Below are 68,875 nucleotides of genomic sequence, written 5' to 3'. Positions count from 1 at the left end.
GCAGAATCCTCTCCCAGCTGCACAGTAATACGTCAGAGGTGTCAAATTGACAGCACGCCATCTGGATCTGGCCCACAGACCATCCTGCAGAATCTCAGCCTCCCTTAAAAAGAAAACATACGTTGCCAGCCCTGGCTGCCACAGAGAGAACTTGCCAAACATGAACCAAGTGTAAGCAAATGCAGCAACTGTGCCTGAGTCTGCAGCCAGCCTGAACCAATGGCTCAGAGGGATGAACTCCTCCGTCCCCTATGAATCTGCTTGTAGCACATCAGTGTCATGTTAACTAGCCCATGGCTGATTGTTCTTCGCAGACGGGATGGGAAAAGGAGGTGGAAACTCTGCAGGGCAGAAAATGCAGAAGAAAGAACAGAGGAGAGTCACAGAAAAAGGAGAGAGATGGAGAAAGGAGGCTGGGGAAGGAAGAGGAACAAAGGGCAAGAGACTTTCTCACTGAATGACGTGGCAACCTGGTCCTGAACAAAGAGTAACTGAATAACACGGCCGTATCCTCCCTTTGAGCTCGCCTTAAGCCTCCCACCGAGCCTCCTCTGTCTTCTGAAGGGAGAATGAAAATCTCAATTTATATCCCAGCCGATGGGCCATGATTAAACATGGAATGCAGAGTTTGACAGTCCTGCTTTCCATGGAGGGGGAATGGCTGTGGCTGGAGGCAGCTGAGCTGCCTGGCTGCTATAATCATTTGGGGTTTCTGCACCATGTTGTCAAGACAGGCTCTTTGCCCTACACAGACCCCACAGCTGTAGGCTGACAGATGGGATACTCTGGCTGAACTGCAAGTGCCTCCAGCAGCCAGTATCGACCCATCGATAACTCTCTAGGTGCCATTCATCCCTTAGGGACTAAGAGCCAACTGAAACGAAGACACTAAAGAGTCCAGCACATCAAATTTTCTCCCTCTCCCCATCTCCCTGGAGCTGTGTGCATGCACCCATCCCACCAACAGTGTTCGGCCAGGTGCTGGTGAGACACGCCCTCTAGCGTCCACACCCAGTACTGCTGCACGGTCAGCTGCATACAGCGAAGTGGAGAAGACTGCAGTCATTTCCTAGCACCTTTCATTACGGATCTCAAAGCGTCTTGCCAAACTTCATCCTAGTTCTGTGGGGGAAGTATAATTAGCCCCCATTTTACAGAGGGGTGGTGGGACCACAGGGATGTTGGAGGTGACGCTGCAAAGTGGGAAGTCGTTATCATTTCTATTGCTGTGGTGGTGCCAGGAATATCAATCAAGAGTCTGGCGCACAGATAAGACAGGCCCAGCCTCAGTGAGCTCACAGTTCAGACTACAAGAGACTCATCAGGTGGAGGAGAGAGAATAGTAAAGCAAACAGGTTATACAAGCAGCAGTATTGCTACCTGCCTAGCTCAGCGAGTTTGTGCCCTTTATGAGGGTTAAAGGGCAGAGTGTGTCTATGTTTTTACCACAGGGCTATCAAGTCTTGGCTTCTGTTTTTTGCTGAAGATCTCCTTGGAGGACCCAGAGATGTGGCTGGGAGCTTTCTTAACCTTTAATTGAAGGGGTTCCCGTGTTGACACTTTACCAGAGAGAGCTCTTCTGCCAACTTTATGTTAGGCTTTACGTTAACAAGAATTTTAAATGGTGAGAATAAAATTTCTTCCCCTCTCAGTTAATCAGGTTTCACCTTCTTGGTCCTTATGATGCCAGTATCACACCGGTTCTCTAGTTCTCCATAGAATCTTCCAGGAGAAATGGGGAAGCAAGACCTGAAACTGTGGTTGCTCCAGGTCATACAGTGACTCAGAGGCAGAGCCAGAAATAGAACTCCTGACTCCCAGACCTTTAGAGAGAGAAAGCAGGTGAGGTAATATTTTTTACTGGCAGGGGCAGCTCCAGGCACCAGCACACCAAGCGCGTGCTTGGGGCGGCATGCCGCAGGGGGCGCTCTTCCAGTCGCCGGGAGGGCAGCAGGCAGGGTGCCTTCGGTGGCATGCCTGCGGAGGGTCCTCTGGTCCCATGGCTCTGGTGGACCTCATGCATATGTGCCTGCGGAGGGTTCGCTGGTCCCACGGCTCCACCGAAGCCACAGGACCAGCAAACCTTCCGCAGGCATGCGTGCACGAGGTCCACCAGAGCCGCGGGACCAGCGACTGGCAGAGCCCCCCCCCCCCACGTGGCATGGCACCATGCTTGCGGCGGCGAAATGTCTAGAGCGGCCCCTGTTTACTGGATCAGCCTCCCAGGCTTTTGGCTTGTCCACTAGATGGCATGGCCTCCCAGCAGGGTAAAAGCGCTGTAGAGGTGCAAAGGATTATTGCCAGATCAGAAGGAACCAGATAAGGGAAACTGAACAGGAAGGACAGAGTTAATGAGACACTTAGATTGTTGAAATATAGACTAGATCCTCTTAGAATCATAGAATATCAGGTTTGGAAAGGCCCTCAGGAGGTATCTAGTCCAACCCCCTGCTCAAAGCAGGACCAACTCCAACTAAATCATCCCAGCCAGGGCTTTGTCAAGCTGGGCCTTAAAAACGTCTAGGCAAGCAAACCTCCCAAAATTGGCCCACTTCAGGTCTGTGAATATGTATAGAAAGGACAGAACTATTAATGAAGGAATACTAGCCACGGCTGCAGGGGGCTGAGACATAAACCATGTGATCCACTCTGCTCTGTGTGGTCTACAGATCCCATGGAACAATTCTTAAATGTCAGGATTTGGCAGAAAATTCACTTCCATTTGCTACTGTGCAGCATGCCATGCGCTGGCTGCTGCTTTCCTCCCCAGAAGTGGCAGCATTTCAGTGGGGCTGTATGTATGTAGCACGTCACGTCTTTGGGAGCCAATATGCTCATGAAATGTCAAATATTTTATTCTGTGTCATTGCTCAGGAAACAAGGGATGTCAGACATTCCGCCTGAGGACAGCCAGGTAGGGAGAAATGGGAGAAGATGAGAGCCGGTAAGGCAGAGGCCTTTTTGGAACACAAGTGGCTCTGCTAATCAGCAAAAATGGAAAGAACCATCCCGACAAATGAGACAAAGTGTAAGTAGATTGAATGAAACCTTCCCTAAAATATGATGTCCTTGACTGGGATTAAGCCATTCTAAATTGTACAAGATGAGTCAAAACCAGTGTAATTGGACGGTCATGAGACCCAAAACTGCACCTAGGACTAGAGGTCAAATTCATTCAGTCGGTGTCTGTCCTTCTCCTGTATACTTCTGTGCTGGGGCAGATGACTCTCTACCATGCCTTGTGCCCCCGGGGCTTCAACCACCAGTCAGGCAGCCACTTGCAGAGATTGCCGAGGGGGGCAGCCACATAAGCCTCAGATGCCTGTTCTCTGGCTGTCAACCTGCCTGGGTTGCAGGAGTTCCTGAAGGGGAATGTGAAGGAGCCCAAATGGTGCCATCCTTGTGACTCCCACAGGGGAGAGATGAACCTGCAGTCAGACAGACCCCAGAAGAAAGGGATGTGAAGGCTTGAGAGCCATTGTCTGAGAGCCCCCTTGCTTGTAAGCTGATGGAATTCTGGACATTTCCGAATTGGACAGACGACACTCCATTCTGCTTCAGCATTTGATCTAAACTAGGTAGCCCCAGTTCCCTTCCTGCTGTGAGCAGCCACCAACTCATCACCGTGCACCAACTTCTTGAACCTTCAGTGAAGCATCCAGTGCTGGCCATTGTCGGAGAGAGGATACTGGAATAGCTGGACCACAGGTCTGATCCAGTCTGGCAATGTCTACACAGTGTGTGCTATGCCATGGAGAAAAGGCCCAAGTGACTTTAGGCTGCATAGGAAGAGGCATCACATTGCAAAGCAAGGCAGCAATCGATGAGACTGCAGCTGAAATAGAGCGTTCCATTCTGGGTAACTTAGTACCGGGATGACACTGACAACTGGAGAAGGCTTGGAGAAGAGCAAAAAAAATAGGTCATTGGAATGAGCTATAAGGAAATTCTTAAGCACTAAATGTGTCCAGCATGGCTAAACGATGAGCTGGACAGGGCGTCACTACAGCTACCAATATAGGCAGAGTTCTGCTTATAAACTTTACAAAACTTTAATTGTTCAGGCTGAAATTTCCCATGCCGGGTGATCATAGAATCATAAAATATCAGGGTTGTAGGGACCTAAGGAGGTATCTAGTCCAACTTCCTGCTCAAAGCAGGACCAACCCCAACTAAAGCATCGCAGCCAGGGCTTTGTCAAGCCTGACCTTAAAAACCTCTAAGGAAGGAGATTCCTCCACCTCCCTAGGTAAACCATTTCAGTGCTTCACCACCCTCCTAGTGAAATAGTGTTTCCTAATAGCCAGTCAAGACCTCCCCCACTTCAACTTGAGACCATTGCTCCTTGTTCTGTCATCTGGTACCACTGAGAACAGCCAAGCTCCATCCTCTTTGGAACCCCCCTTCAGGTAGTTGAAAGCAGCTATCAAATTCCCCCTCACTTTTCTCTTCTGCAGACTAAACAGTCCCAGTTCCCTCAGCCTCTCCTCATAAATCATGTGCTCCGGCCCCCTGATCATTTTTGTTGCCCTCCGCTGGACTCTCTCCAATTTGTCCACATCCTTCTTGTAGTGTGGGGCCCAAAACTGGATGCAATATTCCAGGTGTGGCCTCACCAGAGCCAAATAGAGGGGAATGATCATGTCCCTTGATCTGATGGCAATGCTCCTACTAATGCAGCCCAATATGCCGTTAGCCTTCTTGGCAACAAGGGCACACTGCTGACTCATATCCAGCTTCTCGTCCACTTTTCTGCAGACCTGCCACTTAGCCAGTCAGTCCCCAGCCTGTAGCAGTGCATGGGATTCCTCTGTCCTAAGTGCAGGACTCTGCACTTGTCCTTGTTGAACCTCATAAGATTTCTTTTGGCCCAATTCTCCAATTTGTCTAGGTCACTCTAGATGCTATTCCTTCCCTCCTACATATCTACCTCTCCCCCTAGCTTAGTGTCATCCGTGAACTTGCTGAGAGTGTAATCCATCCCATCATCCAGATCATCAGTGAAGATGTTGAACAAAACTGGCCCCAGGAGCAACCCCTGGGGCACTCCACTTGATACTAGCTGCCAACAGCCTCAATCTGAAATTTTTGAAACGTTTCAATAAACTGTTCAGCCATTTCAGAGAACAAGATTAAAGAATACATTGTTTTGTCCACATTAAAAAAAAATCTTACAGCTGGTTTTGTTGAGAAGCTCCAGCACCTTCATGTTTTGTAGCAAGGACTTTGAAATTTGGCAAAGAGGGCACCCTGGTGTCAAGGTGTGTCTTTTGCTGTTCCTATAAAACAAACCAACAAAAAATGTCCAAATTTGGCCAAGTCATAAGCCTCTAAAAAAATCTCAGTTCACACAGGCTCAGTAAAGATGTTGTTAGAATCTAGCAACCCCACGAACTTGCGAGACTTCCTCCTGGCCCTGGCCAAAATCACCATCTATAATACCAGGAGGAGGATGCTGGGGTGCTCTGCAACTGTGGGGCCTATTTCCGGTCCTCCCTGGTCTCACGCCTCTGCGCAATGGCCGCTGGCTCCCTAAACAGTTTTGAGGAGCAGTGGGTGCTTCTGGGGTTCTCTGCTTGGTGTCCCCCTCTGGATCCATAGTTTTGAACCTGTGACCTTCACTCCTGACCTTGTTTTTCATTAGTTGTCCTCTGTCTTCATTTGGTTCCTGGGTCCAGTGGTCCCTCATGCTAGGCTGGGGGAAGAAAAAACAAACAAACCTAAATTCTCTGAATATTTTGTCTGTACTGGGCCAGTCAAGAGTCTGTTGCTAGTCCAATAATCCCACTGCAGTTTCCTGGTCTAGCCTTGCTGTATAGTGGCATAGTGGTTAAGGTTCTTATGCAGCACTCTCCAGGCCTGAGTTTGAGACCTGCAGCAACTGATATAGGACAGGTGCAAAAGAGGTCAGGCATAGAGGAAGGAGCAGAATGTCAGGGTTGGAAGGGACTCAGGAAATATCTAGTCCAACCCCCTGCTCAAAGGGGGGACCAAGCCCCAGACAGAGTTTTACCCCAGATCCCTAAATGCTCCCCTCAAGGATTGAACTCACAACCCTGGGTTTAACAGGCTAAGGCTCAAACTACTGAGCTATCCCTCCCCCCGAAAGGTCTGTGGCCCCTGGAGAAACTACCTTGTAGAACCCATGAGTCTGAACATCCCTCTGCTGTTAGCAAATACCTGGGAAACTCACAGGCAAGGTGTGTGTCTCGCTCCCTCTAATCAGTGGCTCCTCCACAGAGGGGAAGACAACTCACATTACAGCTGTCAGTTATTCCCTTGCTTCAAGTGGCAGAGGTCTGTGCTGTTGATCTAAAGGCTCCAACCCTGCTCATGATCCATGGGGGTCTCAGTTTGGTTTTTGTGCTGGTATTTGCAGCAACATAGGGACTTAGCCACTAAAAACTGGGTTAAAAGGCCGTTAAGGTTACAAACTCAAGCATTCAAAAACTAGGAGATGCCAGAATTAAGGTTGCCAGTGCAAATTCACTCAGCTCCCTTATGTTTATGCATTAGGGGTGTCTTTAATCACCTGATCACCCACTACTTTTTCCAGAGGACCCCTGCCTCGTACTCTACACAGGATGGATTGTGTTCCAGCAATGAATCGATGCTGTGTAGTGAAGAGACTGTTATCTCACATTCCTATGTGATGCTGGGCAAGTCATATAAACCAGACTTTTCACATATGGTCCCTAACTGTTTACCTAATTTCTAGGCACCCAACTTGAGACCCAGGGGTCTGATTAGCAGAAGTGTTGAGCTTTCACACTACAACTGGAGTCTCTGGGAGCTGTCCTCTGAGCATATCAAGTGCTATAAAAAGCTACATAGTCTGAAAACTCCAGCATCTAAGATTGGGCACCCTAAATCAGTGGATACTTGTGACCTCTATCACTCTCTGCCTCCGTCCGTGTGTAAAATGGGGATAATACCACTCCTCACCTCACAGGGCATTGTACAAACGAATGAATTAATGTTTGTAAAGCCCTCAGATAGTATAGTGACAAGCACCACATAAATGCTTAGGAGGAAATTAATAATTCTGTGTTCAGAGCAGGGTGTGAATTGTCTGCAGCAAATAAGGCCAATGGAAACATTGCACAAAACAAAACATGATCTAGCTGCTCATTCAGTGAGCACCGTCTGTCTTGTGCACTGAATAAAGCGAGGGTCTGTGAAAGAACAAGTGTTTGATCATATAATTAAAGACTATCAGAATGCAGGGTACATGGGGGGGGGCGCAAATGAAGGTTGCATGGGCAACCTTAGCTCTGGCACTTCCTAATTTTTGAATGTTTGACTTTACATACATAAACTAATGATAGATTATAATTAGACAGTACATTATTGGGGATGGGACTTAACAAACAGCAGAATGGGGAAGACATAACTTAATGAGTAATGACAACAAAGAGTGAGGGAGGCAACCCTGTCATATAATCCCATTCATACATTTATCAAGCTCCCTCTTCAAATTTGTTAGGTTGCTGGCCTCCCTTACTTTTATTGGGAGGCTGTATCTGAACTTCTCTTCTCTGCTGGTTAGAAATCTTCTTCTCATTTCCAACCTGAATGTATTCATGGGCAGAGGAGGTTGCAATAATTTGCCAGATGCAAATATCGGGGAAGGAATAGAGTTCTTTAGTGTGATGCAGTCAAGAAACATAAACCTAGGCTGAACTATCAGGAAACTTTCCTATCACTAGCTGTGGAATAATTGCTCCGTAGGGATGTGGTGGAAATCCAATTGCCTGCCAGTTCTAAAACAAGCGTGGATAAAACACTAAAAGTATTGGGACCGATGCTGCATTTGCAGGGTGACGGATTTAATAGACCTTTCCCAATCCTAACTTCCACGATTATTTGCGATTTGTCTGGATCGAATCTACCTCTCCATTCCTGACCCACTTTATCTGTCACTTTTAAGACTGCAGCGCTGCCAAAAAAACCTGACACTTTTGTGACAGGTCTGAGAGCCTGAGAATACCACGCTTCCACACAAAAAGGCCCTGTAAGAGAGGCAAAATGGGAAGTTAGGCCCTGGGGTCAGTTGTGTGGGATTTTTGTTTGCAACTGACTAGAGCTTTTTTTTTTTTTTTTTTAAATACTATCTTTCCACACATTCTAGTGTATTTCAGTGGCTGGACTGATCTGATACCACATGGGAATCCTGGCCAACATCCACAAAGGTGGGGAAAGTACACACTTGAACCCTTACTTACTGAGGTGCCAGCTAGAAACATGTTCTCATATAAAAGCTTCTCATCAACAGAAGTTAAAAACAAATTCTTCCCTCCACCAGTTACAAAGGGGGTGGCTGTAATTCGCTCCAGTTGATATAAATTAGGCGTGGCCTGTTAGCACAAGTGCAATTCTAAACTTTGCCCAGCCAAGGTGCTGTGTTGGCAACTTTCCTAGAGCCTGCAGGACAGAAGTGGGGGAACCAGAACCACACCTACATGCTGCTAGCCACCCTCATTGCTAGTATCGAAGGCATGGCCCTAGTATGCAGCACTCCTTTTTGAGCAGTGTGGTTTGGCTCATGGAGTTTTAGCATTTGCCATATACCACGTCTACCTCCATTATACCCAAGAGCCACATAGAATTACATGCAGTTATCATCTTAACACTAATAATAGTTAGTGCCTAAAGATCCCAGTCAGTGACCAATGTTCCATTGAGTTAGTCATTGTACAGATACTTATTCCCTGCCCCAGCAAGCTTACAAGCTAGGTTGCAATAGAACATAGCAGGTGGACAAAGAAAACAAAGTGGCGAGGAGAGCTTGATGAGCAAAGGAATGGTACCACAACCTTACCTCAGCACAGCAAAACAGTCATGGTGGCTCAACACCTCTAGCTGTTGTCAGTTGGGTACATTGTGGGCATCATGGCAGAAGTGAATTTACTACATGACCTTTGGTTCTACCTTCCCCAGATTGGAGGAGAGGGTGCACAGCACAGATAGGAATTTATTATTGTGGGGAAATCCCTGCCTTACATTTTGTTCTGAAAGGGTTGAGATTTGCAGTCATGCTGATTTCTTGTAATAGAGAAGTTGGCCCATTTGCTGAGAAAGTCCCATCACCTGTTCTCACAAGGGTCACCCTTGGCATTAACAGCTCCGGGTGTTACGCACCGCTCAGACAAGCTTGCCAAGGACCAGACTGTGCAGACTACATGTTCCAGGGCAGATCACTTTGCAGTAGGACTTTAGCCTTTGTGGGTTGCACTTGCGTATCCAAGTTAGGTGGGACTTCGTAACAGACCCCTGTGGGTCAGGCAAATTGGAACATTGCACACTTGGACCTATAATCTGTTTGCAGAGGTTGTCTACACTAGCACTTCTGTTGTAAGACTTTTGTTGGTCAGAGGTAAAAAACACTGCATGAGGCTGAAGCCTCTTTATTGATGGTTCGTGAGTGGCTGGGAGACCATTCATGTATCTCCGTTGGGTGTGGCCCTATCTGTGGATAGTAAGTGCAGTGCCTATCAGAGGTTGTAGCTTGACATCAGCATCACAGTGTAAGGAACAGCCCAGGCTGGTGGATTTGGAGGGCACAGCAGTCCCACAGTCCAGGTTTCACCCCGGGGACCCCCGTCACAGTGGGGTTCAGGGAAGAGGCACATAGTAGTAAGCCTTCCAATTTAAGGTGACCAGGTGTCCAATTTTCAACCGGAACACCCAGTCGAAAAGGAACTCTGGCAGCTCCGGGCAGCACCACCGACCAGACAGTTAAACGTCTGGTCGGCAGTGGTGAGGAGCTAAGGCAGACTAGTCCAGCTCCTAGGTGGGGTCATGGGGCTCCACGTGCTGCCCCTGCCTCAAACACTGGCTCCACACTCCCATTGGCTGTGGCCGCCCCACCTAGGAGCCGGACCTGCTGGCCGCTTCCACAGTGCAGTGCGGAGCCAGGACAGGCAGGGAACCTGCCTTAGCCCTGCTGCGCCATTGACTGGGAGCTGCCAGAGGTAAGCCCGTGCCCAAACCCCGAGCCCCCTCCTGCACCTCAAACCGCTCATCCCCAGCCCTACCCGAGCCCACACCCCCCAGCCGTAGCCCTCACCCCCTCCTGCACCCCAATCCTCTGCCCCAACCCAGATCCCCCTCCCACACCCTGAACCCCTAATTTCTAGCCCCACCCAGAGCCCACACGCCCAGTTAGAGCCCTCACCCACTCCTGCATCCCAACCCCAACCCCCTGCCCCAGCCCAGAGAAAGTGAGTGAGGATGAGGGAGAAGTGAGCAAACGGCAGGGCCTCGGGGAAGGGATGAGGCAGGGGGCATGGCCTCGAGGAAGGGGCAGACCTAAGGTGTTTGGTTTTGTGCAATTAGAAAGTTGGCAATCCTATTCCATTTATGTGTGTGATGGAGGAACACATATTGGGCAGACCTTTGTGTGAGTTTGGGTACCCTTCATCGAGAGGGTCATATTAGGGGAGAGGATACATACTAGAAGATGGGAGCCTCCTTCTGGGTGAGGGTGGCACACCTAATAAAAAGAAACTTGGTGGCAGTGTGATCCAATGAGCAGAGCAGAGCAACAAACTAGATACCAGGAGATCCGTGTTCTACTCCTGACTTGACCATTGGCCTTGGACAAGTCCCCTCTCCTCCCACCCAGTCTTATTTATTGTCAGCTCCCTAGATCAGAAACTGTCTTACCATGTTTGTACAGCACCTGGCATAGTGGGGGCCTGATTCCAGCTGAGGCCTCTAGATGGTGTTACCATAATGTAAATAATGATAGCAAACAGAAATGTGCAAATGTCATTGTATTGCTCTGCCCCCACCCTTTATATGGCACTTGTCTTTCCTGAGAAGCTCAGTGAGGGCATGGACTAGGTGTGTCTTCTTCAGACACATACAGGGTCCAGCATCTGAGAGAAGCGGGGAAGATGGGGGGTGCCCCATCTCATGGCAGCAGAGAGAGAAGATGGGGGTTCAGTCCCCACTGTGGGAAGGAGGGGTGAGGGCATGGACTAGGTGTGTCTTCTTCAGACAGGTACAGTGCCCAGCACTGTGGGCCCAGCGTCTGAGAGAGGCCTCTGAGTGCTCAGGTAATGCAAGTATGTAATAATTGTGTCGGGGTAGGACACCCACCTGTGTAGACGGGACGGTATCTTGGGGGCTGCCGCATACATGAGATGATAGGTGTGGGGCCTCTGTATGGGGGAGGAAGGTCACACGCATTGAGGCTGCAAGTTCCCCATCACGCAGACTGTGGGGCAGCTGCGGGTGTGGGGGATGGGTGCATGCCCCACTGAATGGGGGACGGGTGTAGATGGGGGGCTTGGGGGTTACCCCAACACGTGGCAGCGGAGGAAGGAGATGGGGGTTCGGTCCCCGTTGCAGGAAGCAGGGGTGTATAGGGGGGTGCACTGGTGCTCCCCTACGTGGGCAGCCGGAGAAGCGACTCCGCCCGGAACCCCCGTCTCCATTTTTTCTGAGCGCAAACAAACAAGTAGGGGGAAGGGGAGAGAATGGGCGGGAAACTTTCTGTTCTTTCCATTGGCGGTGAGAGCAATCATTCGTGTAGCCCCGCCTTCCGAGGCCGGTTTTGCTGCTACTATTGGCCATTGGCCACGTCACTCTCCCATTCCTCCCACTCACGCCGAGCCCCCTCGGCCGCACTTCCCTCGCCCCTGCGTGCCGTGTGCAAAGGAAAAACAGCCGTTAAACGGGCCGCGGGGCGGGGCCAGCCAGCCGAGGAGGCAAGAAGCGATGGTGGGATTGGTCGGGGCGGGAGGTTCAAACTAGCATGGGGCGGCCTGATTGGCTTGGAGCGGCCGCGGCAGGCCAGGCTCCCTCCTCGCGCTTAGGCGGTTTATTGTCTCGCGGCTCCTAAGGCGGCTCTAGCGCGGCGGAATCGGGACCGGACCTCGCACAGCAGCGGCGGAACCATGGTGAGGGGCCAGAGGGATGGGGCCGGCGGCCGACCCGGCCGGGCTCCTGTTGGCGGGAAGCGCCGGGTGCCTGCGCACTCTGCCCAAGCGGCAGCGCTGAGAGCGGGCACCTGGCGCCCCTGCCCTAGTTCCCGTGGCGGGGCCGCGCGGGGCCCCTGCCCGCAGTGGGGAGCGGGGCAGCCGAGCCACCCCGGCTGCCTCGGGCCGCGATCGCCCCGGGACTCCTAAGCGGGCGAGTGAGGCCCGCGTCCCGCGGAAGTGTCTCCAAAGCAGCTGGGCCGGGCGCTGCCTGCGGCGGGCGGGTGAGAGTCCGGCCGGCGGGGGGCGAACGCGCTCCTGCCGCCGGCCCGGGACGGCGGGTTAGCGACTCCCCAGGCAGCGGCTCTGCCCTCGGCTGTCAGATCGCGCGCTGGGCTGCGTCACCCTCGGTGCCCCTGGCTGCCCTCGAGCCCTGCAGCCGGCACTCGGGGGCCGGACGGGGAGGTGCCGGGCCTAAGCTCGCCAGTGACCCGCTGTGACCGCGCTGGTAAAGTGGTAGCTGCCCCCTCCCTGCTCTAAGGGGGCTGTAGGAAGTAATCTGAAGATTTTCAAAACTACAGGTGAGACGCAGGGAATTTAAGGTAGAAAAGGACCTTCGGCCAAGCTTATTTCTGTATCATTCTCTCCCCTGAGAGAGTAGCGATGGCTGCTCTCTTTGAAAGCTGCGGCTGCACAATGTGTGTAAAGGCGAATGAATAATTGCACATCTGGAAGCCTGATCAGAGAGCAGAGTCAACTCAAGAGGGTGACTGCATTAAAAAAGTTTAGTTGAGTCTCATATACATGTTATGGTTTTTCAAAAAGTTTGCTTTCTACCACAGGGGGCTGGAGTAGTAAATAGTTTGGTTGTAAATAGTCTTAAGGTAACTTCTCTGAAACTTTTTCTGGGTTGAGGTTCTTGGAGGTGTCTTCTGCAGTTAATTGTCTCCCTTTATAGGAGTAGGTAATGCTAGAAAAGTCATTTATTTAGATAGTAAAACCCATGGGTCAGGGACTGTGTTTCCCCTTAATAGATAGCGCAAGCAGAATGTCATTGCTCAAAGTTATTAAACCACAGTATTCAAGTTTAATTCTAGACATGAGTTAAGATCTACTCTGTACTCCACTGAGGCTCTTCTCACTGTCAAATTACAGTTCGGTGAGGGCTCTTAAAGACAGCTGTAACCCCATTGAGTAGTACAGAATCTGGAGAAATGAGTACAGGATGGTGAGGGAAGGCTATTCTGTTGAGAACTTGTGCCCTTGGATTTCAAACTCACAGAAACTACATCCATAAAATGAGAATAGTATTTCCAGCTTCATGGGAGTATTAACATTAATGCTTATACAGGGTTTTGCACACTTGTGGCAGGAATACCCAAACTTTGAACAAGATCACATTGGAAATTTGCAGAAGCTCAAGAACTGCACCTGGCTTATATAGACTTATTTAAATAAAAAAATGCACTTTGCTTTTGTCTTGAGAACTGAAAATTCATTTTTTTAATTCATTGCAGATTTAATCATCAATCAAAATAGTCACAAGGATCTCTCTACAGGCTGTATTTTATGGGCATTTTCCCTTTTGTGCACATGGCCTTTCCTGACCCAAAGCAAAGGGATGTAATTGTAAGGGTTAAAGTAGGAGTGCTTTGCAAGGTTTAAGAAATTATCCTTGAATAACTGTCCATGAAACTCATCTCCTAGTTCTTGGCAAATGATTAACAAAATTATATTTAAATTTGCTTCTCAAATTAAGTGAAGCACTGCTACTATATCATAAACAAGCAATATTATAAACACAACATCAGGTTAAATGTATCAGCATATTCTGGGAATATCTTCTACTAGCATAATCGTGGTGATAAATAGAATACAGGGATTTACCTAACTTAAACGCTTCTTTCCTTGGGGTGGCCACTGATCTTTGGGAACCAGTGAATTTTTCCAGAAGTTCTGATATTTATTTGCCTAGTCCTTTATCTTGGACTTAATCCATATCATCAATAGGGTAAGAGAGCCCCATAGTGTCACAAGACACAAATATTTATTGCACATCAAACTTCACCCATGGCAGTGCCTAAATAACAAAAGGAAGTTTAGAATGGTGGTTAGAAAAGACTGAAGATCTAGATTTATTGCTTAAGAAAAGAACACTTAGTACTGAGACTCTTCCACTTCTTCAAAATGTATAAAAGCAGAAATAAAACACTCAAATGACTCATTCTGAGACTTAAAGTAGTTGTCATAAGATTAGGGCTAAAGTTTGATTGCTTTCTTTTCTCTTCCCTCCCCTTTAAATGCTAGAATATGGCTGTGCAGGTAAAATGTGGAATCTACTAAAACAACGCATAATAGTTGAAAATTCTTTTAAACCAAACTTTCTTGAGTTGAAAGAGGTGGGGAGAGGGGAGAAGGAGGGGACACAACACCACACTGGTCTGTCTCTGCTACAACATCCGCTTCAGTCAGCAAACATTTCCAGAGTTGTGCTGAGTAGTGATCCTGCACAGGAGATGTTTCTTGCTTAAATTAAACCATATTACAACTATTAAAATTGCAAGAAAAATGTAAATTTCTAAATCCAAAAGAGTCTTTTTGCTCTCCTGAATAGGAAAATATCATTAGTCCTCTTGAATTCCACCATCAAAGTACTTTAAATTAGCCTAATGGTAGTAATAGTCACTTATGCTTAGTACCCAGGTTACTTTCCAAGTCATTGCTCCTGGGCTGTGGGTATGGTAACAGCAAGCTTGGCTTGCAACCTATACTAAAGGAAAATGTCAGTATAAAGAACTGTTTTAATTGTAAAATGTAAATTACTAAGGTAGGCCAAGTCCTGCTCAAGCATTTGCTTACCTGTGGTATATAGTGAGATTTCCTTTGAGAAAAATGATGCTTCTGTAGAAATTACTTTTTTTTTAAATCTAAAGTCTCACTATGATTGTGAAGAAAACTTGGACCAATGTGGTAGTTACCTTGATTCTGCAGGCAACTTTGAGTGATGGAGGTGTGACTTAACTGCCTGAGATTCAAATCCTCATGGACAACTTCAGCAACCAGGTGATGTACTCATCTTGATAGAACAGCTCTATAGTTATTACATACTCTCTGCCACTAAATATAGAGGTGGAACTATCAGCTGTGCTCCTGAATCCCTGCTGTGCATTGGCACTCGGAGACCCAGCAGAGCATAGACAGTTTGCTTGCCCCTTGGTTGGGCTTCTTAAATGCAGCTTCACTGATGAAGCAAGAGACTTTTTAGACAAATTATTGTCCTGCTCAGAAACTGCAAGACCTGAGTAGAAGTATTATATCTTAGTCTTATTCCTCAAAGTTATTGTATGTCTTTAACTTCTGCAAAGTTTCAACCCCCTCATGTCCATTCCAAATCGAGTGTGCCATTTGAGCACCTATGGTGAGTAGGATAAATCTTGTAGCTAAAGGAGCTGACTGAAATAATCCCTCTGGATGCTACCAGAGAGGGAAGACTTATGGCACTTAACGTAGTGGTCATGCAAAGTGTAGCCCAAGATAGATGGGTGGTGAAGTCTTATTTGTGCCCTAAACCAGTGGCCTCTGAAGTGGAGTGCACAAAAGGATCCTTTGCGGTGTGTGACAGTTTGGGCAACCTTTTTTGTGTGCTCAGCAGTTCTGGCGGGTGTCTGAGCGCTTTTTTTTTTACACACTTGGGGTGGCAATGGTAGAGCCAGCCCTGCGGCACAGCAGGGGGTGCATACTCAATTTTTTTTTAACTGATGGGGTACACGATCAAAAAGTGTTTAGAGCAATGGTCTCCAAAATGTCAGATGGTAGGGGATGTATTCAGAATGACCTAGTGGATTTTTTTGACAAGTTGGCTTCACCTGTCAAATATAGTACTGTAGCAAAGTGAGACTCATGGGTGCAGCATCTCCTGCTGGCTATTTGGAGAATTAGATCTCCAGCATACAGAGCACCTCCTACTGGCTGGCGTCTCGCCTGCCACTGGCCCTCTGTGCCCTTTACCTTGGAGTGCTGCCTCAGCAGTACCCCACCACACTCTAGGTCTTCCCTCCCAGGGGAACTCCAACCCTCTCACCCACCTTCCCTCAGTGGCTACTGCCAGTCATCACCAACCACCTGCTGCTCACTGGGGCAAACTGCAGTGTGTCATGGCCACTCATCATTAGCAAGGAGGTTGTACCCTCTGCCTATCTCTGAGTTGCACCTCCCAGTCCAAATACCTGCATAGGCCTTTACCAAGGCCTCAGCCCAGGGAGTTGCCAGGCTGGAGCGCCCCAGCTCCTCTGGCTTTTCCCCCACCCCGCTCCACTCCAAGTACTCTTTCCTCTCCACAGCTAGAGAGAGATTGACCCAGCTTATCCCTGAGCCCTTATAACAGGGTCAGGAGTGGCCTGATTGGGGTGTGGGCCCAGCTGTGGCTGCTTCCCCAGTCAACCTAGCCTTTTCTCTCTGGAGAGGGGTAACTGCCCTGCTATAAGTTCACACTAATGAGCAGACAAGAACCTGCCATCTTGACAATTTTATGAAAACTAGGATAGAGGTTAAGCTTTTCTACTAGAAAGCAGCAGAAATTGGTTTCAAAAGATTAACGAAGAAGTCTTACAACAAACTTTTGAAATTTTGATTTCTAGTGGTAAAGCTGACTCAGTACTACCTGATATTGAACCAAAAACAGCCCCCTTCACAGGCATGTAAATGCCAAATCTGTGACAGGTAAACTGTTTTGAAAATGTTGTCATTTGGATAGCTAACTTAGACAATTTATAATCAGTGGCCTTTTTCTTTAATGGATAGAACTGTGTTTTGGAACAAAGCCTCATTTAGTCATTCTTTGCCAGAAGAATGACTAGGGGTCAGGATTAGAGAGCAGTGACCCTCTGAAAACCTTATTGATTTTTGTATACATTTGTCCTCTTCTATAGTAAAATAGGTCAGGACTATACTAAACGCTTGTTGGCACAGCTATGTTGGTCAGGGGTATGAAGGGTTGTGATCTCTCACTGACATAGTGTGCTGGCAAAATTACACCTTTGCTGATATAATTTATTTTGTTCTTGTGGGTGGGGCCTGGAATAAGTTGTGCAGGCAAAAGCAATCTTTCCAGTATAAGCTGAAGGAGCACTCAAGGAAGACAAGGCTGTTGTGGAGAAGCTAAATAAATTCTTTGCACCAGTCTTCGCAACAGAGGATGTTTGGGAGTTTCCCACATCTGAGCCATTCTTTTTAGGTGACAGTTCTGAGGAAATGTCCCAGACTGAACTGTCAGTAGTTTTGGAAGAAATTGATAAAACAATAATATGTCACCAGGATTAGATGATATTCACCCTAAGTTCTGAAAGACTTGGATATAAAATTGCAGGACTACTGCTTGTGTTAAGCAATAAGTTACACAAATCAGCCTCTGTACCAGGAGACTGGAGGATAGCTACTGTAATGCTGATTTTTCTTTTTTAAAGAGGCTCCAGAGGTGGTGCTGACAAGTATAGGCTGGTAAGCCTAAGTTCAGTACCAAGCTAATTGGCTGAACTGTATTAAAGAATGGAATGATCAGACATATAGATGAACATGGTATGTTGGGGAAGAGTCAACATGGCTTTTGTCAAGGGAAATCATACCTCACTAATCGGTTGCAATTGTTTGAGTTTGTCAGCAAGTATATGGATGTGAGTGATCCAGCAGATGTAGTATACTTGGACTTTCAGAAAGTCTTTGACAAGGTCTCTCACCAAAGACGCTTAAACAAAGTAAGAAGTCATGGGCTAAGAGAGAAGGTCCTCTCATGGATCTGGTTAAAACAAAGGATAGGAATAAATGGTCTGTTTTCACAGCTGAGAGGTAAATAGCAGGGTCTCCCCAAGATTTGTACTGGGACAAATGCTGTTGTGCTTATTCATTTTTTATCTGAAAAAAGGGGTTGGAAAAGCTTGCAGATGATACAAAATCACTCAAGATAGTTATGTCCAAAGCTGACTGCAGAGACTTACAAAAGGATCTCACAAAACTGGGTGACTAGGAAACAAAATGGCAATGACATTTTTATCTTGATAAATGCAAAATGATGTACGTTGGAAAACATCCTGACTGTACATACAAAGTGATGGGGTCTAAATTAGCTGTTACCATTCAAGAAAGAGATCTTGGACTCATCGTGGATAGTCCTCTGAAAACACCTGCTCAGTGTGCAGTGGCAGTCAAAAAAGCTAACAATATTAGCAACCGTTAGGAAAGGGATAGAGAAATATCATCATGCAACCATATAAATCCATGGTCTATTCATATTTGAATACTGTGTGCGTATCTGGGCCCTCATCTCAAAAGTTATATTAGAATTGGAAAAGGTACAGAGAAGGTCAGCAAAAATAATTAGGAGTATGGAACAGCATCCATACGAGGAGAGTTAAGAAAAACTGGGACTGTTCAGCTTAGAAAAGAAACTACTAAGGGGGGAGGGGATACAATAGAAGTCTATAAAATCATGAATGGTGTGGAGAAAGTGAATAGGGAAGTGTGATTTATCCCTTCACATAACACAAGAACAGGTGTCAACCAATGAAATTAATAGGCAACAGGTTTACAACAAACATAAGAAAGTACTTCGCACAATGCACAACTTGTGGAACTCTGCCAGAGGATGTTTTGAAGACCGAAATATAACTTGGGTTCAAAAAAGAATTAGATAAGTTCAAGGAGGGTAGGTCCATCAGTGACTATTAGCCAGGATAGGACCCATGTTCCGTGTGTCTCTGAACCAGTGATGGCCAGAAGCTGGGAGTGGATGACAGGATGGATTACTCGATAATAGTCCTTTGAAGCACTGGCACCGAGCACTGTCGGAAGACTGGATACTGGGCTTGATGAACCATTGGTCTGACCAAGAATAGTCATTCTTATGTTCTTAAACAGCATACATGTTAAGAGTGCTTTGGTGGTATAGCTGTATCACCAAAGTGCTGGTAGCATAGACGTGGCCTAACATACAATGCATATGTGTGGCAACAGTGGCTCAAATGAGTTTCTGAAAACAGCTTCTCTTCTTAACCTTTGCAGTCTTTAAACTAGCTTAACTTGTGTAACACTGTAACATCTGGAGCAGGTACGTATTTTAAATGTTAAACTACCAAATTACTATACACAGGTGTGAAGACTTTGCACTTGCTTAAACAGTGGTGCTTTTCACATGTTAATCACTATAATAGGATGCATGTTTAATGTAAGCCATTGTTGTGTTGATTATGTTTTGTCTCCAAGAGATCTCTGCTTGAGCAGGATACAATTCTTTAAAGGAAGAGACGGATTAGCCCACTAGTTAGGACACTAGCTTAGGTCTCTGGAGACCATGGTTCAGTTCCCAGCTCTACCAGAGGCTTCCTGTGTGACCTCTGACAGTCACTTAATCTCTCTGTGCCATTATTCCCAATCTGTAAAATGAGGAGAATAGTACTTTGCTACCTCATAAATACATTAACAATTGTGAGGCTCACAGAGATAATTGGGCCATATAAGTACCCAAGATATCTAGATAACATCAGTTTAAAAAAAAAAAAAATAAAACCACCACCACATTTGTCCAAGTTTTGTTGTCTAGTCACTTTTACTATTTTCCTTTGTTTCTTTTTCCCTTGTTTATGTAGGGTTTTTTCTTTCCTGTTCATGTGTGTGAAAAATATTTTTAAGTATCAAAAATTAGTGGGTGGGGGGGACTTTTAACAATTTCTTAAATAGGCTAGATTTCAAGTTGGTAATGACCCTTTAATATAGACATTAGCTTTTTCAACTTGAAGCTCTGTCTTGGTCAGGGAGCTCTCTCTTCCTCTGTGGATGTGGACTGTTGAATGGAAAATGTTATCCAGTTTTTTAACTCCATCTGTATTCCTTAGTCGTCTTTGAGAAGTAGCCTAATCAGAACCTTCAAGCCGTACTGTGAAGTGGAGGGTGGTCTGACCTGAGTGCCACTTTCAGATAGCTACGATTACCCCCAGTACAATAAGGTTTCATAATGTCCCTGTTCTCTTCTTTAATTCATTGTGAAGCTGTTTCCTCACTGTGGTAATGTGGTACAGTGCCAATGGAAACTCTGGGCCAGCTGCAATCTTCCCAATTTTAGCGTAACTTAGTATTTCTGAATGGTTTAGATTTTTGGCTGGTTGGTACTGAGCAATTCCTAGTCAGGAAACATTCTATCCAGTCCTATCTTCAGTTATTAACTGACTCCACAATTTCTTCCATTGTCACTTGAGTCCATGTGTGTGGAAGTCTTAATTTAGTTTTCTTTAGGAGTTTGTGGGGAAACTTGTAAATCCCCTCGTTCACTTCTTAATAGCCCCAAAATGTTGTGCATCTCGCAGAAAAGGAGAGTTCAGATTTTTTATATATGTTATGACAAATGCAATGTGTATGTATGTGAAGAGATGAGATCAAAGGGAAATCACACTAATTATGGGGCAGTGGACTTCATTGCATGTTAAAGTTTCAGGGGTGTTTCTATTAAAAGCCTAGTTTAGGGGGATTCCCCAGTTTCCCTAACCCTAACTTTACTATCTTAGGGTGGTGATGAGTAATCCTTGCAATCTGTAGTCCCAAATAGCAAATTCACTTGTATCTTTCCTATAAATCTCCCTGAAAGAACATTCTGTTCTGTTACTCATTTTTTCTGATAATAGCAAGTGGGACTCGAGGATTAATACATCAATATACAAAGTCATCTGTGATTCTTTTTTCTCCCTTCCCCCATCTTGAGTAGATAAAGCTGATATAGTCATCTAAACTGCAGCTGTGCAAGTAGTTTATTATGCACAAACCCTGCCCTGCATTTTTTAAATGTTTCCACCTTCTGAAAAATAATGGAACTGTTGGGTGGCAACAGGAAATAAAAATGTATCAAGCATTTTATAAGGAAGTAAAAGTAGGCGGACTAGTCTTAAAGGGACACAACTTAAAAATCATACTTCTGTTTGAAATCTTTTTACCTACTAATGTTACAAGTAGTATTGGAGATTGTAGCTGAAAAACGGGGTGGGTGAGGACACGCAATTTTTCCATCTATTTACTTGTATGCATTTGACAACACTTTGTGAAGACTGAACAGTAGGGGTAATGATTTTTATTTTTTATTTTTATTTTTTAATGTAAATTGGCAAGGAAAGTTGGGGCAGATATAGGGTTCAGATACTTAAAGCTTGCTTAGATTTCTGGTTAGTGATGTCTCATTGAAAGAAACGGCGAAACTGCCCAAATATATTAAAGGGAAGGAAATGTTGCACTCCATACCTCATAATTGGGTCTGAGAGAGATGGGACTATGTCAAGACAATAGTTTTCCCTGGCAGGTAGTAAGTACCTTTTTATTTAGTAATTCAGTGTTGGGAGCAAAAGAAGTGGCTGAAATTTTGGACAGTTATCAGGCAGTCTACCAGTCATGTGCAAGTTGATGTGATGACACTTTACACTAATAGGCAAGTCTGTTTTGGGGAGGATTACACTAAATTTGAGGATATACATTGTTTAATGCCTTCATTTATCTTAGCTGCTGTTGAAAGCTAAAGATGGTTATGTAGTGGGTTTCCTTAGTGTGGAGGTAGATATTTTTCTTTAAGTGGAAACAGTGTTCCTGTTTTGAAAACTGGCTTAATTGAGGAGTAGGGAAATAGTAAGTGAATTGAAAGCTGCATGTTCATTGCTTTCCAAAAGATCCAGAAATATCAAAACTACTCTTTCAGCACAATAATACGTTATCTTTATCTTTATCAGTCGATCTCAAAGCACTTTATAAAAGAGGTAAACATCATCTCCATTTTACAGATGGCTAAACTCAGGCACAGAGGTGAAATGATTTGCCCATAGTCACCCACTAGGCCAGTGGCAGAGCAGAAATAGAACCTTGTCTCCTGTCTGGAGACCCAGTCCAGTTCTCTATCCAGTAGGCCGCACTGCATCCTCACTACTAGTTCACAGCATTGGCAGAAGAAAGCATTATTTTAATGGGGTTGGATGACTGCTAAAAAGAACAAGGAGTCCGGTGGTATCTTAAAGACTACCAGATTTATTTGGGCATAAGCTTTTGTGGGTAAAAAACATCACTTCTTCAGATGCATGGAGTGAAAATTACAGATACAGGCATTATATAGTGACACATGAAGAGAAGGGAGTTACCTCACAAGTGGAGAACCAGTGTTGACAGGGCCAAAGGTTAACATCTGGCCACATGTGGTGTGTGCAGGGGTGGGAGATGCACCTTCTCTCATATGGGTATTTATCACTGTACAGATGTGTTTCTAGTGCAGGGGTTCTCAAACTGGGGGTCAGGACCCCTCGGGTCGTGAGCTGTCATCCTCCACCCTAAACCCCGCTATGCCTCCAGCATTTATAATGGTGTTACATATATTTAAAGGTGTTCTTAATTTATAAGGGGGGGGGGGGTTGTACTCAGAGGCTTTCTATGTGAAAGGGGTCACCAGTACAGAAGTTTGAGATTCACTGTTCTAGTAAGATCCTGCAGGTATCAGTTCTTGGCCCTATGCTATTAACATTTTTTATTAATGCCATGGAAGAAAACAAAAAATCATCATCCCTGATAAAGCTTTCAGATGACAGTTTGGGAGAGTGGTAAACAATGAAGATACCAAGCAATCCAGACAATTCTGTAAGACGGGTGCAAGCAAACAATGGGCTTTTTAATATCTAAATGTAAATGTATACATCTAGGAACAAAAGACATAGACCATACTTTTTAAGTAAGGGGACTGTACCATAGGAAGTAGTATCTGAAAAAATTTAGTGTTTGTGGTGGATAATCTACTTCCAGTCCTATGCTGTGACCAAAAGGGCTAATCCGGGGAATCTCAAGTAGGAGTAGAGAGGTTATACTTATGGTATACTTTATTCAGCTTTAATGTGCACAATTCAAGGAGGTAAATTGGAGAGCGGTTAAAGAAGAGCCATGAGAATGATTAAAGGATTAGAAAACATGCTTCATAGTGATAGACTCAAGGAGCTCAATCTACTTAGTTTACAAAGAGAAGGTTAAGGTGTGACTTGATTAGTCTGTAAGTACCTACATGGGAAACAAATATTTGATAACAGGCTCTTCAGTGTAGCAGAGAAAGGTCTAACACGATCCAATGGCTGGAAGTTGAAGCTAGACATACAGATTGGAAATAAGGCGTAAATTTTTAACTAAGAGCAATTAATCATTGGAACAACTTGTCAAGGTTGTGATGGATTGACCATCACAAACTATTTTTAAATTAAGATGCAGAAGCTCCCCAACTTAAGCAAGCAATCCGTTTTGGAATGCCTTGCGTAAGTCGAATTTTGCATAAGTCGGGAACATCTCCTACAGTTACGTGGGGGGGGAAGGGGGAGCTTACAGAACTTTTTCCATAAGTCTGGATTTCCATAAGCCATGTTTGCATAACCCATGAGTGTCTCTATGCTCTAGGAATTTTTGAGGAAGTTCTACAACCTCTTAATAGGAGCTCAGACTAAATGATCACAGTGGTCCCTTGTGGCCTTGGAATCTATGAATTTTCACCCTCTCCCCAGCTTCTATGCTTTAGGTAATTTATCAACATAATTGCATGGTGAGCCTGGCAGTTTGGTATAACTAAAACCGGCGGGGATGGGGTTAGTTTCTAGATTTCTTGGAATTGTCAGATAAATTAACCTATTCAGACGAATAAAATAGTTCAGGTAAGAATATCCATTAGGTGATCAGCTAATTCATGAAAATTCATTGTGGAAAATTAGAATTGAAATAGAATTGCTTAAGATTCTGGTCTGCTAACAAACTGTTATATCAGCACAAATACCGACTTTTGAAAAGCATGGCTGTGTTCTCAAATTTTTCTGGCTCTAGCATGAAGCAGTCATGAGATCTTAAGAAAACTGGCGTGAAAGGAATATATATATTGGGTGGGTTTGGTTACAGCTTCTTATGTAAACATTTTTAAGCAGCTGCAGACCTGAAAAGTTAGATGCAACTAAATAGTCAAGCCTTCATGCTCATGTATTTTACTATAGAGAACTCTTGATGCTTGAGGAAAGTTCACAGTGAAGTATATTTGGGAGTTTCTCTCGAGACATTGTATATCCAACTGCTGTGTACAAAAGTGACTTGTTTTAAAGAATCCTAGAATATCAGGGTTGGAAGGGACCTCAGGAGGTCATCTAGTCCAACCCCCTGCTCAAAGCAGGACCAATCCCTAGACAGATTTTTGTCCCAGATCCCTAAATGGCCCCACTCCCAAGGATTGAACTCACAACCCTGGGTTTAGCAGGCCAATGCTTAAACCACTGAGAGATGTTCCGTATTCCTTTTTGGGATAAATTTTTCCAAGTTTGAGCAGAAGAGGTAAGACTCCTGGATTCTTAAGTGTGATGGTGGAGGTAAGTTGAAGCAGTGCAGATTTTTCTTCTCTGTCCATCGGCTTGCTTTCTTAATTCTTAATATTGCTCTCTTATTCAGGCTGGTGGCAAGGCTGGAAAGGACAGTGGAAAGGCCAAGGCGAAGGCAGTTTCTCGCTCACAAAGAGCAGGACTGCAGGTAAAGTGGTGCGAAATCATGTATTGCTTTAGTGTTCACAGTTTGAATGCAATAGTTAATCTTGTTAAGTAACTTTCATTTTTGTGGAGCAGGTTTGGGGGAGGGGAGGTGGAAGGAAAATGGAAATGCACTTCTAGCTTTATTGTGAAATTTTGCATGACTACTTTAAGTACAAAATCAAATGCTAAGGCTTCTGCTGGCTCCTACAGATGTGCTTTCACCTGCTACTCTGACCCTCTAACATGAGTTAAATTTTATAATTCCTATTACTTTGAATTTTTTGGTATTTATTACAATTTGTAACTAAATGCAATGATTGATTGGACTTCTTTAAAAGCCTTGAATGTGGTGTTTGCCCCAAATAGTACTTGTGTCAATTCTTGGCTATCGTATTAATGTTTTGCTGTTACTTAACAGCCTTTCAGGGTTGTGGGGATTAACTTGGATACTTCCAGAGTGCTTTGGAAACACAGCACTATATATAAGTCCAAACAGTCTGCTGTGCCCATTCAATAAGTTCGTATGCCTGCATAGGACCGTTTAAAGTTCACTCCCACCATGTGACCAAAACCTTAGTTGTAAAATGTAACTTTCTGTATTGGAACTTCCTTGGTTGTAGAGTGAATTCAGGCAGTTCTGGCAGTAGTCAATGAATGCTCTTCTGTCACGTGGCTTATGTAAATTATTCTGTTGATCTGACAGTACACAGTGTAATCTCTTTAGTACTACAGATCTGCTGCTTAAAAAGTTTTGGCTTCTTACAACACAAACCCTGTGTGTGATTTGACACTTGACTGACTAGTATGTAAAAGCCGTGTAACTTTTCCTGACTTCAAACTAACATACTTTTCAGAGGTGTCCCTGTTGAGGAAAATTTAGAGATGTAAAACTTGCCAGCCCCATTGAAAATAAGCTCGCCATTTATTTGTATTCACTGTGGGGGTTAATCCAGTATTCTACTTCAGTAAGTTTTTACTCCATTTACATTTCTTACACCAGATTATTATAGACATTAATCAACTTTAGGCAAGAATTTAGTGCTTCAGCATAGACTTTGATCTCAGATGCCTAACAAATGTTTCGTCTTCAGTTCCCAGTGGGTCGAATCCACAGACACTTGAAGACTCGCACTACGAGTCATGGGCGAGTTGGTGCTACTGCTGCAGTGTACAGTGCTGCAATTCTTGAGTATCTCACTGCTGAGGTAGGTTTTGAAGTAACCACTGTTAAAACCACATTGTACATAACAGAACAGAGAGCTAGGGAGGTGGATATATTTCTGTCTCTCTATAGTCCTCCTTATTTTGCATGCTCATGTTTCCAAACCTATGGAGAACAAACATCCAGTCAGATGAGCAGAAAGATCGGAGAAGTGTCTACGATTAAATTTGCCCGCTATTATAAGAAACTAAATATATTCTTGGTAGCTCTGAATAGCTACCCAAATAAATATGTTGAAGACAAGTGGGATGTAAGTATTGGAAGCTGCTGACACCGAAATGCAGCATTGTTTGGATACCAAAAGAAAGATATTTGTAATTCCGTTTGTCCTAAATGTGATAGGAATGATTATCCCAGCTTTTGTTTTGCAGAGCACATAGCATTTAGACCAGGGGTCTCAAACACGCGGCCCGAAGGGCTATTTCCTGCGGCCCATACCTCTCACCCCCTTCCCCCTCTGGGCTACCTCCAGGCCAGGGTGGGCAGACTACAGCCACAGGATTGGCCCCCTCAAGCCCCACTCCGCTCCCTGAAGTGGCTGGCATCATGTCCTTGCGGCCAGGTGGTGGGGAGAGAGAAGCAGAGGGCTCTGTCCATGTGTTGTCCTGGCTTCCAGGCACTGTGCCACCGCCTCCCCCTCCCCCCAGCTCCCATTGGCCGGGAATGGGGAACCGTGGCCAATGGGAGCTTCGGGGAGGTAACTGGAGGCACAGCAAGCAGCGTGCAGAGCCCTACGTCCCCCTCCTCCAGGGGCCACAGGGACATGGCTTCAGCTACTTCCCAGAGCGGGGCCAGGGCCAGCAGCCTGCCCTGGCCTGGTGTGCGCCGCTGACACCCCGAAGCCCTCCTGTACCCCAACTCCCTGCTGTGAGCCCCCTGCCTGCACCCTAACCCCGTTCCCTGAGCCCCCTGCTGCACCCCAATCCCCTGCCCTGAGCCCCCTGCCTGAACCCCAGCCCTCTCCTGCACCTCAGCTCCCTGCCCTGAGCCCCTGCCACACCCCTCATGCACCCTCTGGGGGCAAGGAGGGGGCGGAGTAGGGGTGGGAAGAGGCAGGGCCTCATGGAAGGGGTGGAGTGGGGGCAGCGAGGGGGTGTGTATCAGTGCGGCCGTTGGGCCAATGAACTAGTCCTCATGTGGCCCTCGTGGTCATTTGAGTTTGAGACCCCTGGCTTAGACCTTCATTGCGTTCAGTTTTCCTCTCTGTTAAACTTTAACTTGATTTATCCTAATAAATTAAACAAATAGCAGCAAATAGTTTCTCTCTCAAATATTCTTCCAAATGTATGTGGTAGAAACCAAGCAGCATGGCAATATTAAAATCTAAATGACAATAGTTGGGGGTTTCTTTCCTCCAGTTGGTTAAGCTGGGTGATAGCTAATGCATTACTCTGTAGATACAAAGAGTTGATTAAACTATTGGAAAATCTGTTTAGACCCATAAACTTCAGCTTCTTTTGTAAAAACCTAATAAACTTCATTTCAACACAGAGGATTTTTGAACTTGTATCCCCTTGTTTGTGCAGCTTTGTGATGCTGTACAAGAGCTCAAAAGTGAAACTGACTAAGCAGATCAATCTGGTAAGCTATGTCAGCTGCAAAAATACACTGGATAACTGGGTAAAAGACAAGTGGACCTTTAAATCTATAACTAATAGATGAAGGCCACTTATATTAAAGGCAGGCCATCCTAGGTATACCTTGTTTGTCCAGAATAGGCTTTTGATTGTAACTAAACAGTGAGTGGGTGCCATGAACAAAGAATGTAGGCCATATTTGCAAGATGAGGGACTCTATCCTGGGAAGCAATGACACTGGAAAAAGATTTGGGGGTCATGGTGGACTTGAATATGAGCTTCCAGTGTAATGCTGTGGCCAAAAGGGCTAAAGCAATCCATAAACAAGGAAATTTCAAGTAGGAGTAGATTCTTTTACCTCTGCACTTGGCACTGGTGCTACTGAAGCTGGAATACTGTGTCCAGGAATATGTTGATAAATGAGAGGGTTCAGATAAGACCTATGAGAATGATTGATTGAAAGGATTAGAAAACATGCTTTATAGTGACACACTTGAGCTCAAACTATTTAGTTTAACAAAGAAGGTTAAGGATTGAATTGATTGCAGCTTGTAAGTACCTACATGGGAAACAAATATTTCATAATGGGCTCCTCAGTCTAGCAGACAACACAGTCCAATGGCTGGAAGTTGAAGCTAGACAAATTCAGACTGGAATAAGGTGTAAAATTTTAAGTAATCACAAGTGTCAGAGGTCACACAGGAAGCCTCTGGTAGAGCTGGGAATCAATGAATGGTTAGAGGAAGGAAGGTCCAGTGGCTACAGTGCTAGCTTACGACTTGGGAGACCTGGATTCGATTCCCTGCTCTACCACAAACTCCCTTTGTGACCATGGTCAAATTGGTTAGTGTCTCTGTGCCTCATTTTCCCATCTGTAAAATGAGGATAGTAGCACTGCCCTACTGCTCAGGGGTGTTATGAAGATAAATACATTAGATATTGAGGCACTTGCATACTGCAGTAATGTGCATCATGTAGGTACTTAATTGAGAGTTGTTCATGATTTCATGTTCCAGCTGACACCATGTCTTGCTTTCTGTAAACTTTAACAGGTCTAACTCTTACTAAAATAGCCTCCTAATTTGTCAGGTGCTGGAATTGGCAGGTAATGCCTCCAAGGATCTCAAAGTAAAGCGTATCACTCCTCGTCACTTGCAGCTTGCTATTCGTGGGGATGAAGAGTTGGATTCCCTTATTAAAGCTACCATTGCTGGTGGAGGTATGTATAGCTGGGTTTCATAACTGACTGGGTTGATACAAAAGTGTACGGCCAGCTGCAAGGAAGGTAACAGACAATAAGTTAACGTTACTTTAATTTCTTCTGTTTCAGTACTTCACATAGCTCAATAATGGCAGACTTTCTGGCCAGATTTGTATCTGTTTCCATCTAAAACATCATAGCAATTGAAATTTGGCAGTCTCAGAGAAAGAGGACTGGATGGGCCACTGAATTACTCTTCTTGTAGTGCATACTGTGTGGATAATCCACTCAGCCCCTTCCATGAGCATTAAACTTAAAGTAACTGTAAATTGAGGGAAATCTGGATTTGTTTCACTTTTATTAAAGATCCTAGGATTGCAGCTTCTGTCCACCCTCCCTCTTTATAACCCTTACTACTTTACTGGAACTTTCCTTACAGGTAGAACTGGGCTGTATGAGGTAGTTTAGGTAGGAAGAGGACTAAGCTTCACAGACATGCTCTTCATATATCGTGTAATAACGATGTTGAGTTCATTGTAATTCTATACTGTACAAAATAGCCTGCAGTAATTTGAGAGACTTAAATGCATGGTTCTACTTAACTCTTCTGTTGCTGCATCCATGCCTTTGTGGATGTTCCGTTGAGATAAGTGGGATATGCCAGGTGGCATGCGGGGTACATGTAGCTATGTGCTGCAGTGAAAAGCAGGCTGTGTCCACTCTGCCCCTTGTAACTACCGATAGCAGTAAAAGGCTCTGCTTGGGGAGCTGCCAGAGCCTTTTCTTGCTACTTGAACTTTTCACTGCAATGGGGAAAGGCTCTGCCAGCAGGACAGTGAGCTGCAGAAAAATAGTAGTGTAGATGTGGAAGGCACTACTTGGGCATGTAGAGAGCCGTGTTGGGTACAAACTCTCAGGTTCTGGTATATCTGTACTCCATTTGCCTAAGCAGTGCCTCCCTATCTACACTGCCATTATGCCTGTGCTAGCTGAGCATGCAGTGTCTGTGCTCTACACCCTGCTCTACCTGCAGACATCGCTGTAATCAACCTTAGGAGTAAGTATAGGGCAACTTAATTATGTCTGTTTTATGTACCCTTACAACTTCCATTTTAGCTTTACAGCTTAGAAATGGGCTGTTGGATCAACAAACTTTTGATTGAAATAAGGTGGGATCCACTGGGGTGGGATGAAATTACAACTGGAGAACATGCATTATTATCGGGGAGTTCTAGGATAGCTGAACAAGAAAAGGTGAAAACTTAGAACACTGAAAGCTTTCTAGCCATTCAGGCAATGAACAAACTTTGAACTAACAGAACTTCCTCTGTTGAAAAATGTCTTGTGCACCACTATTCTAATCTATTGTTCTCTTTGCAGGTGTAATCCCTCACATCCATAAGTCTCTGATTGGAAAGAAGGGACAGCAGAAAACTGCATAGAGAGGAGTTTTAACCAACCCTCTTCCTCCCTGTCATTGTACTGTAACTGGGACAGAAGAAATATGGGGATATGTGGAATTTTTTAAGAAATAGTTAAATGGAAGAGCATAGACAATTGACTGTAGACATCAGAAAACATTTGTATGTTCTTTAGATTCAAAGTTTGACAAAAAGTATCTTGTCATGTGGCAGCAATTCGTGTGTTGATTGGCTAGGTTTCTCCCGTGTGTTTTATACAAAAATGGAACTGATAAACCATTTTTTACAAAATTTGCTCTCATGTGGTGTTCAGGTGCAAAAATCATGTGGTAGACACTTCACATCATCTCTGTGAAGCTGGCTCCCTCAGACTCCACTGGACTAGGTATACAGGCAAAAGCTCTTTCCCTCTTTAGATCAGCCGCGTCCATGACTACTTCACTTGGATGGTTTGTAATATAACCTGTTGAATGGCATGGGCAGTCTTGGTAAACTTTTAATGGTGTGGAAAAAAAAGAATTGGCCTGTAGTATAGGAATCCCTTTAACAGTGATAGCATTTATCTTTAAAGTAGTGACAACATTGATTTGCTACTTAAATTTTAACTTACTAAATGTTGCTGAAAAATCATTCTCTCACTTACCTGCCAAGATCTGAATTCAGGGTTCCAGTTGCATTGCAAGAGCTGAGGACACCACAAGTATCTACAGGAAGAAATTATTTGACTTGTGTTTCTGATAGCAGCTCTGCTAGCACTGCTGCTGACAGGTAAATGGAGGGGCTGACTACAACGGTTAGAATGCATTTTCCATTGTTAAGTGTCACTAAGTTGTCACTAGTAAAGATCACACATACGTTTTCTATTCATTTAAAATATGCAGTTTGTGTGGATTAACACATGTCCTAGAGACCTGTGATAACTCTTCATATTTCTTTTACAAAAACGTACTTATTTTCTTAGCCACGAGGAACAGCTTATCGTGGTAGTGGGGATTCTCCCCGACCCGCAAGTGATTTCAGCTGTTAGAATAGAAAGAATAGAGTGGCAGCATCCAAATTACTTTCCAGTGTGCAGTGGATAAATCAAATGGGTGTCTGCATCACTTCTCTTCTAAGCCTCAAGGCCATTCCTGAGTAAAATCTTCAGTTTGGAATTTGGGTACCCAAAGTTAAACAAATGTAGATTTAGATACTGAAACACAATGCCTTGATTTTCACAGGTATCTAGAGCTCCCATTTTCTTTAGCCAAAGTGCAGGTTGATCAGACCCTATTCAGAAGGGGTGAGGGGTGGTAGAGAATGTAGCCAGATTTTCTTTCTCCCCCTCCCCGCCCCTGCCCCCAAGGTGTTGATCACCTGCAGTTCTCATGCAAGGCAATGGGAGTGAGATGTGCTCAGCACCTTTGAAATAAGTGACATAGTTCAAGTGCTCAACTCGTGGTGCTCAACTTGTTTCAAGCTAGGTCTTCTGAGCATCATTTAAGACACTTCACCTGCAATCATTAGTTCTGGTAAGAGTACTATAGTTCAAGAGGTGCTTGCTGTTAACAAAAGCTTCTGGTTAGGGAGACTATTTTAACAGCAAGTACCATCTTGCCTCAGAACACTTTCTGAGCAAATGCTGAGGTGAAAATGGGGCTGAAATCTGTTGCTTCTGCCTACTGCTTCAGAGATTAAATGAGCAATTTTTTTTGACAGTGTAAACTGTCATTTAACTAGTTTCTGATTTCCATCCCCTTATGGCTGCTTGAAAGCATCTGATTCTGTCTTTCAGATTTTTTTTTTAATAGCACAAGTCCAACCTGGTGGATGTTGTTAATGTTGGCACAGTTCTGAGTCCATCACTTTTTGTAACAGAAAAATATTACAGATCTGTGCATTCATAAATAAGTTCTCAATTCAAAAAGAGGTTTTATTTTTTTTACCCACCAACTTATCTACCAGTCGTCCCCATGACAATGAGTTTCACTTACGAGAACTGTCACTGCACCAAGCACTGTCAGATCTGAGGAGAGACTTTTTTGTGTTTGAATATGAAAGCAGCAAGGACTGTGGCAAAATAGCTTGGTGTGGTGAAATATGCAGACTAGCGTATCTTGTAATGCTGATCAGACTGGTTTAACTATTTTCAGCCTGCTGTAGAATTGGCCTCTTTTCAAAGCTTTGAATCTGAAGAATTCTAAAGGTCCTATGTCTGCCATGCTTGTATAAACAGAAAATGCTACATACCAGTAGTTAGTTCCCCTCCTCTCTTCTATCTAAATGGTTTGGCTTTCTAAACCTCTGAGACAGTGCTGCTGAGATTAGAACAGTGAAAATGGGGCTCTTGCATCAAACAGCTAAAATGTGAAATTATTTGGCACTGGGGTTGCTTCTGGAATACTGTGTCCAGCTCTGGTGTCCACAATTAACAAAAGATGCTGAAAAATGGGAGAGGGTTGAGAAGAGAGACATGAGAACTGTTGAAGCGTTGGAAAACATGCCTTATAGTGAGGGACTCCAGGAGACTGAGCTATATAACTCTTCAAAGAGAGGGTTAAGAAGTGACTTGAACATAATCTAAAATATGTACATAGGGAAGGGAGACTTGATAGAGGGCTCTTTATAGCTGCCTCCAAGAGGCCCATCCTTAGCCCTCAGTGCAAGGAGCTCTTACAGGTTCCTGGGGAAGGTGCTCAGCATGGTAATGTCCATTCAGGTCAAACCTGGAAATTGACATTGGAAGTGTTCAGTCTGGGAATAACCATCTGCAGTCTCATGTCTGGTCTGGCAGTTACGTAACAGGATGTTTGGGGCGGTGGGCAGGGTGGTAAATCCTCACACTCCTGCCAGTGGCATGTATTGGATCTAACCCCATCAGTGGAAGAATTTTAACTACATTTTCCATTCAAAAATATATATTTTTAGAGGGAAAGTTTTCTTATTTCAAAGCTTTGGGTGGAGGGGAAGAACTTTCCTCTTTTCTATTACAGAGCAAAGACCTAAATTGGAATTTGACTCTGAGATTTTTGCTCAGGACTCAATTCTGTGCCTTATTACTGTGAACTGGTTGGGGGAACAAACCACCCCAACAATGTAGACACCATTTCCCTAGTGTGTGTTGTACCCAATTAAAAAAATCTCAGCAAACTTAATCCATGTTCAGCTGGCAGCAGCCATCCTTAGTGCCAGCACTGCCACTGCCTCCGTTCAGCTGGGTCTCCCTGACATGTGCTGCAGACCCATGACAAAGCCTTTGTCTGGCAAAGTTAGAGCACTGACATTCAGTGGGATACAGGAATAAAAAGACAGTCACCTTTGTTACCCTGTGGGAGGGGACCGCAGGAGCTGAACTAAGGTACAGGCTGGGTGTGAAGTTGTGTGCATAGCCTTGTGACCTCCATGGGCTGTTCTGGGGCTTCTCTGTTTGCTCCTACCTAGTGCAAGGCAGCTGGATCTTTGATGGCTCAAACCCCATGCAGGACAGGGGTCTGGCACTGTTAACACTCATGCTAGGCGTGCTGGCAGGGGCATACTTCAGTACTAGAGTGATGAGGCTGTGCTCTGAGTTTATGTAACAAGAGGAGGGGAGGGGTGTGAAATGTGCCCACCCATGGGCTCTGAGTGACTCCAGCACCAAACCACACCCCACTGCTGTTTCTAATGATGCAGCTGGGCTACAGTGGTAGCAGGTATCTGTAGTTCCCGGACCCAGACACTAGAGGGCAATAACCACCTTGTGCTAAGCTGCTGTTACACCTGTGCAGGGCCTGGGTGCTCTGCCTGAGGGAGGAACTGAGCTGGCTGCCTGGGTGGGAAATGGGCCAGCTGCTCCACAGGCACCAACCTGCAATGGCTGTGGGTGAACAGGGGGCAGCAGAGATGGAACAGCTGGGCTAGGTGTAGGCTGGGCTTCCAGCCCAGTGGGGTGAGGAGACCAGGAAGTCTTGTGGGCTGCAGCCTGAATGGCTTGCACTGTGACCACACACTGCGCTCCCCTCCAGGTAGGAGTCAGCCAAAAGCCAGGATAAGGGGGCACCTGGCTTCAGCTGCCAGTCTGCCACAGCCAGAGTGAGCCTGACAGCCCTGGGCTGCAAAAGACAACCCCTAAACCAAGGGAGGGGGGTGTCTGTTGGGTTTTTGCCTTAGGCTGGGGTTTGCTTAGGTAGAGCTGGAGCCTGTAACGCTGTGTGTAGCCTGCAGAGAAGGCACTGCAGGCTGGCTGGGGAATTGAGTTGGCAAGCAGCCTCTGTTGGGAGAGGAGAGTCTCCTGCCTACACCCCCCAGAGGTGACAGGTGGAGAGCTGGCAGCCTGAGGGGGGCAGATGCCCTGAATTGTAGAAGCCCCTTGTCCCTTCATCCCACCTGCCTCACCCCACAGCTCTGCAGGGCAAATGTTTCTTTCTGGACCCTTTTAGGAGTGTGCTTCTGGGGCATCTGTGGGCCTCTGCCTTGTCCCTGCAGGGTGGGGAGAGCCCTGCACTCCTGCCCTGATTGGTTTCTCCCACCCCCTTTCCCATCCTCCCTCCCATGTCCAGGGGATGCAGCCCCAGCAGGAGCCCCCTCACAGCCTGCTCTGAGCACCTAAGTCCTTTGAGCAGGGGGGCTGGGGAGAGCTGCCCAGTCTGTTACCACCAATTCCCCCTCTCCCCCTGATTTCACAGCATCTGCCTGGGGGGCTCTGTGCCCACAGGCCTCACCTAGCTCAGCACCAGTTGAACGTGCGCCCCACCAGGCTGAAGAAGTGCTCATTGTGGGCGCTGAAGTAAGTACAGAGCTGTTCCAGCAGCTGCTCAGCGATGGGTGGGTGGGGCCGCCCCTTTGAGTCGTCCAGACAGTGCTGGTGGGCCCCGGCCTGCAGGCAGTAGAAGCCCTTGGTCTGGTTGAAGTAGAAGTTGTCAGGACTCAGGCTGGGCGCTAAGCCCAGGAACTGCTCCACACGGCGCAGCTCGGGCAGGGGCTCGCGGATCAGGCTGCCCCCGTCCACGACATGGATGTGGGCCGGGGGGAAAGCAGCCAGCCAGGGGGCTAGGTGCAGGGCATAGAGGCTGCGCTGGATGGCCTTGTAGCGGGTGTCGAGGCCCCGGTCCCCCCGCAGCAGGAGTCTCTCCAGGGGCGGGTAGGGCTTGCACCGCGCCCGGCGGTTGTGCAGGATCTGGGTGTAGTCCGACACCAGCCGCTCCACTGGGTCCCGCACAATGAGCAGCAGCCGCATGGCAGGGTCCATGGCGCGGACGCGCTCAGGGGCCTGTGGCGAGGAGAAGTAGCCTGGGGTCTTCTCCATGGTGAGCTGGCCGGGGCCTGAGAAGGGCATCTGCTGGCGGTACCAACCCAGTCCCCGGCGGTAGTTCTCCTCCCGGTTGAAGAAGTGCACCTCAGCAGGGGCAGCGGCCACCTGGGGGTGCAGCGCCAGCATCTCCAGCAGGGCCCGTGTGCCCCCCTTCCGCACCCCAATGATGATCCCCTGGGGCAGGCGGCGTTGCAGGCTACTGGCCTGGAATGTGGACATGTTTCCCAGCCATGGAGCCTCCTGGGCCCAGGGCTCCAGCATCCCCTGTGCCAAGTGGGCCCCCCAAGCCTCCACCAGCAGGAGCAGCCAGCTGGCCCACCAGCAGGCCATGGCTGCCCTTGCCCAGGATAGATGGGCACAAGTAGACTGGTGAGACTGCTGCATAGATGAGGCTGCTCAGCTCACACCCAACCTCCTTCCATGACCAGGGTTAACTGCAGGGCCTCCCCTCCCTTGCCCCCAGGTCCCACCCTGCTCCTGGCTGGTAGAGCCCCTTTCCTGGCACTGTCTCTGGTCGGCTTCCCGGTGCAGCTCTGCTCCTGGGCCCCTCCGAGTATCCAGCCCCTCAATGCCTGGTGCAGCCACCACAGCCCGGGGCTGGTGGCCACCTGTGGGAGAAAGGGGAGAAATGGGGCATCAGCTAGAGCAGCTCAGCGCAGCAGGACTGGTGTGATGGGGTGTGCTCCCTCTCTCATAGGCCCCAGTGCGGGGGAGTGAGAAGGAGCTGAGGGGGGGCGCAGGATTTCTGTTCTACTAGGCCCTGCTCCCCAGCCCCTCCTGATGAGCTGGGCTGGCCTGGGGCCCAGGCTGGAGCCTCCAACCCAGCTGCTCCCTGCCCCAGGAAGGACATGGCCAGTCAATGCCTGCCCTCTAGTGGCCACTGCTGGTATCGCAGTGCCAACCATTCATGTGGGGTGGGGGGCAGTGAAGGAAGGGCCCCACTCCCGAGCTCAGGAGACTTCCCCTCCAGCCCTGGAAAGTTGCTGCTGTGCAGACGGGATCCCAGGCTCTAGAAACCACCTGCCATTTGCTCTGGGATGCAGCAGCCCCCACCCCCAGGTTGTTCCCCCATCCCTGGTTGGAAAGCACAGGCCTTGGGCCCTTGTCCGCAGGTGGGGCAGGCAGGAGATGTCACAAGCCGTGACTGCGGGGGGGGGGGGGGGGGCTGGGCTGCACTGGCTGAGCAGAGGCAGGGGTGGGCAGACATGGACACAGATGTGTGGGCATGAAGAATTGCGCCCTCCTGTTCCTGGCCTGGGGAGTAGCCCTGGGAAGGGGCCAGTAGAGACCAGTCCCCCCAGGTTCTGGACAAGCTGAGCCCAGAGCTAGGAGATTAGGTGGCATGGGCCTTGAGGGACCTGGTTCTGTTCTCACCTCTGCCACTCACTCACACTGCAAACCTGGGCAGGTCCTGTTCCCTCTCTGCCTCCCTTTCCCCACCCCAGCAGAGGGACTAACTTCAGGGCAGCAGGCTGGCAGCGGGGGCAGAGCTTTGAGCCGCATTGCTGCTGTCCTGGGGCAGGAGGGCACCGGCCTGCCGGCTGAGCAAGGGAGAGCCTTGGCCCCATGGAAAATCTTCCCTGGGCTGGGACCCCACTGGGATCTCCCCCAGGGGCTTCAGAAAATGTGTCCCAGTGCCCAGCCCCGCCAAAAAAACAAGGGCACAGGAGTCTGGTCACACCTTAACGACAAACCAATTTCTTTGGGCATCAGTTTTTGTGGGCTAAAACCCACTTGTTCAGCTGCAGGGAGTGAAAATTACAGATACCGGCACAGACATACTGACACATGGAGAGGAGGGAGAACCAGTGTTGACAAGGCCAGTGCAGCCAGGGTGGATTTGATCCACTCCCAGTAACTGAGGAGGTGTCAATACCAGGAGAGGGGGTTTAACACCATCACTACAAAAGCAATTTCCCCTCTTCTGGTATTGATGCCTCCTCAATTACAGGCATCTCCTGGCACACAGGACCCCGCAGAGCGCAGGTGCCCCCAGCCCCACTGCCTCAGCCATGTACCCCCCACAGGCCCAGCCCCCCGCCCCCCAGAGCCTCCGGGGAGGGGGCGGGTCACGCGGCTCCTCCAAGCTGCATTTAAAGACTCCACCTTCCAGACTGTCCCGTTTACACCAGTTTAAACCCGCAGTAACCCGCTCCGTTTCAAACTGCGGGGGGGTTCTTCCTACCACTCGTGCAGCGATCAGCCCCCCCCTCCGCGCCTGACACAAACACCCCCACGTGCCCAGCCAGCCCCGCCCCACAGGAGCTGCTGCTCCGGGCCACGAGGGACCCCAGACGACGCACTTCCCCCGCCCGCTTGACGCCCTAACCGAGCCCAGGGAGCCCGGCTGGCGTCACTGAGCGTCGAGCCCCGTGTCCCAGCCCCCTCCCCCGGGAGGGGCAGGCGTGTCGCCATGGACATCGCGCGGGGGGGCGGGTGCAGGGGCTGCTGAGACCCAGCAAACTCCGCGCCCCAGGCGAGGGGAAACCGAGGCAGGCGGTGCCGCTCCCAGCGCCCTGTGCTGCAGGGGAGGCTCTCAGCTGCTGCCGGGGAGGGGGGCGCGTTCCCGGCTCTGGGAGCCTGGCTGGGCAGCAGGTACAGCGCCGGGAACCCTGCTGGGAACGGTCCAGTCCCTGCCACAGCCGGGCCCACACAGACCCGGCATCCTCCGCGGGCACAGACCGAGCCACTGTGATCGCCCCGGATCTGGAAGGGGAAGCGGGGGGGCTGGAAGCCAGGACTCCTGGGTTCTCTCCCCAGCTCTACAGTTAAGGAACTGCGCGGTCTTGGCTGGGTCTCCCCCTCTCAGCTCCCCCTGGGGCTAGTGACGCCCGCCCGGGAGGGGCTGGGCCTGCCTGTCTCTCGGGGGGAGGCTGTTTGGCTCGGTGACGTGTCTTGCTCTAATGAGGCGGCCCCGCGGGACGATCCCCACTTCCTGGCGGATGCTAATTAGGGGGGAACCAGGCGGGGAGAGGGGGAAGCGCAGACTGTCACCGCGGTCGGGGAGGGCGTTTAAAGGGACAAACGCCTCACTATGGGGATGGGGGAGATTGAACCCCAGCCTGCGGGGCCCCACGTGTCTGTAGCGCCCCAGGGACCCAGCCACGGGCCCAGCTCCCAACTGCCTGCCGAGGAGGGGGCACCAGGGCTTAATTTGTGCCCTGGCGTGTTGGGGCCGAACCTGGCACCCCTGGGCCCAGCAGCTCCTAGGCCGGGTATCCCGGGGCCGGCTCGAGCCCCAGCGCCTCTTTCCTGGGGGGCACCGCGCCCGGGGGGCACCCAGTGCCAATGACCCCGGCTGGCGTCATACCAGGGACCCAGCCCAGGCCAGCCCCGTACCAAGGACCCGGCCCTCATCTGCGCCCCCCCCCCCCGGATGGCATCTGGACCGGGGCCTGCCCTCTCCCTTGCTCCTGCTCCGGGCCCCCCAGCTTGGCGCCGCTTCCCCGGGGAAAGTGCCCCCCGTGGGGGGCGAGCAGGGGGCGAGGTGCCAGCCAGGGAACCGGCAGGTCTCTTACCTGGGGGGGGCGGCGGCGGCGTTCCCGGCCGGGCTGGGAGCCAGGGGAAGAAATGCTGGGGGAGCGACACGGCCCCGGCTTGTGCTGGGAGCGAGGTCGGATCAATGGGTCTAGGTCGCTTGCTGGTTTAAAGAGACGGGGCGATCGGCCCCCAGCAGCACCAGCCCCCTCACTCTCCGGACCTCGCCATACTAGTCCTCTGAGCCCGCCCGGCGAGGCGAGGGTTAAAAGCACCCGCCCAGGCCCGGGGCGGTCCCGGCCACAGGGAGGAGGGCAGGTGACCTAACACCGCCTGCCCCGGGCAGCCTGAGCCAGACCTCCCGGAGCGAGTGCAAATGGGTTACAGCCCCCGCCCCATGAGTCACCCATCCCCCATATCCATCCCTCCCCGCCCCAGGTCCCCCCAAGTTCCCCAGCGGTTTGTCACACGAGGGCTCCCTCCGCGATATCCCGGCGCTGCCCTGGGGACCCGCCACCTGCGAACACGTGTTCGGGTCCAGCCGCCCGGGCCGCTCAGACTGCGGCGCCCTTGCTTCCAGCTGACCCTGCCTCAGTTTCCCCCACTGCCCTGGGTGTCTCTCGCTCCGTCCAAGAAGGATCCCAGCCCAGGGGAGGAAGGAGCAGCTTGGAACTGGATCCGAGTCTCCCCTCGGAGCCAGGGTGGGGGCGGGATCCGGCCGGCCGGGGGCTGCAACTCACGGGCTGGTCCGAGCGCGAAGCGACACCGCCGAGCAGACCCTTGGGAGGGATCAGCCGCTGGGACCCCCGTTCCGTCCGAAGGACGGTTCCTGCAGCCCGGGAGTCCACACTGCTCTGGGGAGCCGGACCCAGCGTCTTTGTAACCTGCCGACCCCGCCTCCGAACCGCCCCGGCCCCGCCCCCCATGCTGAATCGGGAGCCGGGGCGGCGGGTGACTGCCCCAGCCACACCCCTGGAGCTCCCCCTTTTCCCAGCCCAGGGTACACTCTTCTGGCATGGTCTGTACCCAGCCCCGCCCTTGCCACACACAGAGCTCCACATGGGCCCCCTCACCAGCAGGAATAGCTGCTTACCACAAAGCACACAGCAAGTCAGAGCTGGAGAGAGAACCCAGGCATCCTGGCTCCCAGCCCCCCAAAACCACAAGCCCCCACTCGCCTCCCAGTGCTGGGCATAGAACCCAGGCATCCTGGCTCCCAGCCCCCCAACCACAAGCCCCCACTCCCCTCCCAGTGCTGGGGACAGAAACCAGGCATCCTGGCACCCAGCTCCCCCCCACCAATCACTAGCCCCCACTCCCCTCCCAGTGCTGGGGATGGAACTCAGATGTCCTGGCTCCCACTTCTGTGCTGTAACCATAAGATTTTAATGCAGGGATGCAAAGTGCAGGCCAAGGGTCAGAGGGTGCCAGCCCCAGTGTCCAGGTGTAGTCCGTCCTCTTGGTAAGTGTGTGTGGGGGGGGGCTGAGTTCATCCTTGGCCTCTCTCCTGAGCCTCAGGGGCCTTAGAGATGGCCACCCACCCATGGAGTCTGGCCTGAGCATTGCAAATGGGCCCAAACACCACCCCCGACCCCCTGCCGCCAGCCCATCCTACCCGCCCACCAAAGCGGGACACTTTCCCTTTAAATGTGCCAGCTCTCCCCCCCCCCCCATGGGTGTATGTGACACAATTACACAGATTCAGTAGCTCAGGTTCACCAAGAGTTCACAATCCACAGACCTCCCCATCGCCCTCCCCAGGGGCAGCCAGTGCTAAATAATTAAGGGAGGCTTCAAAAATTAAGTGTCAGGCTGAGAGAATCTCTGCAGTGCCCTTCCCTTCATTCCCCCCTACCCTGCTTTCCCCCTCCCTTTGCAGTCTGCTGCCTCCCCTCCCCTACTCCTGCCCATTTGGGGGGCTCCCCCCCCCGCCAAGTTCCAGCTCAGCCCCTTGGCCTGGTGCAGTAGCGGCTCTGAATGAGCTGGGGGCTAGGCGCTGCCCCGAGGAGCTCACCCAGCCAGCTCAGCTCTCCTGACTCCTGCCCCTGGACCCATAAGCCTTCTGCCCCCAAGCCCACCTTCTGCCCCACCTGCCCCTTCCCCTGCTGCTCTCCTCAAGCAGGCCTCGGGCCTAGCTCTCCTGCAGCAGTGCCCACTCTCAGCCCCTCACACGTCTACCCTGCCCTGCACCCATGGGTCCATTTTTTGGGAGCAGCTCCAAGGGAACCCCAGCCCCCAGCATGGATACACTCCGAGAGCACGGCGCCCTCCATGTTGGCAGCCGCCCTGACAAGGGAGTGGAGAATCGTCCTCAGCTCCTGAAGCCCCCCAGAAACCATTGGACATGTTTTCACTCCCTCTGGTGCCATCCAGGGCTGAATGGGGCAGCAGGGATCTGTCAGTCCCCCCAGGGCACAGGCAGGCAGGGGACAGCATGCACAGCCCCACACCTGCTGAGCTCTGTCCCATTTCCCCATCTCGGCACTGCCCTCTTGCTTGCGCGAGTTGGGAAGCAGCCGGAGCCCAGCTCAGCTGCAGGAGACCCCAGGGGAGGAGGCAGCCCAGGTGGGATGTCAGGATCCAGGCCTGCTTGTGGCTCAGCTTCCTGGCTCCTGGGAGCACATCGCAGGCCCAGGCTGGCTCTTTGCTCCCCTCTAGGGCCAGAACCACCAGCGCTTCCCAGCCGCTCAGTCATGTGGAGAGCTTGGGCTGAATCCCACCATAGGCATTCAGGGGCCTCACTGCAGGGATTACTGACCCCAGGGCCAAGGCAGTGCAAGCTGGTTTGTCTGCCCCCCCCCGTCCCCCGCACCTCTGATCCCCAGTGTCCCACAGCCCCTCCTGCAGGGACCACGCTGGAAGGGGACAGCAGCTGGGCTTGGCAACAGACTAGGGCCACACCGGGGGCCTGTTTGGAGCAGGATGTGACCCAGGCCTGCCAAGCTGCAGCTAGTGGCATCACCCGTCTGGGGGGCAGGGACAGGCCCACAATGGTGCCGAGGGGCATCCGCCATCGGCACTGACAACCCCCTGCCCAGCTGGCACCTGGCCCTGCAAGCGCCACCTCTCCGCTGGCCAGCGTGTACAAAGGAGCCTGTGTTCTGGGGCTGCCCCACAGCCAAGGAGCTGCTGGGAGCCCAGGCACCCCCTGTGAGGAAGTGGGACTGTTCTTAATATTTTCTCTGAATACTGTATGGGTGCCTCAGTTTCTGGCCACACTGTCTCCGTGGCAACTAATGGTCCGGCCCTTCCCCCCTGCAAGGCGATGCTAAAGGTGTGGGAGAACAAAGAGGACAGGTGACCTGGCCCCAGGAAAGGAACTCAGCAGAGAAGGAGGGGCTGGAGCGGGTTTCAGTTTGGAGCTGGCTGGGGACTAGGAGTGAGGGCAGCTGGGGGTGTCTGCCTCACTGGGCCCCAGAATGGACCCAGCCGAGGGGTCCAGTTCTCTGTACCTACAAGCTCTGCTTTAGACCATGTTCCTGTTATTTAATAAACCTCTGTTTTACTGGCTGGCTGAGAGTTATGTCTGACTGCAAAGTGGGGGTGCAGGACCCTCTGGCTTCCCCAGGACCCCACCTGGGCGGACTCGCTGTGGGAAGTGCATGGAGGGGCTTATGCTGAATGCTCCAAGGAGAGACCCAGGAGGTGAATCCCTATGAGCTTCTTGCCCTGAAGACAGTCTGCTCCATGGGAGAGGAGACTCCCCAAAATCCTGACTGGCTTTGTGGGGAGCAGTTCCAGAGCATGGCCACCCCACAGAGCCCACAGCCCGGGAACTGGGCACTCATGGGGCGTGTGGGATCAAGTTCTTGCCCCAGATCGGGACCGCGAACCCAGCGGACATCCCAGGAGATGCCCAGGCTGCAACATGGCATGTCGTTCGCTCTGGCTGAGAACTCTGGGGAGAGATGGGCACCGCCCTCAGCCTCGCAGATACCTGGAGGCCCAGACCAGCAAGAACTAAAAACCTCTGAGGGGCAGGTGCAGGGCCTAGCCCTCCCCACGCATTTCATTCCTGGCTGGCAGAGGCAGCTGGTTTTCTGGCCCAGGTGCCAGCTCTCCCCACGCATGGGGGGCAGCCTGGGCACCCAGCTCAGGGGTCCCCTGGGTGCCAGCACTTCTAGGGGTTAGGCACAGCATTGCCTGAGTCCGGGTGCAAGTGCCCAACCCAGGTGCCAGGCCTTTCCTTAGGACTTGGGGCCCACACCCATAAACAGCAGGACTCCCCCTGAGGGGGGGGGGCTTCCATTCATTCAGCCTATGGGACAGGAAGGGGGCTAAGATTGCCCCTGGAGGGGGGACTGGGTGTACAGGGTGCCAGCCCCCCCCCCCCCCCCCAAGAACTGGGCTCGTGAGCCCCCTCCCCCACCCGGGAACCTCTCAGATGTGGCCCTGCTCTGCCGATCTCTGACTGAGTGGGGAAGGCCAGCTTGGCCCAGCCAGGGTAGGCCCGGCCTGGACAGGAGTGAGACAGGCAGCTCCCCCCCATTGCTGATCACCCCCCTGCAAGAATTACAGTCTTCCCCAGCGAGTCCAGCCCCGACCCTGCAGTTACCCCCAGGCCCCGCTACGTGCCAGCTGCCCTCAGATTGCACCCAGCCTGGCCCCTGCAGCTCACTGCCTCTCTGCTGAGCTCCTGCTGCTGCCTGGGCCCCGTACCCCACTAATGGAAACGTACAGGAGCTGGCTGGGACCCCCCCCCACACTCATCAGTCATGCAGAGGAGCAGCTTCCAGGCCAGCTCGCAAGTGATGCTTTTCAACTTCGTTATCTGCCATTTCTGCTGCAGAGGGGGTGGAGGGGCAGCCAGCTGCTTACCCAGCTACATGGGGCTGAACCCCTCCCCCACCTCAGCAGTGTCAGGCAGGGAAACAGGTACAGGTGAATCACGCTGATCGCCTGGCTCACTCCCCTGCACAGCTAGGGGCCGAGGCCCAGTGACCCATGGGCCTGTCAGAGGCCCCAAGGGGGCACAGGACAGTAGACAGACGTGCAATCCCACCCCTGGACCCCATTCCCCCCCAGGGTTGGGACAGAAGCCTCCCTCCACACTCCCAGCCCATACCCCTTCCCAGGGCTGGAACCCAGGAGTCCTGACTCCCACCCGGCTCCTCACACCCAGAAGACAGGGGTGGTGACCGTGTGGTTGCGCCCTCATCCCCAGTGGGGTGAAGGCCCCAGGGACCCGCAGAGCAGTGCTGGCAGGAGGCACTGAACCCTGAAAGACAGCCCCCCAGCAGAAAGGCTTGAGTGTGATGGGGGGGGGCCGTTTGTGATGGGGTCATGGCGGGAACCACCATGAAATATTCATAGCCCCGCTGCATGCCTGGCACAGAGCCCAGCCAGCTGGGCCCTGGCAGGAGAGACCGAGATGCCAACATAGCTTCCCAGGCCTTGGCACGCAACATGGCAAAGCCCGCTTGTCCAACTCCTCGGCAAGAGGGACTGGGCACCCCCATAGCACCACTGTGGACCCTTGTCCTGCACCGTGGGAGCAAGCTGTGTACTGTGCCCCAGCTGTACGCACCCCCTAGACTCAACACCCCATTCCCCCAGACCACCCCCTGGACTCCCCTCTCATCCAGCCACCTGGCCTTATGCCCACGGGACCCCATCCCTCTGCTGCTGCTGCAGAGGGAGACAGAGCCCTGCTGGCGGGGGTAGGTGGGGGGCAGATAGGAACTGCCACCTGCAGAGTGCAGAGCTGCTGTGTCCCCATCCCCCGAACCAAGCAACTAGCCAGCCACGAATGCAGGGAACGTGGAGCCGGGGGTTTATTGATCAGCCCTTGGGTCACTCAGGGAACACACGAGCCAGCCAGTACGGGTGGCAGCAGGGGGCATCTCCAGGGCTGGAGAGGAGATTCCTGTGCAGTGAGGGGTCTCGGGGGGGGCAAGTACCCCAGGCCCAGGGCTCAGGCATTTCTCTGCGCGGGGGGCACACACTCCAGGCCCAGGTGCTGGAAGATTTCTTCTTCAGATGCAGCAGGTAGAAAGAGGTTCTGGAAGGAAAGAAACCAGCGTCCGAGCTGAGAGCAGCTCCCCGGGGTGATCACAGCTTGCAGGGCAGGTAGGGGGGTCCTTACAGGGCAGCTGGAGCCAGGCTAATGCAGACTCTGCTACTGCACTGCTCAGCCCCCCACACCAACATCCCACCCCGGAGCCACCATGTGCCGCCCGCTCCCCATGCCTCATTGCCGCTGGGGCTGTGCCAGGGGAGTTCAGTACTGTGCAGAGAAAGCCACTCTGATTGGCTGCCTGCCCCACCTCCTGGGGAAGGGCAGCCAATCAGGATGGTTACAGGAGGCATTGCAGAGCTCTACGAGCTATAGGAGTATTTTGGCAGGGGGAGGGGAACAGCTGGCATCATTCTGCAGGGGAGGGGGGCAGAGTTAATGAATGGGAACGTCAGGGGTGGGGAGCAGCTGGTGGGGCCAGAATCTGTATCTGTCCTGGCGAGCACCAGCCATGGCCACTGTCACCCCCCTCGTGCTGTAAGCCACGCAGCATCAGCCACACGACTCTCCTCCTCCACATGCTGGGGGGTCCCCAACCATCAGAGGATCCACAAACCACAAACACCACGCGTTTTCCTGGGGCTAGTGCTTCCCGCGCTGTCAGCTCAGCCGTGCTGGAGCTACCCCAGGCGTACCGGGGCTGCTGCCCCCTTGAACCGGGCGAGAGGGACCTTGGGTTTCGCTGCCCCCCACCCCGAAGTCGGGAACCCTCCATCTAGACCTGTCAATCACTGGGCTGCCCGCACCTGGGGAGTTGGTTCATGCCAGGCATGGCAGGGAGCGGGTGTCTGGGAGAGGACAGTGCCAGGGTATGCAGAGGTCGTAAGTAGGGCTCAGCACCTTGGTGCCCCTTGAGAGGGGTAGCAAGGGCCTGGAGATCCCTCCTGCAGAGCAAAGGGTGCAACTGCCTGCCTTGGGGAGGGCTCCTGTGGGGGCCAGGTCTCTGCAGGCACGTCACCACCAGGGGTCAGGATCAAACCCCAGACCAGGCTTTCCCGGACCCCCGTCCATTCAGCCCCATGTCCCTATCCACGTGCAGAACCATACCCGCCTGGTGTCGTACAGGGTGTGGCTGTTCAGGACCATCTTCCTCTCATGGCTGGCAAAGCGCCGGAGCTCGCGTTCGAAGTGCTGGGGAGAAGGGCGCAGAGCCTGGAGTTAGCGCCGGTCACTCCGGCAGGCCGAGGGACTTGGAGCCCGAGTTCAGGGCCCCAAGGGTCTGGTTCAGACCCAGCTGGGAAGTGCTGACCCGGGTTCAGATCTTGGCTCCCCTGCATGTGGGGCATCTGGACTCAGGGGGTGTTTGGCCCATTGGAAAGGGCTGCTTGAATCCGGATTCAGAGCTCAGCATGGGCGGGGCAGGGATCTAACCCCCTCCTCAGGACCCTGCCATAGGGTGGGACGGGCTCAAATCTAGAACCACCCCAGAACGGGGCTAGGATCTAGAACCCAAAGCCTCCCCTGTAGGGGCCGGCTCATCTCTGGCACCTGCCACGCCTGGATCCGGAGGTCCAGGCCTCGCCCACATCTCTCAGCTCCCCCTGCCTTGGGCAGTCACCTACCCGGGAGCCGGTCCAGCCGAGCAGAGCAAACGGGAACTGACTGACTGGAGCCACGACCAGGTCCACCCTGACGGCCTTCCAGCCTCGGGCAGCACCCGGGCCCTCCCGCACCTCCAGGCGGAATATGGAGAAGCACCTCTCAAATCGGTCCAGTAAGTCCCTGCCCCCAGGTGCCTCAGGGCCCTCGTGGAGCGTGAAGCTGTTCTCCTGGCTGTGCTGATAGAGTATCAAACCCTGGTGCGGAGAGAGACAGACAGCACCTCAGCCATGTGGGGCACTAAGGGTATTTCCAGGGCCGGCCATCCCACCTGCATAGTGCCAACCCCGAACCACCAGCCCCCACTCGCCTCCCAGGGCCAGGGAGAGAACCCAGGCGTCCTGGATCCCAGCCTCCCCGCCTCTAACCACCAGCCCCCACTCCCCTCCCAGAGCCGGGATTGCTCTCCCACATCTGTACCCCCACATCCCGCCCTTCCCCCACCTGGCTGTCCAGCCAGCTGACGACACGGCTCAGCAGCCCCACCTCTCTGCCGGCCTCGGGGTGTGTGAGGAGCAGGTCGATGTCATGGCCATGCGGCTTCCCCCTGCGGGGGAGAAACGGAAGGTCGCTCAGCAGCACATAAGAGCCCAGCCCAGCAGCAGCCAGGTCAGCTCCAGCGGGGGGCCCGTACGTCCCAGTGCCGGCAGGGATCTCCCGTTCCCAGGGGGTTTAAGAAGAGGGGGCCTGTCTGGTTTGGGGCTGGGATCCCCACCTGGGATTCCCCCCCTGGGATTCCCCTCCCCCCACACACACAAGCCGTGCATGCTTGGGAGAGCATGACCACGCACGCTCCCAGGGAGACCTGACGTTGGTTCTTTCTTTGCCGTTTCCACTTGGGAGGCAGCAGGCCCCCGTCCCGTTACCGTCTGAACCCGCCAGCCAGCGTCACCGAGGCTCCAGGCAGAAACCGCTGCACAGCCTCCTGCACCATCTGGCCAATGAACTCCGCCTCGCCACGCTCCACTGGGGTGTTGAGGTCCTCATAGTGCCGCAGCCCTGCAGGAGAACCGCTGGGGCCGTCACTCAGGATCCCAGGGCACGAGTCACCGGCCGGGAGACAGGTGCGAGGTTCCCTTCCCTTAGGTCTGCCCTGAGCCCTGCTGCATGGGCCACTCCGGCTCTGGCTGTGAGACTGCCAGGATCAGTGCCTCGCGTCAAGAGCCAACGGCCACCACGGAAAGCTACCAGGGGCCCAAAATATCAAACTAGCCACACCCCAGGTCCAGCCCAGCTCATGTCTCCCTGCCCCAGGGGACTCGTCCCTCCCATGTCTGCAGAGTCCAGGCCAGGGCACAGGGGGTCCATGTGACAACGATGGGCAGTACAGGCCGGGAACAAGCCTGAGAGACCCACAGTGCGTCCAGCAGCCTCTGGGCAGAGCCCCCGTTTGATATGTCACAGTCCATCCCCGCAGTTCCTCACCTGCCTGCTGCTGCCTGGTCAGTTTGGTGTTCCGCTCCTGCAGGTCCACGAGCGTCCGGAGCTCCTCCTGGTACCACCGGCTGGCCGTCCTCACTCCAACTCCGAAGATCTTGGTGAAGAGCTGAGGAGATAGAAGCCAGATGATTCCAGGTGGTGTCAGCTGTGCATGAACTGGTGCAATGTCACCCTCTAGTGGCTGCACTCGCAGCCAGGATAAAGCAACTACTACCAATGGCAGCCGTGGGAGCGCTCTGTTAGCTCAGGAAACAGAGTCAGAGGAGCTGGGAGACCTGGGTGCTAGTGCCAGCTCCCCAGCAGTGTTTCATGTATCTAGTAATTGCTCAGGTGTGTATCCTGGGCCCTATACTGCTAACGGGGATCCCCCTTCAGCTCAACTGGCATCTGTACCATATAATTAACCTGTCAAACACCTTATAGCTCCAGCCTGTACTGCGAAGGTCCCTCACTGAGAGGCTGTAAAAGACACGCCATGGGGTCTAGTCATGGCTGACCCACAGTTCCATCAGGAGGGAACCCGTCTAAGCCTTTTCAACACCATGGCCAGGGCCCATAAATCCACTGGAGCCGGCAGGTGGTTAAAGCTGCCACCAGAGGGCAGCAGGGAGCAGCCACCAAATCCCCAGCTCAGTGACCACCACCTGAAGCCAGGCACAGCGTCTGCCCAGCTCAGAGCCTAGAGAGAGTGATAGACACACTGGGGGAGGCTCCCAGGGGGCAAGCAACGTGATGGAGCCGGAAGACTCGGACTCTAGTATCTCTCTGAGGGCTGCCGAGTCCGAGCCAGTCCCCAGCTCCAGCCCCGCGGCACGGTGCAGGCTGGCACCATGCCCCTCTGGGACAGAACCCACCCTACCTGCCCCACCCACCAAGCGCAAGCAGCGTGGGGCGTCAGACACTCATTCCCAGCAGCAGGGGGCAGCAGCCAGGCCCCGTGCCAGGGCCCTAGGCCACCCCCCAATAGTGCCCGGCCCAACATCCCACGAGCCCCACCCGGCTCTGGTACCTTCATAGTACGGTACCTCTCCGACAGCTTCACTCTCTCCACCTCCACTGAGATGCCATCTTCCAGCACATCCTGCCCGAGAGAGACAGCCCTGAGCCCAGTGCCTGCCCCCTCCCGTGGGGTCTGAGTGGTGCCCTCAGCCCAGCCCCTTGCTGCAGGACACGACACCCTGCTGCCAACTCCGACCTGAGAGAGCAGGGGGCTGCAAGTCGGAGGTGAGGGGCACTGACAGAGCTGGGGGGAGCAGGGATGGCAGGGGGCTGTGGGTCAGGGCAAGGGGCACTGGCAGAGCTGTGGGAGAGGGGCTAGGATGGCAGGGGGCTGTGGGTCGGGGGTGAGGGGCACTGGCAGAGTTGGGGGCCCAGCTGGGATGGTAGGGGGCTGTAGGTCAGGGGTGAGGGGCACTGGCAGAGCTGGGGGCCCAGCTGGGATGGTAGGGGGCTGTAGGTCAGGGGTGAGGGGCACTGGCAGAGCTGGAGGGAGCAGGGTCAGCAGGGGAGCTGCAGGGTCTCTCTGGCTCTCTCAGGTTTAGTACCCCCAGATCAGGCCACCCCCCCAAGGCCTGGCTCCCAGGGGCCCTCTGGGGCTAGTCTGGGGGTGGGGGGTTACCTGGATGACCCGACGGGAGTGCTCCCCAATGCCAGGGAGAGGCCCCAGTTCCTCCAGGGCACTAAGCCGGCCGGGCAGGGCCTTCAGTACCGAGGCTGCCCTGGTAAATGCCAGGCTGCGCCCCTCGCTGCCACTGAAACTCGCCTCCTCCGCCAGGGTCTCCAGCGCCTCCTGGAACAGAGCAGAGTCACCCCCAATTGGGCACCGGGAACTGGAGCTCAGCCCCTGGGCAGCCAGGGGAACTCCAAGTGCCCCCAGGACCAATACCCTCCCCTAGCTTCAACTCCCACCTCCCCTGCCCGTACTGCCCCAGCTCCCGCCCCCAGAATGTGCCCCCTCAACCGCCCAGGAGTCCTGGGGTCCTAGCCCCTCCCCCGCCCCGGGGGGCAGCCTGTACCGTCAGCGGCTGGTTGCTGTGGAGAAGCGGTGTCCGGCGCTGGCAGGCATACGGTGCCATCTGCTGCCCGAGCGGAGCCAGGGTGGTCACCTGGGGGGGGGGGAGAGTCAGTGCCAGGAACCCAGGAGACCCTCACCCTGCCCAATCCCCAGCATTTCCTATCTCCCCTTTCTGCTCAGGGGCCAGGAGTGCCTCATACCCAGCCCCTGCCCTGCTTCCCGCAGTGCCCCCTGCTGGGCTACTCTTGTCTGTGCCCTCACTGTGGGATCCCCCCACCCCATTCCCTGGCTCCCCCGAGCCCAGCTCACTCTGAGGCGGTGCCGGGACTCGATCTCCACAGGCCGCCCGGCTCCCATGCTCTCCGTGAACCAACTGATGTCCAGCAGGGCGGGGTCCCCCCCAGAACCGCACTCCTCCCGCTGCTGCTCCAGCCATCGGGCCACCTCATCCCCCGAGTTCTGCTCCGACACCACGTGGGTCACTGCGGCGCTGGGGAGCCGCCACCGGGCGGGGGAGAAAGGGAGGAGAGGGGGTGTCAGGCTGGGACCCCAGAAGGGAATCAGGGGAGCAACGCGAGTCTGGGGGACTCAGGCTAGAACAGAGCATGGCTCTCCCCTCCACTTACCCCAGCCCTGGGCTCCCCACAGCTCTGCCAGTGCCCCTCACTCCCGACCAGCAGCCCCTGCTGTCCCAGCCCTGGGATCTCATGGGGAAGAAGAGACCCAGTAGCTTTTCCAAACACCTCTCAGTACCAGATAAGGGGGATCCAACCCATCTGGACCCACCAGTGCCTTGCCCAGACTCAGCTGGATCCATTAGGTGCCACGCCACACCCGGTGTCCCAAATATGCCACATCCCCCTCCCGTGTCACCCCACTCAGCCCGGGGGAGATCAGGCCAGGGGTGGCACTGGCCAAGCCTGGCGCCATCAGGGTGCCCCTTCGCTCTGGGCCCCAGCAACCCCAGGTTGGGGGAGGGGGGTGATGGATGACACCAACGAGTGAGCAGGGGAAGGGGTGCAGCCGCAGCCATCCAGCCGGTATGAGCTTTACCAGGCCTTGCAGTCACAGGTGTCCTGCCCAGCTGCTCTCCCTGGGCTACGGAGGGCTGGAGGGCTGCAAGGGGTCAGGTGAGGCTGTGGGGGGCTGGCAACAGCCCTGGGGTCTATGGGCATTGCCCCATTTCCCCCTCGGCCTGGGGCGGCTGATCCCACTCACCTGTAGGCCCCGTCCACGCGGAAGCCCTTGGCCCGGGCCAGCTGGGTGAGGAAGGCCCGGCGGCTGGCCCCCATCCGCTTCTCCACCAAGCACAGCACCACGGCAGGGAAGCGCCCAGCGCCCAGGGGCCCGGCCGGTGGGGATGGGGCCCTTCGCCTTCTCTTCAGGGGCACCAGGGCCATGGCCAGTGGGACCCCGGGCCGGCCAGGCAGGGAGCTAGGGGAACACAGGGGGGATCAGTGACAGGGTCCCCCACACAGCAGGGCCCCCTGGAAGCTCAGCAGGATCAGGGAGGGGGGCCGGGGCAGGCCAGAGCTGTGGGGAACAGGTGTGTTATAGGGCTGGGGGGCTTCTAAGGGGAGCTCTGGAGGAGGGGGATTGCATGGGGGTTTATGGGGGGCTGGAAGCAATGGGGGGAGGGGTCCTGTCTGCCCCGCCCCCAGCCAAAATTCCCCAGCTCAGAAGCGCCGCATGAGTTAGAGGCGGAAAAGCCCCCGCCCCACGTGGGTCAGGGCCGGGCGCAGCCTCGCCCCTTATGCAAATATAGCCCCGCCCACGCCCCCGGGGCTGCCAGGTGCGAGCCCGGACCGCGGCTTCCCCTACTCCCCTCCCCCCGTCAGGGGCGGGACCTGGGCCGCGGCTTGCCAGGGGGCGGGGCTGGCGCATGTGGTGATTTGTGCAATTGCAACTCTCATATGACCGGCAAAGTTGCGCTTCCTGAAAGTGCGCTGGGGGCTGGGCAGGGGGCAGAGGGCTCGGGGCCGTGCAGCCAGCGGGGCGCAGCCCAGCCATGGGGCACCCGGCGAGCTGGGCTGCCCTGCTGGTGCTGAGCTCAGCCTGGCAGCTGGTGCTGGGGGGCGCAGCAGGAGGGGGCCGGCGGAGCCCGCACAACATCGTGCTGATCCTGACCGATGACCAGGACACGGAGATCGGGGGCATGGTAAGTGCCCGGGGCCGCCAGCCCCTCCCCCGCCACAGGGCATGGGCACTGTTCCCCGGGCCTCGCTGCCAGAGCCACTATGCGCTCCCCGTGTAACATGGTCACACATGCCACTGTCCCGTCCATGCTGCCAGAGCCACCCGTGTGCTCCCCATGTCACGGACCCTGTCGCACTGATCACCCAGCTATGGTATGGTTCCATAGTCGCCCCCCTTTGCAAAGGATCAGTGGCTTCCGGGCCCCTGTGAGAGCTGGTGGGACCACTCTTATGAACTAAGACTGGGGGTACAGCTGACACGGTTCTATCCACGCTGCTAGATAGAGCCATGTTCCACCTATGTCACAGGCCCAGGGGGCTCCGATCGGGGCCCGGCCCCTCTGCATGGCCACACCATGGCTTAGGCATGTCATGGGCCCTTGGGGACACAGTAAACACAATACTACTGCCTGGCCCACCCCCAATCCAGTGGACTGCCTGGCCCGCCACCCGACCACACCACCCACCCCCACAGCAGTGGGACTGCCTGGCCCGCCACCCGACCACACCGCCCACCCCCACAGCAGTGGGACTGCCTGGCCCGCCACCCGACCACACCGCCCACCCCCACAGCAGTGGGACTGCCTGGCCCGCCACCCGACCACACCGCCCACCCCCACAGCAGTGGGACTGCCTGGCCCGCCACCCGCCCACACCGCCCACCCCCACAGCAGTGGGACTGCCTGGCCCGCCACCCGCCCACACCGCCCACCCCCACAGCAGTGGGACTGCCTGGCCCGCCACCTGACCACACCACCCACCCCCACTGCAGTGGGACTGCCTGGCCCGGCCACGCCTACTACCCCTGCTGCAGTGGGGCTGACCCAGATAGTGCTAAACTTCCCCTAGACAAGGCACTGTCCTGGAGCCAGGAGAACTGGGTTCTAATCCCACCTCTGCCAGTGGCTTTGGGCAAGTTATTTCACCACCCCGGCTCAGTTTCCCCTCTCGCCTGTTCAGACTGTGAGCTCTTCAGGGTGGGGCTGTCTCCCAGAGGGGGGCTGTGTCCGTCCTAATCCCAGTCAGGGCGCTGGTCAGTCCCAGCCTGGCGGTTGTTTCGAGTCGCTGGTGTGTGACAGGAGCTAGGGTGTTTGGCGCTTTCTGTGCAGCTGCGCAGGGTTTATTTAACGCGTGGTTAACCCAAAGCAGCTGACGGTTCAAACTCGGAGCTGGCAGCTCTGCCGACCCCGGGGGAGGGGTCAGGGGGTCGCCCCTGTTTGGAAGAAAAGGGGGTCTGAATTGCTCTCCGAAGCGTGGTGCTTCACGTGGGCGCGTGATGGGGTCCATCTGCCCTGGGAAGCCACGGAAATCCTGCAGCTGGGTGGGGTTGATGACTGACCATCATTGGTATGCTTGGGAGCTTCGGCATGATGGAGGGAGGGGGCTGTCCGACTGTCATGGTGGGAATGGTGGGTCTCATGGTTAACCTCACAGCCCCCCTAGAAACCTGGTGTTTGATCCCAGCCCAGCCACTGAGCAATCCCGGGCAAGTCACTTCTCTGCTATGTGCCTCAGTTTCCCCTTGGCAGGCAGCTGATGGTCGCTAATCCATGAGCAAATGTCTGTGAGCAGTTCGGGGCTACAAATGCAGAGCCACTCCCAGGTTCACTGGAGCGTTGACAGAGGCTTCTGGAATTCGTGCTCTGCGGTGTTGGAGGGCGGGAAATTGCCCCTCTGAGTCAAACACACCTGGAGTCCCCCTGCCCCTCCTTTGTGCCTAACCATTGGCCCCCTCACCCGGATGCTTTCACCTGGGGCTCTCAAAGGTGAGTCAGTATCATTCTACACGTGTTACAGAGGGGAAACTGAGGGACTTGACCATGAACTTGCACAGTAAGTCAGTGAAAGAGCTGTGAACCCAGGCATCCTGGCTCCCAACCCCCTGCTGTAAGCACTAGACCCCACTCCCATATGCTCGGGGGATGTAAACACCCTCAGTGGCACCCATCACTCGTGATCCAGGCAGCACAACATGTGCCGCTTCCTCCTTCCACTTCTGGTTCTGCTCCTGGGTTCCCAGGGCTGAGCTGGCTGAACTCCGAGGTGAAGCACCCAGTGTCCTGCCCTCTGGGATGGGAGTCTTCCCCCGGGTCCAGCCGAGCCAGAGCCTGTCTGGGAGCTGCAGGGAGCGTGGCTGATCCGGGGCGCTGTGTGTCAGGTCACCACTACGCCGGGCGATTGAACGTTAACCCTTCGGGTGCTGCCCTGCCCTCACTACCGTTCCAGCCTGGCTGCTCCATCCCCTTAACACCGCCTACACCTCTGGAGACCAGAGCACAAGGGGACGTGCTGGGGGGACCAGTCCTGCCTCGGGCGCCGCAGGATGGATGTAGCAACCAGGGGCCGCAGCCTCAGCTTGGAGCTGTGCTGAGTGACACCAGCTGAGGCTCTGCCCCCTGATCTCTAGTCCTAGGGGGCTGTGACGCTTGGGTCATGTAGGGGCCTGTACGCGATTCTCTCGCCTTGGCACCTTACACACGTTGCTCCGAGGCCCCGATCCTGCACTGAGCAGTCCCGTGGGGCTTGGTGCCAGAGCATGGTCGGCTAGTGGAGATCCGCTTGCTGGGTGGGTGCCGGGTGCAATCGAGAGGTGCCAGGTGTGTGGGCTAGGGGGTTAGAGCAGCCTTGGAGGAGCAACAGTGACCCCCCTCCTTTCTCGCCCTCGTCCCCTCTGGGTCCAGCTCCGAGCCCGGGGGCCAGGGTCTGATTCTGGTGCACTGCCCTCAGGGTGAATCACAAGTGACAGCCCTGGAATCAAAGGAGCAGAGCCAGTGGGGGAGGGGAATTGCACTCCAAGGACCAGGCAGGGGACAGTGGCTGGGCCCAAGTTAGATCTCGGAGTCATATTTGGATCCTGGTGTCAATCTGAAGTGACTCTGGATTTAGCCCAGGCTGGGCTCTGAGCCCGCCCTGCCCTCAGAGCTGCTGTTTAGTATTGCCCTCATCACGCGCCTCCAGAGCCAGCCTTGTGCAACCCCCACCCTTCCCACTGTGCAAACGCTGGGCTGAGCAGAGAGGTCAAGAGATCAGCCCCGGCCCTCATCTCCTCCCCAAGCTCTCCCTGAGCTGGGGGTGTTCCGGCTCCACAGGGGAGCTCTCCATGACTCTGGAACAGTCGTTGCAGGACCCCTTCCATGTGTCAGCCCCCACAAGGTCACACTCTCACTGGGGCCAGCCCCTCAGCTTCCCTGCCTCCTGGGACCGACCCCCGGAGCCGTCAGCACCCCTGGGTCACAGCACGAGCTCCCTGCAGCGAGTCGAGTCCCCTGGGTTGGAACCTGAGGGAGACTTGTAGCCCCAAAGGGAGCACTGCACCCCACCTTCCCTAGACTGCCGTCCCGCTCAGCCAGCGTGGCAGAAGCAGTCTGGTTTATTAGGTGTCTGGAAAACAAGGTAGAAAGTCCTTGGTTAGCAGAGGGAGCAGAAAGTGACAGCCTGGTCCAGCAGGGTCAGCCCAGAGCCCTCTGCCTGCCCCCTCCTTGGTGCCAGTCCAGGAGAGACGCCTGCTTCCCGCAGCCCCGCACTTAACACCCCCACCTGGCACCTCTGCAGCCCTTTGTTCTCCAGCTGCTCCCACCCAGATGGCTTCCTGCAGCGGGGAGGGAGGGTCGTCCATGCCTTAGTTGCCAGGTACCAAATATCCAGGGAATTGGAGTGATCATTGTCCTTTTGGGCTCTCCATGGGACTAGGCCCCAGCCAGCTAGGGGTCAGTCATGCCTGGATCTCTGCAAACAACCTTTTCCCACCACCTAGTAACCATGCAGCACATGAGGAAACTGAGGCACATACACTATCCATGCAAAATATGAAAAATTCCCACTTTGTCACAGAGAGATTCCCTTTTCCAGATGGGTCTTTCTCTGCTCTGGTCTGTCAGCCCCCCTGTACCGTGGACTTCAGTGGAAGTCAAAGCCCAGGCCCTCACGGGTAAAGCATCTACCCTTTGAGCTAGCAGCTAATTAGTTGGTAGCAGTAGTAGGTTGTTATCCTCTGATGCAGAACAGCCCCAGTTGCACCCACCTGGCAGCCACATGTGCTTTAGTCAGACACAGGTTTTGGGGCTCAGGGCAAGGTTGTCTGGCCTGTGACCAAGGGGCCCAGCCAAGTCTGGCCTTACCTCTACAGATCATGAGGGTTCCTAAAGCACAAATGATATGCACCAAGCGTCTCTGAAATGCAGCCAGCTCTGGGGCAGAGCATAACAGACAGAGACGCCAAGGGAAAGCCTGAGCATTCCAAAATGCCCAGGGGTGTCTCAGAGCTTTCAGGTTTAAGATCTTTCTTCTTTAATGATTCCACATTTATCACTAACCCTAATTGCCATGTTCTATTGTGAATTGTTCTTTATACAGCACCATGCGGCGGGGGGAGGGTGATGCCAGGTACCTAAGCAACTGACAGTCAAAGTGACACTTTCCAAAGCAAAGGATAGCTCCAGAGGAATCACTCCAGTGAATCAGACCAGGGTCCATCTGGCCTAGCTCCAAGGAGCCCCTTGTAGGGTAAATTCCTTCCTGACCACGCTGGGAGGGTTGCCAGGGCTTTAGGGAACAGGATAAAAATTCAAAATGATCTGGACAAACTGGAGAAATGGTCTGAAGTAACTAGGATGAAATTCAATAAGGACAAATGCGAAGTACTCCGCTTAGGAAGGAACAACCAGTTGCACACACACAAAATGGGCAATGACTGCCTAGGAGGGAGTCCTGCGGAAAGGGATCTAGAGGTCATAGCAGATCACAAGCTAAATATGAGTCAGCAATGTAACGCAGCTGCAAAAAAAGCAAACATCATTCTGGGCTGGATTAGCAGGAATGTTATAAGCAAGACACAAGAAGTAATTCTTCCGCTCTACTCCACACTGACTAGGCCTCAACTGGAGTATTGTGTCCAGTTCTGGGTGCCACATTACAGGAAAGATGTGGACAAATTAGAGAAAGTCCAGAGAAGAGCAACACAAATGATTAAAGGTCTAGAAAACATGACCTATGAGGGAAGATTGACAAAATTGGGTTTGTTTAGTCTGAAGCAGAGAAGACCGAGAGGGGACGTGATAACAGTTTTCAGTTACATAAAAGGTTGTTACAAGGAGGAGGGAGAAAAATTGTCCTTAACCTCTGAGGACAGGACAAGAAGCAATGGGCTTAAATTGCAGCAAGGGAGGTTTAGGTTGGACATTAGGAAAAACTTCCTAACTCTCAGGGTGGTTAAGCACTGGAATAAATTGCCCCGGGAGGTTGTGGAATCTCCATCATTAGGGATTTTTAAGAGCAGGTTAGACAAACACCTGTCAGGGATGGTCTAGTCTAGATAATACTCAGTCCTGCCATGAGTGCCAGGGAGCAGACTAGATATCTCTTGAGTCCTTTCCCGTTCTGTGATTCTATGAGCCCTGGCAGTTAGTGGCTATCTATGGCTATTTCATAGATTCATGAACTGTGCTGCTATTATGGAAGAGGGGGATGGGAGCATCTGATTCCCCTTTCTAGTCTCTCCACTATTTTATATGCCTCTCTTGCCTCCGTACGGACTGGTCCATATGTTCCTTATCTCCCTGAAAGGGCAGGTGTTGTTCTTTCCCTGCCATGTTGGGTTCGCGGCTGGTGACTGGTTCTGTGTCTCTACTTACAGACTCCGATGAAGAAGACAAAAGTCCTGATCGGCCAGGCGGGTGTCTCCTTCCCCAATGCGGTGAGTGCCACGGCACTGTGGGGACTGGCCTGGGACATGCGCGCCAGAGACTGGGCAAACTGGCCCCCTCGTGGGCCACGCTGCATGTGCCACGTCCGGGCCACGCATGGCTCTTCCTCTGCTTTCCTGTCTGTGCGGCGCAGGGGGACTGGCCGGGGACAGAGCCAGAGAGCTGCCGCAGGAGCAGAGACCACAGGAAGCGGGACCCCAGACAGTGCTGGGGGGGGGGCGGGGCAGACGGGCTCCCTGGCACTGGAGGTCAGAGCCACTGGGGGGCTCTGAGAGGGCTGTCCCCTGTGGCCACATGGCTGGGGGTGCCCCCAGCTCAGCACCCACTCGAAGCCTTATGACCCAAAGGCATGGTCCGTCACAGAGGGAATCCCCCCACCCCCATTTTCAGAGGCCCAGGAGTGTCCTGGCTGCCTGACCAGAGCCCATTGCTCTGCCTGCACCCGGGGGGGCCCTGCCAGCCCTCAGCCACGTGTCCGGGACAGCAGCCTTTGCCCAACACTGCCTGGCACTGTTGCCAGGAAGGGGAGCAGGGGGACAAGCCGCTCCTCCTGGGCCGGGGGATGCTCCTGAAGACCCCGGGGCTGGGGAGCCACTGGGGGCTGGGTCTGAATGTTCGTCTCTTGCCCAGTTCACAGTCACGCCTCTGTGCTGCCCCAGCCGCAGCAGCCTCCTGAGCGGGCGCTACCCCCACAACCACCTGGTGAGGAACAACTCCCTGGAGGGCAACTGCAGCAGCCTGGCCTGGCAGAAAAGCCAGGAGCCACTGGCCTTCCCCAGCTACCTGCAGAGGCAGGGCTACCAGACCTTCTATGCTGGCAAATACCTCAACCAGGTAACGGGGCACCCCCTGCTGGTGGGGAGAGACCTCACTGAGTGACACAGGGCAGGCCATGGCCAGAGTGCTCTACCTGGGAAGGGAGTGGGGCTCGTGGGCAGAGCAGGGGGGCTGGGAGCCAGGATGCCTGGGTTCTATCCCCAGCTCTGGGAGGGGAGTGGAGTCTAGTGGTTAGAGCAGGGGGACTGGAAGACCCTAGACTGAGCCTGCTTGAGATGGAGAGTCCTTGGGGTGGGGGGAGTTTGCCGCCTGCCGCATCTGTTACGGGTGGGGCTGGCTCGGCAGGGCCTGTGGCTGGCCATGCCCTGGGGAACACCTCCCCACTGCAGCCTAGGCAGCTGGTAGGAGATCCCAGGGCCCAGCGCCAGGGGAGGGCAGGAGCCACTTTCCGGTTGGAACACCTTGGGACTTGCAGCCGCTGAGCCAATGGGATTTTTGCCACTGATTTCAATGTGTTCAGGATCTGCCCAGTACCAACAGGATATTGCCATTTGGGGCAGAGGGAGCAGCCAGTAGCTCCCCGGCACCTCCCATCGTCCAGCCGCAGTGTAGGGCCCCAGCTGGCCCCCGTGAGAGCCAGCGAGGGGCTTCTGAGCTGACTGTCCCAGGGGACTGGGGAGCCGGGTGCAGGCCGAATTGAGAGAGCTGTGCAGCAAGCGAGATGAGCCCAGGGCTGATTGCTGGACCAGGGTTACCTCCCAAGGGCTCTTTAGTGGTTAGGAGCCTGGGGGCTGGGAGCCAGGACTCCTGGGTTCCATGCCAGGCTAATGTTTAGAGCAGGGGGCGTCAGGATCCTGGGTTCTACTCCTAGCTCTGCCGCTGACCGCGTGTGCTAGATCACACATAGCACAGGCCTCTCTGCCTCAGTTTCCCCCGTGAAACATGAGGCTAGTGACCCAGCCCTGCTTCACGAGCCGAGCCGTGAGGGTAAATGGATCCAACTTTGGGAGGCCGAGGGACACTGTGTGGATGGGGCCATAGAGGTGTCTGAGTGGACTCCCTGGGCATTGAACCAGGAGGCCGATGGCCCCGGGCTGTGCTTGGCTGCTGGGGCTTCTCCATCGCTCGGCTGGAGGGGCAGAGACAGGAACTTGCTTTGTTTCCTTTGTCCTCTGAGCAGTGAGCATGTGTAACCGGGGCCTCTCCCCCTTTGCAGTACGGACACCCCGCGGCCGGGGGTGTCCAGCATGTGCCCCTGGGCTGGACTTACTGGAATGGCCTGGTGAGTGTCAGCTCTGCCCCCGGCAGCCTTCGGGTTGTGGCTTACAGCTTGCTCTGACCTGGGAAGGCCTGGGATTTGCGGGGCCTTGCAGGGACCCCGGGCAGGGCTCCTGCTTCGAGTCTGGGGAGGTGGAAGGTGGCCTCACGTCGCTGTAATCCCCAGTTGATCCTGTCTGTAACCTCGGGGTTGGGGGGACCCAGGACTGAGCCCCGGCCAGGAGCCAAAGTGATGGGCTGTGGAGGCTTAGCCCAGATCTGTTCTCTGCCCCAAAGAGCTCCCAGCCTGTGTGACAAGATGTGGGCGGAACCCGGGGGGGGGGCATGGTGGAGGGTGATGAGAGGAGGAGCAAGAACCTCTCTGGTGTCTCCCTCCCACCTCGGGATTCTCCTTCCCGCCCTGCTGCGGCATCCCTGTGCTCACTGTCAGACCAGTTGCCATGCGTCACCCCAGAAGTGGCCACACTGTGGATGCATGGGGGGGAGTGAGCCCCTCTGTGTAACAGCCAGTCTCCCCACCCCAGGGTGCGTGCGCGAGTGGGCGGTGAAGGAGTGGGGGCTGCAAGTAGGCTGGGTGCAGCTGAACTCTTGGGCTGCCCTGCAGGTAGGGAATTCCCGCTATTATAACTACACCCTGTCGGCGAACGGGCGAGAAGAGCAGCACGGCCAGCACTACCAGAACGACTACCTCACGGATCTCATTGTGAGTCTCTGCCCGGCACTGGCTGGGCAGCCTGGCCAAGCTGCCACGCTGACCTTGGCAGTGACTTGGAGCTGGGGCTGGTTGGGGTCTGTCATTCCCACCCAGTATTTCTGCTTCAAACTGGGGCTCCTCGGCTGGGCGTGGGGCCGACCGGGGGATAACCGAGTCGCCGAGGTGAGAGGGCATGAAAACGGCACAGGAAATCCCGGCATGCAGGAGGCCAGCTAGGGCTGTCTGCAGTCAGTGTCCCGGTCTGGTCGCCCCATCCTGGCACCGTGAATCCCGGAGAAGAGCTGTAAGGAGCCAGTCTTAGCAGGGGAATCTGGAGAGCTGGGCTTGTTGAGCCTAACACAGCGCGGGGGGCTGTGAACTCCTCGGGGGCGACCGCCAGCGCGGGGCATGGGCATGGGCACAGGGCCACATGGGGGTAAACGGGCAAGGGTCCAGCAGGGGCTGGAGGTGAGAAGGGTCCAGCGGCCCCAAGGAGGTGCTAGATCAGTGCACGGATGGAGCTGCGTATATTACCCATCCTTCTCTGAATACATCTCCCATGATGCACTGCGCCTAAGCGACAGTCACCATGTGCACCTCCTCTCGCTAAGAGAGGAGGCCACGGTGCATCATGGGAGATGTAGTCTGACCACAGGGAGTCCAGCACATGGGGAGGATGGGTGCCTGAACTGCAGCTCCCAGGAGGCACTGCTGTGGCATCGCCCATGGGCAATATTCCCCATTTCAGCTTTTTGACAAAACTTGACATTTCCTAGGAACGCCCCCTCCCCCGCACTCCTCCCACCCCCTTCCCTACCCCTACCCCTTGCAGCCCTGAGCCCCCTTCCCCACCCCCATGTCCCTCCCAGCCCTGTCCCACCCGCCTCTCATGGCTGCCCAGTAGGGGCTGGGGAGGCCTCCTCAGAACCCCATTGATCCCTGCCTGGAGCGGGTGCTGTGGGGTGACACAAGCCTCCGCCCACAGCTCCGCCCCACCCCCACTGGCCCACAGCTCTCCATCTCCATCCCCTCCCTGGGTGGGTCCATCTGTCTGGCCCCCAGGGTGCTGTCCTCCCTCCCCATCAGTGAGGTCTCTGCCATCCTGCCTGCAGACCAACCGGAGCCTGGAGTTCCTGCAGAAGTGGTCCCACCCACCCTTCCTGATGGTGTTGGCCCCGCCCGCCGCCCACTCCCCATGGACCGCGGCGCCAGGCTACACCACGGCCTACAGCACCACCAAGGCGCCCCGCAATGGCAGTTTCAACGTCCACGGCAAGGTGAGTGGAGACGAGGTGCCCTCCATGCACCGTGCCAGCATCTCGCAGCCCTGCAGGTCCCATGCTGGGTTGGGGTGGGGGTGGGGTCTCTCCCCTGGCGTTGCCTATGCACCATCGGGCAAACGGCTGCTGTCATAGGGGGCCATGGGCTAGTGGTGTGATCATGGGGCTGGGCACCAGGAGCCCACGCTCTGTTCTCCAGCCCTGCCCCCAGCACCGCGGCCATGCAGTCCCCTGTGCTGTGATGCCCCCTCGGGGCAGATGTTATGTGGGGAGGGAGGGCTGAGCTGGCCCTGCAGGGACTTGAGCCTCATTCCCAGGCTGCGCCCTGGGCTGGGGAGTCAGAGATACTCCCCCCATGATTCCCCCTTCCTATTGCAGGACAAGCACTGGCTGGTGAGACAGGCCAGGAGTCCCATGGCCAACACGTCCATCGAGTTCCTGGACAAGGCCTACAGGGAGAGGTGAGGGGGCAGCACCCCACGGGGGGGGTCAAAAGGAGCCCAGTGCAGCACAGATCAGAGCCGGAGGCAGCTGAGCTGGCTGGGATGGGGCAGGGTGGGGAGACTTATTGCGGGAAGGGACTGGGACAGTTATAGAGGGCCTGGGTGGGGGTCAGGAGATGGCCAGGTTTCTGCCCAGGGATCGGGAGGGATGGGTGACTGCGGCTGGCTTGCGGGGGCGAGGGGGGGGGAGAGTTGAGGATGTATGGAAGAGACTGCATTAATCTGATGTGGGACGGGTTGGGGGGGTACCAGATGGGGGGGCCTAGGGGTCTGGGCTGGGATATCTGGCGGGGGGACACGGATCTGGTCTGGTCAGAGATTGGTGGCTCTAAGGGCTGAGGGACCCATGGTGGTGGTTTTTCCCCGGGGGGGGGCAGTGCTGGCTGGCGGCTGGAGGGAGAGGGGTCCCGGTCTGGGGTGCAGCAGCCCGTGTGGGAACAGGTCCCTGGCTGGGGGCTGGGGACGATAACCCCCATGTGCCCGCAGGTGGCAGACTCTGCTCTCGGTAGACGACCTGGTGGAGAGGGTGGTGGGCCGGCTAAAGGCCCTGGACCTGCTGGCCAGCACCTACGTCTTCTACACCTCGGACAATGGTTACCATGCAGGTGAGCCCCCTGCCACCCCTCTGCAGGGCAGCACCCGGGCTCCCTGGTGCCAGGCCTGTGAGCTCAACACGGGAGATTCTGGTTTTAGGGGTCGCTGGTTCCATCCCCGGAGCCCAGTGTCACACCAGTGCCAGGGCAGCTGAGCCCTTGGTCCTAGTGGGTGGGGTTTCCCCACGGGGTCCCTGCAGGCAGTGCGGGAGGGGGCTACCTGGGTGGGGGCTGGCGCTGACCCCTGCCCTCCCCACAGGCCAGTTCTCGCTGCCCATCGATAAACGCCAGCTGTACGAGTTCGACATCCGTGTGCCGCTGCTGGTGCGGGGGCCGGGCATCAAAGCGAACCAGACCCGACTGGTAGGTGCCCCCCTCCCAGGGGGTAATGCTGCCACCGAGGCTTATGGGAAATCCGGGTTGCTGTGCCCCCCGGGGGTCATTCATGTGCCCAGGGAGTGGCAGAGTCCCCTCCCTGTCCCCACGGCCCTGCCCTCCTCAGGAACCAGGATGCCTGGGTCCTGTCAGAACTGCTCTGAGTTAGCCCCTGCTCATCAAGGCCAGCCGGAGCTGGGCTGAGTGGGAGCTGGGCAGGCGGACGTGCTGGAGCCAGAGCAGGGACCAGGCCAGGGCCTGTCCTCCCTTACCAGCCCCAGGACTCATGGTGATTTGTGCCTCTCTCCCCAGGAGCCAATCCTCAATATTGACCTGGGGCCCACGTTCCTGGACATCGCCGGCCTCAACGTCTCGCAGACCGCCATGGATGGGCAGTCCTTCCTGCCGCTGCTGGTGATGCTGCCCAGGGCGCTGGGCGGGTGAGGGGCTGGGGCAGACCTTGGGGGGGAGCTCCCGGTGACCTCAACCCTGGCTTCTCCTAGCAGGGGGCGCTGTGGGGAGCGAGGCAGCCGCTGGCTTGGGGGGAGCTCCTGGCAACCCCAGCAGGGGGCGCTGTGGGGAGCGGGACAGCCACTGGCTGGGGGGGCTCCATGCAGGGGGGCTGATCTAACCAGCATGTGCTTGGCCCCAGGTGACGCCGGCGCAGCCCAGCGCATGGCGGGCGGATTTCCTGGTGCAGTACACAGGGGAGGGGCTCCCGACCGGGGACCCAGCCTGCCCAGCCCTGGGTCCAGGAGTATCGGTGAGTCCGTGCAGGCCAAGCCCATCGCTGCCAGGGCCCGCGGGGGAGCAGTCAGGGCCAGGCCTCCCCTTCTCCCGCCTGTGGTGCCATGCAAAGCAGCTGATTTCCACACAATGTCATTTACAACCCCCTCACCCTGCCCAGCCTATAGGCACCCTGCCTGGCCCTGCACAGAACCCCAGCGCCCAGGGTGCTTCCTCTGGCACCTTCCTTCACCTCCTTCCCCAGGGATTGCCAGTCCCTTGTGCCCAGAGCTGGCTCCCAGCCCCTAATACTTGGACTGGGGGCCCCACTGGCTGCAGGGCACTGGGGGCAGGGGTTGCACCCCATAAGGACAGCCTGTCACAGCTCAGTCCAGCTGGCTGGAGGAGCTGGGCCCTCTGCTGTGAAGTGGTGGTCAGAAGGCCGGGGATGGGATATCGGCAGTGGGTGGGTCTGTGGTGAAGGGAGGGTCAGCGGGGGTGGGAGATGCTGTAATGCACTGACTGACCCCTGGCCCCCAGCAATGCTTTCCCGACTGCGTGTGCGAAGACGCCTTCAACAACACCTACGCCTGCGTCCGAGCCCTGCACCCCCACAGCCTGCAGTATTGCGAGTTTGCTGACCGCCAGGTGAGCCGGGCACCCGACTCTGCAGCCAGCCCTGTGCCCCTGGCTACAGCCCCCTAGGCTGCATGGGGCCTGGGCCTGTCCCCCGGGGTGGGAACAGGGCCGCCCAGAGGGGAGGGCAAGTGGGGCAATTTGCCCTGGGCCCTGCTGAGGCCCCCATGATAGTTTTTCAGGGCCCCTGGTGCGGGGTCCTTCACTCGCTCCGGGGGGCCCAGAAAATTTTCACGAGGTCCAGGCCTCGGAGCTTCTTCCGCTCTGGGTCTTCAGCGGCAATTCAGCGACGGGGGTCCTTCCGCTCAGAGACCAGCCGCCAAAGTGCCCCGAAGACCTACGGTGGGGGTCCTTCCTGGGCAGCCCTGGGCAGGGAGCCAGGCAGGGCTGGTTCTGCCCCCTGGCGAGCTGAGGCGGGGAGCTGGGCAGGGCTGGGCCTATCCCCCGGGTCGAGGGGAGCCGGGCAGGGCTGGTTCTGCCCCCTGGCGAGGTGGGGCGGGGAGCTGGGCAGGGCTGGGCCTGTATTGGGGCTGGCGCCGGATCTGGGGCTCCGAAGGTGTCCTGGTTCCAGCCCCCAGGGAGGCCGTTGGTTCGTTGAGCCCCTTGGGTTGCCAGGTGCTGTGGGCGGGGGCTCTTTGGGCCCTGCCCTGCTCCCCATTGACTGGTGCAGCTCCTGCAGGCCTTCGTGGAGCTGTACAACCTGACCGCCGACCCCCACCAGCTCCACAACGTGGCCCGGCACGTGGACCCCACCCTACTGGAGGCTTTGAACCAGCGGCTGATCAAGCTCCAGGCCTGCGAGGGGCCCAGCTGCAGGGCCTAGGGGCACCCACCCCCAGCTGTGCCAGGAACCCACCTGCGGGTGTCAACAACTCAGCAAACATCAAACACCTGGGGCTGGACAGGCCCTGCCCCCCTCGACCTCGGCCCCTTCCCAGGCTGCCCGGAGCCCAGCACAGGATGCCAGGGGGCCCTGGGACTGGATAAAGGGGCTCCCCCAGCCTGAGCCTGGACAGGGGGCCTCAGCAGCCACCCCCCATTTGCTGCCTCCCATAGGGCAGGAGTATTTGCCCCCAGATTCAGGCTCTGCCATCAGGGATATTTCTGTCCTCACTCGTTTGTAGCTGTGCCTGCTCCACCCATCATCCCGCTCCTCCCCTGCCTCTGGTGCCCCTCTCCGCCCCTCTCCTGCTGATTCCACCTCCCCTGGCTCTGGAAGCTGCTGGGGTCTCTGATCTTCCCCCTGCCCTGTGACATGAAGGTGAAATAAACTCTGGTTAGTAGAAGGGGCTCAACTGTTTGCGTGTTCCTTCCTGGGGGTTCAGCCCTGCGACCTCACCTGGGCTGCTGACAAGACATAAGATCCCCTGTGGGCCTTGTCAGGGAGCAGGAACCAGCCTCCCTAGGTCCTCTGCAGACCCCTCTGGCACCTTCCCCCAGCCCAGAGGCTCAGGAGGGGGCTGGAGGACCGGGATTCACGGGGCCAGACTGTGCTCCTTCCTGTCTCATAGAATATCAGGGTTGGAAGGGACCTCAGGAGGTATCTAGTCCAACCCCCTGCTCAAAGCAGGGCCAATCCCCAACTAAATCCCCAAATGGCCCCCTCAAGGATTGAGCTCACAACCCTAGATTTAACAGGCCAATGCTCAAGCCACTGAGCTACCCCTCCCTGTCTTGTTCCCCCCGCCCATGGCTCATGCAAATCCCCAGCACAATGCAGGTTTGTGCCCTTTGGGCCATTTGCATTGGTGCTGCTGCTGGGCTGGCAGGGTTGGTCCACGTCTCCCAGCATGGTGAGTTCAGGGGAGCGCTGGGGGATCTGGGGGTCAGAGAGCAGGGCCTGCGGGGGGGGCAGCTCCATGCAGGGATGGCTTAGGGGTGTGAGCACCTTCGGGATCCCTGCCCTGCAGCCCCCTGCCCTGGGCTCCCCCCAGCTCGGCTGGTGCCCCCCACTCCCGACCCGCAGCCCCCTGTTACCTTAAACCCTGGCCCTGGGCTCCCCCCACAGCTTTACTAGTGCTCCCCACTCCTGACCCACTGCCTCTGCTACCCCAGCCCTGGGCTCCCCCCAGCTCTGCCAGTGCCCCTCACTCTTGACCCACAGCCCCTGCTACCCCAGTCCTGGGCTCCCCCCTACCTCTGCCAGTGCCCCTCACTCTTGACCCACAGCCCCTGCTACCCCAACCCTGGGGCTCTCCTGGGAAAGCTCCCAGCTGTTTTTACCTTGCTTCCCCATAGTGATAAACATCAGCTTGAGTCTCCTGCAGCCCCAGCCTCACCCCCAGGCTGAACGTCCCATCTTGGGGGCTGGGGAGACAGGGCTGGCTACTAGATCCAGCAAGGGATGCCGTAGTGGGTGGGGGACGCCATGGGGAGTGGGGGTGCCATGGAGGGGAAGAGGGGGATGCTGGGGCTGGTTCAGGGATAGGCTTCCCACTGCCCCCCTCCTGTCCTGACCCCACTCTGGCTTCCTTGCAGAACATCTTCGGGAGGAACCGCAGCCCGTGAGTAGCAGCCAGGGGCAGCCCAGGGAGCACCAGCCCTTTGCCCCCTCCGGGCCCATCCCTGTCCCTGCGGGGGGAATTAGTCCCTGGGGGTGGGACAGGCACGTGGGGGGCTGAGATCTGGTGACCAGACAAGGGGCTTTGTCTTACACATGCAGCTATCTCCTCCCCCCTACACCCCACCTAGAAAATGAAAATGTCCTGAGTTTTCACACTTCCTGTCTGGTCAGCCTAGGCAGGGAGGGCACAGGCAAAATGTGCAGGCATGGGGTGATGGCATGGGGGGTGGCTATGTGGGGGTGAGGGTGATGTGGACTTGGGGGGGCTGTGCAGGGGTGATGTGGGCATGGGGGACTGTGGGTTGATGGGGGGCTGTGGGGTGCAGTGGGCATGGGATGCTGTGTGGGGGGTTGATGTGGGAGATCAGTGGGGTGATGTGGGCCAGGGGGGCTGTGCAGGGTGGTGGTGATGGCATGCGGGGGATATTTGGGGGTGATGTGGGGGCAGGGCAGTGGGGTGATGGCTCGGGGGGCTATATGGGGGTGGGGGTGATAGAGGGGCTGTGGGGTGATATGGGCATGGAGGGCTGTAATGATGCTGCCCTCAGTGAGACACTTCTGAGTGTCAATTCAGGACAGATTGCTTAGAGCAGGGTGTCACGGAGTGTGTGAGAGACAAGGCCCTGCACCCCCGGCGTCCTGTGATTCACCGTGACTCTCAGCCAGCCAGTAAAGCAGAAGATTTATTTAGATGACAGGAACACAATCCAAGACAGGTCTTGCAGGCACGGACAACAAGACCCTCCCCAATTAGGTCCATCTTGGCGTCCCAGGGGCACCACAGCCCCATTGGGGAATCAGAATCCCATTGGGGAATCCTTCCATTACCCCAGCCAGCTCCTGAAACCCTCTATCCCCCAGTGTCTCCTCCCCCAGCCTTTGTTCAGTTTCCCGGGCAGAGGTGTCACCTGGCCTCTAACCCCTTCCTGGGTTCTCACGTTACATGCTCAGGTATCCTCCCTCCAGGCCAGTCTCCCATCCCCCAGTGCAAACCGTCCCCCCAGGGCAACACTCCCCACTCAGCATTCCCAGACCACATTAAGAACAGTCCCAGTTTGTCACACAGGGCAGTCAGCGCCAGGCTGGGGTCCCTTTGCACACCAAGGCACCAAACCAGCCAGCCAGAGAGGACTCCAGTTTTACCCGACTGGCTAACCACAAGTCACACAAGCAGTTCCCTTAGACACTCCAGTTTCCCAGTATCACTACCAATGTCACTCGTTACAGGGATGAATGGTTATGAAAACCAATACCCCAGTAAAAGGAAAAAAAAAGGTTCTCTTGATCCCAAAGGACCAAGCCCCAGACCCAGGTCAATATACAAATCAGATCTTACCCTCAAATCACACTGTTGCCAATCCTTAGAATCTAAAATCTAAAGGTTTATTCATAAAAGGAAAAAAATATAGATGACAGCTAGAATTGGTTAAATGGAATCAATTACATTCAGTAATGGCAAAGTTCTTGGTTCAGGCTTGTAGCAGAGATAGAATAAACTGCAGGTTCAAATCAAGTCTCTGGAACATCCTCAGCTGGGATGGGTCATTCAGTCCTTTGTTCAGAGCTTCCGTTTGTAGCAAAGTTTCTCCAGAGGCAAGAAGCAGGGTTGAAGATAAGGTGGAGGAGATGCAGCAGCCTTTCATATCCTCTGAAATGTGGAAGGACACCCCTTTATTCTTACTGTGGAAATTACAGCAGCAAGATGGAGTTTGGAGTCAAATGGGCAAGTCACATGTCCATGCATGACTCAGTTCTTTACAGGCTGATGCCATTGTTTACATGTTAGTTTGAACGTTCCCAGGAAAGCTCAGATGTGGGTTGGCGTCTGCCAAAGTCCGTTGTCAG

General features: G+C 54.1%; 4 protein-coding genes across 4 annotated transcripts; 2 read left to right on the top strand and 2 right to left on the bottom strand.

Moving 5' to 3' along the window:
- The first annotated feature begins 11,774 nt into the window (after positions 1-11,774).
- Positions 11,775-30,184, top strand: LOC127043623 (histone H2A.V). The gene is made up of 5 exons (XM_050937617.1): positions 11,775-11,909; positions 24,396-24,473; positions 25,564-25,677; positions 28,361-28,490; positions 29,853-30,184. The coding sequence occupies exons 1-5, from the start codon at positions 11,907-11,909 to the stop codon at positions 29,912-29,914; spliced, it is 387 nt and encodes a 128-aa protein (XP_050793574.1). The 5' UTR covers positions 11,775-11,906; the 3' UTR covers positions 29,915-30,184.
- A 4,004-nt stretch (positions 30,185-34,188) lies between these two features.
- LOC127043589 (heparan sulfate glucosamine 3-O-sulfotransferase 1-like) lies at positions 34,189-35,492 on the bottom strand. Its single transcript, XM_050937557.1, has one exon. It carries the CDS (start codon positions 35,490-35,492, stop codon positions 34,578-34,580), a length of 915 nt encoding a protein of 304 aa, XP_050793514.1. The 3' UTR covers positions 34,189-34,577.
- An 8,925-nt stretch (positions 35,493-44,417) lies between these two features.
- On the bottom strand, positions 44,418-51,315 carry POLM (DNA polymerase mu). Its single transcript, XM_050937510.1, has 11 exons — positions 50,927-51,315; positions 50,018-50,198; positions 49,710-49,799; positions 49,313-49,483; positions 48,704-48,775; positions 47,680-47,800; positions 47,121-47,253; positions 46,699-46,801; positions 46,218-46,451; positions 45,703-45,786; positions 44,418-44,640 (listed from the first exon to the last, which is right to left on the bottom strand). Exons 1-11 carry the CDS (start codon positions 51,106-51,108, stop codon positions 44,554-44,556), a joined length of 1,458 nt encoding a protein of 485 aa, XP_050793467.1. The 5' UTR covers positions 51,109-51,315; the 3' UTR covers positions 44,418-44,553.
- A 372-nt stretch (positions 51,316-51,687) lies between these two features.
- LOC127043557 (N-acetylglucosamine-6-sulfatase-like) lies at positions 51,688-65,392 on the top strand. Its single transcript, XM_050937497.1, has 13 exons — positions 51,688-51,866; positions 57,536-57,595; positions 58,236-58,439; positions 59,599-59,664; positions 60,265-60,363; positions 61,467-61,631; positions 62,013-62,095; positions 62,624-62,742; positions 62,990-63,093; positions 63,418-63,519; positions 63,758-63,868; positions 64,372-64,479; positions 65,147-65,392. Exons 1-13 carry the CDS (start codon positions 51,717-51,719, stop codon positions 65,288-65,290), a joined length of 1,515 nt encoding a protein of 504 aa, XP_050793454.1. The 5' UTR covers positions 51,688-51,716; the 3' UTR covers positions 65,291-65,392.
- Positions 65,393-68,875: the final 3,483 nt, after the last annotated feature.

The sequence above is a fragment of the Gopherus flavomarginatus genome, chromosome 2 (genome assembly GCF_025201925.1).
Source record: "Gopherus flavomarginatus isolate rGopFla2 chromosome 2, rGopFla2.mat.asm, whole genome shotgun sequence".
Lineage (NCBI taxonomy): Eukaryota > Metazoa > Chordata > Testudines > Testudinidae > Gopherus > Gopherus flavomarginatus.
This window is presented reverse-complemented; position numbering and strand designations above follow the sequence as displayed.

Coding starts and splice junctions, on each gene's coding strand:
- LOC127043623 (XM_050937617.1), top strand. Junction 24,474..25,563: donor CACAAAGAGCAGGACTGCAG/GTAAAGTGGTGC, acceptor TTTCGTCTTCAG/TTCCCAGTGGGTCGAATCCA. Junction 28,491..29,852: donor AGCTACCATTGCTGGTGGAG/GTATGTATAGCT, acceptor TTCTCTTTGCAG/GTGTAATCCCTCACATCCAT.
- LOC127043557 (XM_050937497.1), top strand. CDS start 51,717: ATGGGGCACCCGGCGAGCTGGGCTGCCCTGCTGGTGCTGAGCTCAGCC. Junction 61,632..62,012: donor GTTTCAACGTCCACGGCAAG/GTGAGTGGAGAC, acceptor TTCCTATTGCAG/GACAAGCACTGGCTGGTGAG. Junction 63,869..64,371: donor CCCTGGGTCCAGGAGTATCG/GTGAGTCCGTGC, acceptor CCTGGCCCCCAG/CAATGCTTTCCCGACTGCGT.
- LOC127043589 (XM_050937557.1), bottom strand. CDS start 35,492: ATGGCCTGCTGGTGGGCCAGCTGGCTGCTCCTGCTGGTGGAGGCTTGG.
- POLM (XM_050937510.1), bottom strand. CDS start 51,108: ATGGCCCTGGTGCCCCTGAAGAGAAGGCGAAGGGCCCCATCCCCACCG. Junction 50,199..50,926: donor CGCGTGGACGGGGCCTACAG/GTGAGTGGGATC, acceptor GCGGCTCCCCAG/CGCCGCAGTGACCCACGTGG. Junction 46,452..46,698: donor TCAGCTGGCTGGACAGCCAG/GTGGGGGAAGGG, acceptor TCTCCGCACCAG/GGTTTGATACTCTATCAGCA.